General features: G+C 38.7%; 1 protein-coding gene and 1 non-coding gene across 9 annotated transcripts; both read left to right on the plus strand.

The window, feature by feature from the left end:
• The first annotated feature begins 21,115 nt into the window (after nt 1-21,115).
• On the plus strand, nt 21,116-56,217 carry MYB (MYB proto-oncogene, transcription factor). 8 transcript variants are annotated; one of them, XM_049788008.1, is made up of 16 exons: nt 21,116-21,138; nt 25,180-25,297; nt 27,912-27,983; nt 29,799-29,891; nt 30,143-30,363; nt 32,262-32,496; nt 33,450-33,530; nt 33,894-33,998; nt 35,598-35,852; nt 36,816-37,178; nt 39,066-39,208; nt 40,590-40,704; nt 40,795-40,920; nt 41,931-42,041; nt 43,510-43,607; nt 56,091-56,217. In XM_049788008.1, exons 1-16 carry the CDS (start codon nt 21,116-21,118, stop codon nt 56,215-56,217), a joined length of 2,286 nt encoding a protein of 761 aa, XP_049643965.1. The 8 variants fall into 8 exon arrangements, with proteins under 8 accessions (XP_049643965.1, XP_049643967.1, XP_049643966.1 ...); XM_049788010.1 differs by having other exon boundaries at nt 35,598-35,804; XM_049788009.1 differs by having other exon boundaries at nt 33,894-33,989.
• Nucleotides 56,218-70,228: 14,011 nt separating this feature from the next.
• LOC126031443 (U1 spliceosomal RNA) lies at nt 70,229-70,392 on the plus strand. Its single transcript, XR_007503318.1, has one exon. It is a non-coding gene; the product is annotated as a U1 spliceosomal RNA (small nuclear RNA).
• The last annotated feature ends 1,697 nt before the right edge of the window (nt 70,393-72,089 follow it).

Consider the following 72,089-nt stretch of genomic DNA (forward strand, 5'->3'; position numbering starts at 1 on the left):
GTTACAGCAGTTCCTGTAAATATGTGAAAGATCACTGAAACATGTAATTATGTCCTTATATTATTAATTAAACTGTATCAGCTGGGAAAATTACTGTAAATATGTCTGGAGGTGTCATTAGTCTGTGTAATGGAGACATAGAATTCTTTATTGAACTACAATCAAGTACTGTGTGCTAATAATCCATTTAAAGCCCCTCTGTGATCTTTAGAGTTTAGGATCTCGGGCAAAAAACGGAAAAACTCTATGTTTGAAAAGCTGGTGTAGGTTTTCAACTTCCTTGATTCCCCACTTCAGTGGATGGCAAAAGGTCCGTCCACCAAGTGGCTAGACCCATGCCCTAGTGGTCTCAGTGGCATTGCAGCAGGAGGGGCTGCTGCGGAGCTCAGAGCTATTTCCTCAGAGAAAAAGACACATTATCAAGAACTGGGAGCAGCGGTAGGGCAATTGACTTGCACGTGGCTGACCCAGGACAGACCTCTGTTTGATCCCCTGGCATCCCACCAAGTTCCCCAAGCCAGGAGCGATTCCTGGGCGCATACAGGAGTAGCCCCTGAGTGTCACCGGGGGTGGCCCCCCAAAATCCAAAAAAAAAGACTGAGTGCTAAAGGGGAATAAAGTGACATGCATGCATGCCAAAAAGAGAGAGAGAGAAAAAGAAACATTATCAAGAGCTGTTCAGGAGGACATTTTGCTTCCAATTCTGGCTCAGATCCTCGCCTTTTCCTCCTGGATACTGCAGTAAGTACCGACAAGCAAGCCTCTTTCCTCAGTTTCTGTGGAAACTGGTCCTGATGGAGGTCATGAAAACATTAGATTAGTAATAGTAACTGTCTCGTGTAAGACTGCATTTTAAAGGGCACAAACATCAAAAGAATGAAAATGTCAGAGTTCTACATTTCTAACGATAACTACAGGTACTGGTGAGTCTGATTTGTGAGACTGAAGATCCAGCTTTTTATCCCTTCAAATCACATAGTTGGTATCTCCCCCTGAGGCAGGCCTTCCAGTTAGCATTTGGAGGAATTTCGAGCCCAGTACTAGGAAACTGTATCCTAATTCAGTGAGAAACATTAGAACTCTCTCTGCCAGGCGTTGATAAACAATAGCTACAGAAACTCTTATTGTTTCAAAGGATGCTTACTATAAAGGAAAAGGTAGACAAGACCGAAAAGAGGAGGGGATCCCCAGAGCTTCAGAGAGACACAGGAAACCCCCTCCCTCAGAAAATAACAAACAGAGAGAGCTTTCAGTTCTTCAAGTGCAAAGACTGAAAACTGTGACTATAATTCTAATTTTCTTTACTTTATGCTTGTTTGTGGGGAAAGGAATAGGTTAACATTATTCTTATACCAGAATCTTACACCAGTTTTCTTTATCTCTTTCTTTTCATTAAATCAGCATTTATATTTTTCAAAGCATCTATATTTTATCTACTTCTTTGAAGATGCCTGTTTTAGAAAAAAATGAGATTATTTTGAATAACTAATTATTTTCATTTGCCTCTATGTATGTAAATAGTATGTTTGACTATAGGATCATCAAATTCAGAATTAAAAACTAGATATATATCTCTTAAAATTAGATTTGCATTGGGATTTCTATCTTCTTTCAACTTCCTTAGGAAAGAATTAAATTCTATAACGTGATGCTAATAAGGTACCTCACTTTTGGGGTCCAGAAATTTAATAAACACAGTTGGCAATTTGCCACTTATGAAATAAAAAATTTTAATACAATTTTATTTTAATTTACAGACATATTTTAGTGTCCTCTAAAATCTACTCACAGAACTATGTTTAGAAATCCTAATAAGATATAGTAGGGGTGGTTAATACTTGTCTTCTTTTGAGGGCCTCATACAGATGCTCTCAGTAGCTTCTCTTGGCTTACTGCTTGGGGCATTGCTCCTGGTGATACTTGGGACTATGGTATACTGGGGTCACCCACATGCACAGTATGCACTTCTATCATGACCCCTGAATTTTTAATAACATTGATTTATGAGCATTCTCTTAGATGCTCTTAAGTAAAAGAACAAACTGGACAACTTAATGAGAGAAAACTCATGTCTAATAATAATATGTAAAGCAGAGTTAAAGCAACATTTTTATGTAAACACTAGTCAGGAAATTGGACTAACTTTTAGTGTTCAAGTCTTACAAATACCTCTATATGGAAATTATATTAGCCTTACAAAGGTGCTTTGAGAAGCAATGAACTGAAAACTGTCTGGCATTTATAAGTGCTTTAAAAATGGGGCTGGAAAGATAGCACAAGGGTTATGATGCAGATCTTGCATGTAGCTGACCCTGGTATAATATTTTAGATATCTCATATGCCCTCCAATCACTGCCAATTCTGAGCACCGAGTAAGGAGAAACTTCTGCACACGGTCAGATACACTTTCCCACTCATCCACAAATGCTAGCTATCATTCCCCATTGTACTTTCCTTCAGTCAGTAAACTTTCAGACTGGATAGTTTACATTTATAAATTATGTGTTAACATATTCCTAAAGTACATTTTTTTATTTGTTTGTTTGTTTTTGGGCTGGTGATTCTCAGGGTTTATTCCTGGCTATGCACTCAGAAGTTGCTCCTGGCTTGGGAGACCCTATGGGTCGCCAGGGGATTGAACACCGTCCGTCCTAGGTTAGCGAGTGCAAGGCAAACCACTGTGCCACCTCTCAGGCCCCTCTACTGCTCCTCTTTCTCTCTGTGATCATCTACCCATGATCTTAGGGAAAGCCCTCAACTAACTATGAGAGCCTTCCTGAAAGCAAGGTCTCTTAGATCTATACTGGAATGAAAAGCCTCGTGAATATAACTTCTTCATGTTGACCTGCTATTTTATTTCTTCTGGCAGGTAATTGCAGGAGCTAATCTCTTGGTCAGCCAGGTTAAATTAAGATTTTAGAAGCACATGCCTGGCCACAGACAGAGTTCAGCCCAGGATATTGGAGCACAAATAGAATCCCTGAGAGCATCAGAGGATGAACTCACCCCATTTAGGCGCATAGTTGCTTTCACACAGTAGTTTAAGTCACCTTGGCATGACCAGCCACATTAAGGAAATGAGAATTTAAAAGTCATTTTATTTATTGATTTTGTGTGTCTTTAAAAGGAGCCCCAGGGGCTATTCCCTGAGCACTGAAGATGTCCAACTCAGTGCTCAGGGCACCAGGAATTTAACCCTCTAACTCCAAAATAATTTCCCATTCTTTGAACTATCTCCTCAGCACAAATAACCACGACTAATTTCTCTTTTCCCCTCCCTCTCCTCTCTTGGCCTCTCCTTGCCTCTCCCCTCCTCTCCCTTTTCTCTTCCAATTCCCTCCCCCCTCCTCCCTTCCCTTCCTCTTGCTTTTCTTCCCTTCCCATTCTCTTTCTTCCCTCCCTTTTCTTCCCTGTTTTATTTTCTTTCTTTTCTTCCGTTCTCATACCAGAAATTGAACCCTGGTCCCCATATCTTCATAAAAGCAAGGCATGTGTTCTTCGACTATGCCAAATTCCCACACTGATTTTTTTGGGGAGCCACACCCACTGACTCTCAGGGGTTACTCCTGGCTATGCACTCAGAAATCGCTCCTGCCTAGGGACGCCGGAATGGGGGAAGGGGATCAAACCAAGGTACCTCCTAGGTCAGACGCATGCAAGGCAAACGCCTTACGGCTGCGCACTGCTCCGGCCCCACACACTGATATTTTTAAAGTTACTTTAGAGACTTTAATAGTTAAAAACCCATATCTTTCAAGAAAAAGCAATTTAATGTTTTTCTTTCCCTTTCTTTTCTTTTGTTAACATTGTGTTCTGGGTTTGTCCACTTGGTTTTAGCACCAGATACTGGACTGGAAGAGTTGAGGTGGTGCCAGGGAATCAAACTTGCATCTTTAGGAGAGCACAGCAGGCATTCTACCACAAAGTTAGATCACTAAACCCGAAAGGGGGAAATGTAATATGCTGGATATGCTGTATCCTCTATAAATACTGTATTTCTTATACATCAGAAAAGACCTGGCAATAGTGGAAAAGACATCATTAATTTTAGTTTTTGTCTCAACTCCACAGAATGGTATGGGTATTCGGGAACTTAATACCCTACCTTAACTCGCCTGAATCTATTATAGACCAAACCTCCAAATCAAAAAAGTAAGAAGACACATTAAAATAATGGGTATACATGGATGAAAATGGCCACTTAACTCAAGGCAACCATTTAAAAGGAGTTGTCATATCATTTTAGGGAGATCCAGAGTGAAGGGCCAGAGAAATTAGATAGTTTACTAAATACATTCAATTGGACTATACCAGGCAAGTCCTTAACATCTTATATGGTTATCTTATCATTAAGTATACCTTAAATTCTATCCTATAGAACTGTTATGCACCTTTTGTGGTAAATACTACTTGTGGGGCTCTCCCAACTGAGCCCTTGCTGGTGACATTCTGATACCAATATTGAATGATTTGCCTGAAATCTTTCTTTCCTTGAGTCTCTATGATGCTCATACTCATATTGCTCAAACTCATTCCTGCTCATACTGAAAAGGTGCTAAGGTCTTTCATCTGTGTTGATCTTTTCCTGCCTGGGACACAGTCTGACCACTAAGATGCCAAGAATATGGGCCAGGGATCCCTCTCATGAAGAGAGGATCAACACTGAGTGAAACCAGAGATGTTCAATACATGTTCATGACACTATGAATCTTGGAAATGATATTTTTAATACCAGAAATGGAGTTGAAAGAAAATTACAGTTTTTTTCTACTCTTTCCAAGTTGCAAGTGTTATGTGTATTGCTAAGGCATGTTCCATCTTTTTTTTGTAGAAATAGAAGACCAAGATCATATAAAACATATAAACATTATTAAAATCTTGCCTTTTTTGACTTTCAGATGCAGTTGTTTTCAGCATTGTTAGCTTTAATGGCTTGAACAGTTGTTGATATCACACCCTTCTTTATTCTCTAAACATCAAGTTATGCATTTCATAAAAAATAGCTTTTAGATTTACATGGAACATGTTTATATTACCTATAAAACTCAACTATTTTCTTTAATGAGTGTTCACCTAGGCATTGCCAAATAATTCCTATGGCTTCAGGCGTGGCTCTTAGCCATAAATGCCAGTAATTGCCAACCTTAAAGGTCATATATGCCTTTGGGAAATTATCTGGAGCAAATCCTTATTGAAAAAAATCTCTGTAGAGTTATTTCTTATTCTATTTGTTGCAACGAGTTAAATTTTTACAGGCTTGGAATTTCACAACATCTATCAATTTGAATTATATTCATAGCTAGTAATCATAATTAGATGATCTTGTTTTGTTCCTGAAGTGAAAAGTAGGCATCTCAACTTTGGGTGGAGGAAGAGAGTAAATTTTTAAGACTACCCAAATTTTTGAAGCCTAAAACCCTGGGTTTGCCGGAGAGATAGCACAGCGACGTTTGCCTTGCAAGCAGCCAATGCAGGACCTAAGGTGGTTGGTTTGAATGCCGGCGTCCCATATGCTCCCCCGTGCCTGCCAGGAGCTATTTCTGAGCAGATAGCCAGGAGTAACACCTGAGCACTGCCGGGTGTGACCCAAAAACAAAAAACAAACAAACAAAAAAAAACAAAACAAAGCAAAAAAAAACAAAACCCTGGGTTCAAATTCTGACTAAGCTTTTAAGTCAGGTTATTACAGATGTGTTTAAATTCCATTTTCAGTCAAATGTAAATCACGTTTCCCATCTGGCAAAAATGCTTTGAGATTTAGAGTTAGCACAAAGTGCCTGACATCTACACAATTAATGAACAGCAGTCATCAATCTAATGTTTCAATTTATTAGTTGTAATCATATCACTTCTTTGTTTGTTTGCTTGTTTGTTTGTTGAGGGGCATAGCCAGTGGTGTTCAGGAGTTACTCTTGGTTCTATACTCAAAAATCACTCCAGCTGGAAACAGGGAACCATATAGGATGCCAGGGATCAAACTTGAGAGTGCCATGTTCAAGGTACATGCCCTACCTATTGTTCCATTGCTCCTGCCCTGACCATATAAATGCTTAGAGTTTTTAAAACATAATTTAAAAAACATAGTTTTTAAAACACTTTGACATTAATTTTTCTTTTTCTTTGTTTTACATTTTTGGGTTTTTGGACCACACCCAGTGATGCTCGGAGTTACTCATGGCTATGCACTCAGAAATCACTCCTGGCTCAAAGAACCATAGGGGACTCCAGGGATCAAACCGAGGTCTGTCCTGGGTCAGCTTTGTACAAATCAAACACCCTACTACTGTATTATTGCTCCGGCCCCTGACATTAATTTTTCATTTTCTCTTAACTTTCCTGGTAGAGACTGTGTATATAAAATAGGTACCATCTCCATTATATAAATGAAGATATATCATTGAGCATCAAGGCTATATTTATGTAACAGGGACTAGGACTCTGAGTTCAAATAAAACACACATTATACATCTCTGCCTCATGCTAACTCACCTGTTATTATTGATCCACCAACTTATTCATGCATAGAAGTATAAGATTATTTTTGTTAGTTGTTTTTTGTGCCACAGCCAAATGTCCTCAGGAATACTCCTGACTCTGTACTTAGGGACAAAATCGGGGTTCAGCCATATGACTATCACTCTAGCCTGTAAGGTAAATGTTAAAATGTTAATTTTTCAATAAAAGTTTACTGTTAAAGGATCTACATAAAGCTACAGTTCATTTTCACTTTTTTCAACATTCAGGAATTCTGTAAATCTGATCCCTTAAGAAATGATGAGGAAGAGTATCAATAAGTTGAAGTTAATTTTGAACAATTGAGTTCTAAAAGCACATTTTGTACTGAATTGCCTATTGATCAATTTAGTTGTAGATTGATTGCAGAACTAATTTTTAAATATTTTACATTAATTTAGTAATAAATTAAAAAGTTAACACTTTTAAAGTATTGAAAAGGTACAAGGTCAGCAAAGCCAGAGTGATTTTTGAGCAAAGAGCCTGGAATAACCCCTGAGTGCTGCTGGGTGTGACCCAAAAACAACACAAAAAGAGAAAGTATAAGGGCAGCAAAGATAGCACAGCAATAAGGTGCTTGCCCTGCACATAACCGACCAGGGACTGATCCGAGTTTGATTCCCAACATCCCATAATGTCCCCCAAGCCAGCCAGGACTGATTTCTGAGCCCAGAGCCTGGAGTAATCCCTGAATGCCCCCTAAACCAAAAATAAATAAATCCAGTTAATTGAAATATTAGTTATTGAAAAGTTTTAAGTATGTTTGAAGTAACTTTGGTATGGACATTTATTTTTTCAGTGATATATTTAAATAATTTTAATAACAAATTAAGTATTCATGCTGGAAATTTAACATTGGGATGGAGATAGATCAGAATTCAAAGACTTTGCCCCAAATGCCAAATATCCTTTTGAGTTTGTAGAGTTGATCCAGGTAGGCCTGGTCTCTAGGCCCAGATCCCTGGAGCCCTCTCAGGACCTGAGGGTAAGTCCAGCGTCTGCCCTGGCAGATCTAGTGCTCCACCTACACACGCTTTTGCTGTCATATAAACGATCCACCTGGGAAACCATATTGCTGAGTCATACCAGTTTCACAGCTACACGTATGTTCCTTGTGACTGAAGGAAGTCCTTTCTTCATTATTGATAGGTTTTAAGTTTTGACTAGCCGAACTCTCAGATTTTTCCTTCCTGTGATCTTTCGGAGTACCACTGTTTCTGAGACAACTCAACACAAGGTAAGAATGTGGAGACAGGTTTCATTGAAGTAGCGTCAGAAAGGCAGACATAAAACCTACACGTCAACTCAAGTTTTGAAATTGACTTTTCGAAAGGACTTTTTTTTGGCGGGGAGGCGCACACCCGGTGGCTGTCAGGAGTTACTCTTGGGTCTGCTCTCAGAAATCGCTCCTAGCAAGCTGGGGGACCCTATGGGATACCAGGAATCGAACTCAGGTCAGTCCTGGGTCGGCCGAATGCAAGGCAAACGCCCTATTGCTGTGCTATTTCTCCAGCCAGACTTGACCTTTGAATAAAAAGCCATATTCAGGGGCCGGGGTCATAGCGCAGTGGTGGGGTATTTATTTGCCTTGCCTGCGGCTGACCTGGAGGTACCTGGGTTCGATCTCTAGCATCCCATAGAGTCCTCCAAGCCTGGGGGGACTCCAGGAGTTACCCCTGACCATCGCAGGGTATGGCCCAAAAATCAAAAAAAAAGCCTTATTCAGATTTATTTAGCGCTACAAAATTTATAAAAAGTGTGTCAAGTAAAATGACTGTTAGATAAAGATTGATAGAACCAGAAATAGTGATTGATCCCGATGGTGCTGCTCATTGTGCCTGATGCCAACGTGATGGACCTGAGCTCCACTCCCAGCACGCCAGGTCCATCTCTAGCTCACAACTTGAGGATAGGACTTCTCCAAGAAAGCCTGCCATGCTCCTCTACTCAATACCATTAGGGCCGTCCTCCATAAAAGACATCGAATTCAATTCTAGATGTGCTTATTTAAGAATATTGATCTTAAGGACCAGAGAGATAGTACAGCAGGTTAGACATTTTTCTTGCACGTGGCCTGCCTGGGTTTTATCCCCAGCACCATACATAGTCCATTGAGCATCTCCAGGTCTGATCCCTGAGTGCAGAGCCAGGAACAATTCCTGAAGACCATTGGGTGTGCCTCTCCTCCCCCCCCCCCCCCAAATATCTATTCACATTAAAGAACATTTCTTATGTCATTAAAATCGGAAATAAGCTTTGGATTTAATATCAATTGTAATTTCTAATGTAATACTAGTAGTTCTGAAACATTCATAGTGTGACATGAAAAACTTTCAAGAACAGGAGTTCTCTTAGCTGAGATTGTAACGACAACCAAGAATTGGTCATTACTCTGCACATATGTAATTTAGGCACATACATCAAACCTGTTATAAACTTGCCACCATTATTGCTTCCTAGCCTCTAAAAACTGAAGACTGATATTTCTGATCCTAATTCTTTACATACATGGTTGATCATTTTATTAAATATTTATTCTGTATATCAAAAATCAAACATTTCAAAGGCAAAACAGCAAGTATTAAGAATGTAAAATATGGAACCTTTGGTTTTGAGCTCTTATGAAAATATAAAATGGTGGTGCAGTTACCATTGCAAGCAATAGGATAATTCTTCAAACATTAAAAATAAAGTTACTAACTAAAAGTTACTAAATTAAATGAGTCATTAAACAAGAATGGGAAGAGAGAAATCAGCAGAGAAGCAGAATGAGGAAGGTAGTGGATCTTCATGGCATATGAAATATCTATGAGCAGTGGATTTAATAGGGTAAAAGTCTGGCATAATTCTAGAAGGATGCTTAGATGCAATGTGAAGATTTTAATCTTTAATCTATAAGTGTGTTGGTTTTTAGAGTAAAGAGGACATTGTTGTAGGCATCAAGAGAGGCCTGTGTGGTCTCTAAACAGGTTCCAGATGCTCTTGATGTTCTATTCAAGAATGACTGCTACATGTGAGATGTTAAGCAAAGAAGTAGAAAGACCATTTTATTTTTTAGTTTTTATTGCACTCTTCACAATAGTCAAAATCTGTAAAGAACCCAAGCGTCCAAGAACAGATGACAAGAAGCTATAAAACATACACGCAATGGAATAAGAAAACATAAAATTGTACTATGTGGAACTGGAGTCTATCATGTTTAGTAAAGTTAAGTAGAAGAGAGATGGGTGCAGAATGCTCTTTCTCACAGATGGTATATAAAGCAACATAAAAGGGGGATAACAAGTGGCTAAAGTACCTGAGAACTGGTGTACAAAACTCAAAACTGAGTTTACTGTGGTAGGAAAATGGAGGTGGAATTGGAGGGGGACAATTAATGGGGGGAATTATGAGCTCCACCAGTAGTGTTTCCTGAGTACAGAACCAGGAATAACCCATGAGCATTGCCAGGTGTGACCCAAAGCTAATTAAAAAAAAACAATTAAATAAATATCAGTAGTGATAAGAAAATAAAAGGAGAAGCACTATTGAGTATATTTTAAAGAGTGAATTAAGTAGGAATGAAGGTAGATTAGAGTGACCTTAAGTGCATTGTCTGACTAACTGAAAAGTGCCATTTACTAAGCATCACATCAGCAACATAACTAATCTCATTGCAAAACTGTGCTTGCTTAGCATGTTCTTTTTAATGAGCCATCCTATGCAAAACCTGTGACGGTCTTCAAAAGGGACCAATAAAGCACAAGGTTGTATACCATTACATCAGACTTTGCATTAATAATATTGGTTTCCATGTTGCATATTCAAACATACCCGCTTACTATGAAATGTTCTGAGGATTTTAATCTACATTATAATTATGAAAATTCTCATACAAACCTGCACTGTTGCAGCAATTTGGCCATCATACTAAATGATAGTAATACATACTTCATATATCCACATGTGTGTATTTACATACATAACTATTTAACCGTTGACTTAGAAAAATAAGTGTTATGATAAAAAATAACCTATTTCAAAAAGTATTTAAACTGTCTGAATACACAGAATATTATTAGCTTTCAGTTACGTAAAAGAAAAAATACCAACAGGGCTTCAGAAAAGAAGCAAAGTATCTACACTAAATTGTAGCTGTTTCAGTTGCAAAAGTTTTCTGCCAAGCTTTGAAAAATAGGGTTAAATTAGCTGCTCCGGAATCCTAGAATCTCTAGAAGTTTGGAACTTTAAAATTTTGGGGTTTTTTGTTTGTTTGGTTTGGTTTGGTTTTGGGTCACACCTGGCAGCGCTCGGGGGTTCTATGCTCAGAAATCGCTCCTGGTAGGCTCGCGGGACCATACAGGATGCCGGGATTTGAACCACCATCCTTCTGTATGCAAGGCAAATGCTTTACCTCCATGCTATCTCTCAGGCCTAAAGTTGTTTTTAATAAAAATAATTATAAACATTTTGATAGAATTTTTGGATTCTATTCTTATTGCATTACATAAAGAATTTCTGAGAACTGGTATTTTTCATTAGCATTTTTTCTTCTTTATAACTAAACACATTACTAAATATAAAAAGGGAATTAGTATTGGGAAATCCCACTTTGCTGGTGGGAACCTCAGGTTTGATCCCAGATGCCACTTGGTATCCTGTTCACTGCTGGGTGTGACTCTAAAACAAAAGAAAATCAGAAAATTATCTCTATAACTATCAAAATTATGTAGTATTGGTTTTATACTTCTGTGAACACGTCTAGCAACACATTTAATTTGAGATACTAGGTAATTATGAACTTTATCCTAATAGGCGTCTTAAATTTTATAGTGTACTTATGTCGGGGGCCAAAAAAAAGTAGTAATTACATTAAAGCTTTTCTATTCTTGTTCTGGTAAAGTTAAAAGCTTTGCTTTCTTAAACTCTAGGTTTATAATAGGAAAAAGAATATGGAGAGAGAAATATTGTGAAGTGTGGAAGAAGGAAAGGAAGGAAGGGCAAAAGAAAAGAGGGATGGGGAGGAAGGCATGAATGAAAAGAAGATGGAAGGCATGAAGGGAGAGAAGAAAGACATGGTAAGAGGGAAAAAGGAAGAACTGAACAAAGGAAAGTAGAACTACTGTACCCTACTAATGATTAGAAAACATTCTAGCACTATCATGCGAAGTAAATTTAGTCAAAAGGAAAGTACAGAAGAACTTTTCTTATACGTGGGTCATAAAAATACATAACAGTAATAACAAAGGATGAAAGACAACATAAAGGGATAACTGATCCACACAACTGAGTTGGGAGAATAAGAGGGAAAGGTGTTGAGGGTCCTTGGGAAAGGAAGATGGATACAGTCGTGGTTAATATGGTGTTGAAATGTACATAAGAAAAAATTATTAATAGTACTATAAACCACAGAAAATCAATCAATAAAATATCTTAAAGTTCTACTTCTTATCAAATGTTTCTTTAAAAGAAGAAGAATGCTTTCATATTTTCAGGAATTAGTACTCATTAATTTACTTTTATGAATAACTTTAAATAGTAACTTCTTAAGTAAAAAAATAGATTCAAAAATGGAATAAAACCATGTTAATGTAAATAAACAAAGTATGGAATGACAGAGTTGAATAGTGATAAAATGAAATTAATAAAAACAGCATGTTAAAAACATAGTTTGAAAGAAAATAGCTCTAAAATCACTAAAAGCACAGGAATCTAAAAATTAGTAGTGATAAAGCAACACTTTGAAGATTATTAGTGACATAGTTGTATATCAACTGATATTCATTTTAATCAATCCACTCTACAGGAACTACAGGAACTTACAGGCATAAAATTACGAGTTGGTAGCTCCCTTAAATGGGAATTTACAATTTGAATCTAAACAATACCATGTCTTCTATTTATTATTTGTGTGATCCTCAGTAAATCAATTTAACTCTCTCAAGCGAAGTTACCATACTTCAAAATTGTGGGGAAAAAGGGGCCGGTAAGGTGGCACTAGAGGTAAGGTGTCTGCCTTGCAAGCGCTAGCCAAGAAAGGATCACGGTTAGATCCCCGGGCGTCCCATATGGTTGCCCCAAGCCAGGGGCAATTTCTGAGTGCTTAGTCAGGTGTGACCCCTGAGCATCAAACGGGTGTGGCCCAAAAATAAAACCAAAAATAATTGTAAAAAAAATAATATTGGGGCAGGGATGAGGTAAACCATAGGTAGAACAACAAGAATTACTGAGGATTAACTGGTGTAGCATACAATCACAGCTGTAAACTCTAAATCCCAAATATAAGGCATTCTTATATTAAAATACATGCACACACTCCTACTGATTCATCAAGTGATGGTGTCACTCATGTAATAAATATTCATGTGTGGTTTTTGTCCTCAAGTCCCAGGAAACATGTGTGTAGTAAGGCAAAGGATGGTACTATCTCAGGGCTAGAAAGGTTATACAGTGGGCAGGATGTTTGCATTTCAAATGATCAAATCAGGTTCAGTCTGTTGGCACATGCATGATCTTCCAAGCCCTGCCAAGATTGATCCCATAACACATATTCACCGGGTGTGCCCCCCCCCCCAAAAAAAGTACTCTCTTTCAAGTCTAGCAAGCATCAAGAGATAAGGTATTGTTTATGAAGATAAATGATAGATGTACTATATACAGTGGGAAAAAAGAGAAGAAAGAAAGGAAGGAAGAAAGGAAGGAAGGAAGGAAGGAAGGAAGGAAGAAAGAAAGAAAGAAAGAAAGAAAGAAAGAAAGAAAGAAAGAAAGAAAGAAAGAAAGAAAGAAAGGAAGGAAGGAAGGAAGGAAGGAAGGAAGGAAGGAAGGAAGGGAGGGAGGGAGGGAGGGAGGGAGGGAGGGAGGGAGGGAGGGAGGGAGGGAGGGAGGGAGGGAGGGAGGGAGGGAGGGAGGGAGGAAGGAAGGAAGGAAGGAAGGAAGGAAGGAAGGAAGGAAGGAAGAAAGAAAGAAAGAAAGAAAGAAAGAAAGAAAGAAAGAAAGAAAGAAAGAAAGAAAGAAAGAAAGAAAGAAAGAAAGAAAGAAAGAAAGAAAGAAAGAAAGGAAGGAAGGAAGGAAGGAAGGAAGGAAGGAAGGAGGAAAGAGTAAAGGAAGGAAGAAAGAAAGAAAGAAAGAAAGAAAGAAAGAAAGAAAGAAAGAAAGAAAGAAAGAAAGAAAGAAAGAAAGAAAGAAAGAAAGAAAGAAAGAAAGAAAGAAAGAAAGAAAGAAAGAAAGAAAGAAAGAAAGAAAGAAAGAAAGAAAGAACGAAAGAAAGAAAGAAAGAAAGAAAGAAAGAAAGGAAAGAAAAAAGAAAGAAAGAAAGAAAGAAAGAAAGAAAGAAAGAAAGAAAGAAAGAAAGAAAGAAAGAAAGAAAGAAAGAAAGAAAGGAAGGAAGGAAGGAGGAAGGAAGAAAGAAAGAAAGAAAGAAAGAAAGAAAGAAAGAAAGAAAGAAAGAAAGAAAGAAAGAAAGAAAGAAAGAAAGAAAGAAAGAAAGAAAGAAAGAAAGAAAGAAAGAAAGAAAGAAAGAAAGAAAGAAAGAAAGAAAGAAAGAAAGAAAGAAAGAAAGAAAGAAAGAAAGAAAGAAAGAAAGAAAGAAAGAAAGAAAGAAAGGAAAGAAAGAAAGAAAGAAAGAAAGAAAGAAAGAAAGAAAGAAAGAAAGAAAGAAAGAAAGAAAGAAAGAAAGAAAGAAAGAAAGAAAGAAAGAAAGAAAGAAAGAAAGAAAGAAAGAAAGAAAGAAAGAAAGAAAGAAAGAAAGAAAGATGAAGGAAAGAAGAAAGAGAAAAGAAGAGGATGAGAAAGAAAAAGAAAGAATTATATAGGCATAATTAAGTCGGAAAAAATAACAACTCTCACTGGTGAGAACCATGATTGTAGATTAGGTCAGTCTGAAAGGACTTCAGAAGGAAGGTTTGACTTCAGCAAGGTCAGAAAGATGGTGCCAGTTAAGTAGAGAGAAGGAAGGAAGGAGGCATTGCAGGTAGGAGGCATGGTTCAAGCAAAGACCCTGAGAGTGCCAATGATTTTTTTTTTTGGAGAGGAAACAGAGTAAACAGTGCATGGCAGGAGATAGTTGGAAGGTAAGTTGTCTTGTAAAGCATAATAACATCCAATCAGTGCACCCCAGTCAAATTATAGCCAAATACACTCTGATTGGTTGGTGCATGAGCCACCAATTACTACATACCATCACCCCTAAGGGCAAGGTTGTGCAGAAACAGAGGCCAGAGCAAGCTCAAGACAGGGAATGCCAAGTTAAGGAGTTCAGATCTTATCTTCTCAACATTAGGTAGCCAGTTATGGGTTTTTAAGTGTATGACTAAACTGCCAAAAATGATTATAATGAGACTGACCCAGCAGGAAGCTGAGAATAAGTGGGGAGGGGGGGGGAATCATCAAGTTAGGAGCTGTCACAGCAGCTCATGATAAAGTAATGATAATCTAGTGGTGACAATAGAAATGGAAAAGAGGCCCTAAAAATGCAAGAGTTACCCAACATAGTGCCTGACCCAGAGTCTCTAAATATTCATTTGCCAATTCTAGGGAATGATGAATATATTTTGAGTACAGGGGGGAAATTCCTAGGAATCTGCAGGGGGGTGCTGGGCACAGGATATAAAATATCAATGCACTTTTAAAGCCCTCTCTAATCCATGTTTTGAAGGTTTGCAATATTCAGCCTAAAGAATTTAGGGTCAGCCTGCTAATCTTAACTAGTATACTTAGTTATTTTGATATTCTAAAAAAAAAACAATAAATGTTCCTGTTGGAATTTCTTTTTTAGTAAAATCTTGCCATTTCACTAAGAGAAAGAGGAAGATTTGACTAAGAAGAGTTGAGAGACTGAGAGAACAGTTACATCTATAAAAGGATTTTGTGGACTTAGTCCAGAATTTCGAAAAAAATAGAACCATCACTTAGAGTAAAAGGGGTACCATCAAGCAGATTTTCTTTTTGCTGTTGTTTTAGGGTTTTTTTGTTTTGTTTTGTTTTTTTGAGCCATACCTGGTAATTCTCAGGGGTTACTCCTGGCTCTGTGCTCAGGAATTACTCATGGAGGTGCTCAGGGGACCATATAAGAATGCCAGAGATCTAAACTGTAGGCCACATGCAAGATGAATGCCCTCCCCACTGTACTATTGCTCTGGCCCCCATTAAACAGATTTTCTAGCAGAGAAAGAGATAAGGTCTTTATTCAAACCACGATTCACTGTATATATACTAAGAATTTGGAGCTCCTAATCAGGATTAATTCAAAATAGGCTAAAATGAAGCAGAATAGTATAGTATAGAATAGAATAAAAGTAATCAAAATGTATGGCTGATAGAATGGATGAATATTAGTTTGTGAGGCTTTACTTTTATTTATTTTTAATGAAGATGTTATGACTTACAAAGTTATTCATAGCTGAGTTTCATAGTCGATGAAGTCAACTTCAGGTATCTTCTTTTTCCAGTGCCCCAGGTTCCCTCTCATCCTAACCCCATTCATAGTCTGCCTCCTTAACAGACACATTTTGAAGTTTTCTTTTTAGCTCTGTGTGGATATGTGTTTGGAGAAGGTGGTGTAAAATGGTTTTCTTATTGTGAGTCACACACAACTATATTTGAAAGCCACCGCCCAATAAGAATTTTTCTCCAAATCAATGAACAGCTTTCAAAGGCACTTGATAAAATACAGATTTTATCAAAAGAAAAGTGCATAGAGTATTATGAAGCTGTCTTTACTGCCAAACAGATTTTCAACCTGGTGCCTAACCTCAGTCTTAACCATGATTTTTTTAATTTTATATTTTGTTCATTTTTTTAATTTAGTTTAGGTATTATTGGTTGCAATAGTGTTCAATAGTTTAGTTTTGATATACAAAAAATATATATATATATACAAAAGATATATAACTGCACCCACCCCTCATCAAAGTCTTCATGACTGTCCATCAGTGACCTGTGTGACCTCTGGCTCAATTTTTAATTCCTTATTAACCCTTCTTCATTGATTCAACCATTCTATATATGTTTAATTATATATTTTAGTTGACATGTTTATATATTTATATAAGTAAATATTTATATAATATGTAATAAAATATAATATACATATACAAACAAAACATATATAATACATATGTATTATCTGTGTGATAACTATGTAATATATACATTATATACATATATTCTATGTATTATATGTAGCAATACATATAATGATGTATTATTATATAATATATGATTTATACATATGATAATACATACACCTATATATATAATGAGGCTATATGTATATGGGGCAACGCCTCAAGGTGTTTAGGGCTCACTCCTGCCCCTTCACTCAGGATGTATTCCTGGTAGGCTCAGGGAATATTATGGAGTGTTGGAGATCAAACCCAGGTCTCGATCAAACCTAGGCCATTTGCAAAGCCTACCTGCTGCCCAATAACCATGATGTTTTAAATCTCTTAGATACTTCCCCATGTGACTTTCCCTTATAAATTTCAATACATATGCCTATTAGCAAATCTATAATATAACACAATTAACTCCTCCATTACAGGTAAGTCTTCAATATAGCATGAAACCAGTGTTTTCTTGGTAAACCGCAACCATTTTTCCAGTAGAAGGAGGGAGAATCTTTATTTGAAGCTTTAGATATATTTTAGGTATAAATATTCCAGCTTTAACCGATTTCAATGTACCAACGTGACTTCCCTGACACACAAAAAAATGGAAGGATATTCCTATTGGCACAGATTTCAATATTGCCACTGTGCAGATGTAATAAGATAAACAAGTAAAAGTAACAGTAAAAATACAGTGGAATAATTAGGAAATGATGAGCTTTGACTATTTATTACCTTTTAAAATTCATTTAATTGTAGGTTTATACAATTTAAGCGTTAATAATGGCTGTGTCTAACAACTTACTCACAAAGTTTAGTTCTGGCACAACACTGTTCCAGCCCAATCCCTCCAGCAGGCACAATCCCACTCTACCACCTGCTGAACAGCTCTACCGGGATCTCTTCCATGAGAAACCACAAACTTACCATACAAAAACTAAACTCATTTTCCTCCTAGAATCTCCTTTGTGCAAACTTCTCTTTCCCCTTCTGACTCTAGTATTTCTATCAATGGCATCTCAGAGAGCATACAATCAGTTGCTGCTTCTTAAATGTCCATTTAATGCAATGCCCCTTCCCTTTCATGTCAGTCAAAGAGACTGTCCTATTCTGGACCATGTTATTGATGTCTTCTTCCATCTTTTTTCATTCAAATCAATCTGTCAAGCTAACTATACTGTTCTACCAGCTTCCAAGCGAACAATCTAATAATGCGGGTCTTCACTTCAACACACATATGCACACACGCACACACACACACACACACACACACACATATGCACGTGCACACACACACACACTCACAAACTCATTCTCATTCTGAGAATGGAAAAGTGAAAACAAACAGGAAGTGCCAAACTTGAAAACCACCTCAGGATATAAATTATGGGCTGTAGGGATAGTACTTCAAAAATAGGCTATTGTCTCGTTTGTGGCTGGCCCTGTCCAAATACTACTACCAATATACGTTTCCCCCAGCACCACTAGGATTGAAACCTGAAAACAGAGCCAGGAGTAAGCCCTGGCCACTGTTGGCACTTCTGGGCCATAACCCTCCCCCCAAAAAAGATAGGATTAATGTGGGGACTCTGTGAAACATGGTACTTAGAAGCAACACTCACACCACTGTTACTAAAAGACTTGCTGTGTGCAATTTAGAAGTTTCTATTACACCTGCTAGCTGTATTTCCACCATTTAACCATGTTTATTATTTTCCTCAGCACTAGGCACCAAACTGCATTGAGGGTGGTAGGAAAAGACAAGCATTGAGAGACCGACACCTGCTTTTGTCACCACTGTGGATCATCCTTATTCATGTCCGGAACACAGATCACTGAGAGGAAGAAGAGTTTGTCACAAAGAAGCCTGCATGAGTATCTTTTTTATATCTTTATTCCTCCCACCAATGCTTAGTAAAATAAAATATAAATGACTGCTTTCTTTTTGAAAGCTTATTTAAAGTGAATTTTTATTTGCAATGCTTGCTTTCTTGAGGAGCGTCAGAAACAAGAGCAAGTGATCAGGGATAGGGTTCGATTCAAGTTTCAGAGGTGAGGCTGAAGTTCAGCAGGAAGCAAGGATTGGGCTGCTGGCCCTGTGGTCCCTGGCACTGACTTTCCTAAGAACTTCGCTTCTTTTATGCTATGGAGAGCCTGACGCTTTAGTGCCAGAAAGATGAAAGAGAGTGAGTGGGTGGGGATGGTGAGAGACAAGTAGCAAAGGGCACAGCGTATTGCACAGACTTACCTCCCTCTAATACTGAGAGTGTCTGTGAGTGGCTTGGAGACCACTTCCAGAAAGACATTTACATTCTGGTGCAGAATGCAGATTTGGGGAGCCTGTCTCAGACCAACTGAGTCGCAGTTTTTAGGCTGAGCTGCATGAGTCTGTGTGCTTCTAACATGTACGCCCACCGATTCCGACCCAACGCTACAGATTGAGGACCACTGCTCTAAGACTGACCAGCTGGATAGGCCTTCAGGCTCAAAGTGGCATTTTATCAGGTAGCAAATATAATACAAGCCTGTAACAATGACTGCAAGTGTAATTTTTTTGTCGTAGTACAATCGTTCCTAAATATATTTCTGTCACATGTAGGAAGGAACAGTATACATCTATATTTCCAAGAGTCTGGGAAATAAAAATGCTATGCATTTTATTTATAAAAATATACTGACGCACGAAGATCAGATTTTAACATCATCGTACTTGGAATGAGCAGAAGAATCATAGAACAAAATCACCCACCAAGAATTCTGAGAAAGAGGCTGTGAGTTTGACTGATTTCAGGAAGGGTTCGGCTATTCTCACAGTCCCTAAAAGGTTCATCCTCCATCAAATGTGGGAATTATGCCGGGCAAATAGAGCAGATGGTCTCGAAAGACAGAGTGCAATTCCTTTGGATGGTTTCTTGATATTTTTTAAATATTTTTCTTCTGGATGTGGAGGACCTTTATTATAGAATATACCAATAAATACAGGTTTTCAAACTAGTTTCAGACTTGCAAACTATACTATGTCACAAGTTCGTCTCAGTGTTCTCCTTTTTCCAAGAAGACAGGAATTCAAAACCTACTAACGACCCTTTTGATAAGGATTTAAATTATATTGCTATTTTCAAAAAAACAAAGTTCAAAACAGCAGATACATTTTTAAAAACCTGGTTGGCTTCCTTTACCATTTAATAACATTCTGAGTCATTTCAGTAAAAAAAAAAAAAAAAGTGTCTTTTTTTTTTTTTCAGTAAGAGAAACGCCATTCTGAGCTTAGTTTGAAATTCTGGGGCACAGGGAGCACCCACAAGCCAATCAACAGAAGTCTCAAACTTTCGTACGGTTCAAGAAAAAAAATAAATGAGCTTGTACAGAGAGTGAAAAAAAAAATCCCCAATGGTACAAGTCTATAAACGGAAGTAAAACTAAAACTCCCCCAAAATCCCCCAATCAGCAATCCTTATAAATGGAGCACTTATCTCCTCCCTTTGACTGCTTCAGGAACTCCTAGCGCAATGAGTGACTAGCAAAGTCTTGGACAATTTTTAGCTTGTCAAACGGGCCGTCGGGCTGCGGTGGGGGCGTGGCGCACGAGTCCCCAGCACAAGCTGCTGCGCTGTGCAAACTTTGGAAGCCCACTTAGGGTCGCGGAGCCCTCGGACTTGGTGGCCGTGGGTGTGGAAGGAGAGGGCGCTGCGCGCGGGGTGCAGGAGGGTCCGAAATGTGGGGGCAGGCGCGGCCGGATGGCACCAGGTGGGTGCTGCCGGGCGTGTGCCCGGGTGAGAGTGAATGCAGCCGAGGCGGCGTGCTCCGGGATCTGGGAGGGGAGCGAGGTTTTGGGGCGCTGGCTCCGCCGGACGGAGCTGTGTGTTTCTCAGCCCCGCGCCAAAGCCGAGCGATGCCCAGGCTCGAGGCGAGGCCCCAGCGCCCGCGCAAGGCGGGCTCCCCTTTTCCTGTCCTGCCAAGCCCCCCATTTCGTGAGTGTTTTGCAAGTGCTCCAACCCGAGCGCCGTCTCCCGTGTGCCCAGGCGCGAGGAGCGAGCGGGAGCGGGGCCGGGGCGCGGGCCGGCGCAGGAAAGGGCGCGCGGGCAGAGCGGGCAGCGGGCGGCGGGCGGCGGGCAGGGCGGGCGCGTGCGCACTGCAGGGGCGCCAGATTTGGCGGGAGGGCGGGGGAGTGTCCGGCCCTTTGTTTGATGGCATCTCCGCGCGTGTTGACAGAGCCGACGCTTTCACTGCAACCTGTTTCCTCCTCCTGCTGCTGCGCCCGCCCGCCCGGCGCGTCTGGGCCTGGGAGTGCGCCGCGCCGCGCCGCGCCGCGCGAGCCCCGAGCCGGGCGGGGAGAAGGGAGGGAGGACGGACGCGGCAGGCAGAGGCAGAGGCAGAGGCAGAGGCAGAGGCAGAGGCAGAGGCGAGGCGGCCAGCGGACGGACGGACGGACGGACGGACGGACGGACGGAGGGAGGCAGCCGCTGCGCTCCCCGCGCTCCTCCCGCCCAGCCCCGCAGCTGCGCCCGCGCCACGCCATGGCGCGCAGACCCCGGCACAGGTACGGGGCGCCGGGGCAGCAGGTGGGCTGCAGGTGGGCAGCAAGTGGGCAGCCAGCCCGGCGGCGGGCTCTCGCGCGAGCTGTCAGCGCCAGGGACCCGCGGGACAGGGCGGGACGCTCGCCAAGCTGCGCGGGGCCACCGGGTCCGCAGCCCACCGCCGGCCCGGACAGGGGTCCCCGGCCCCCGCGCTTCGGTCGGGACTGGGCGGGACGGGCGCGGGCAGGGAGAGGGACGCGCCCGAGTGGCCGGTGGCCGCAGGGGCTTGGTCCGAGTTCCATTCATTCTCCCCCCCGGAGGCTGCGCTGACAGGCGGCTGCAGACTCGGGGGCGGAGGGCCTGGCGCCTCGGACGGGGCTGAAGCCCAGCTGGGGCTGGCCGCGACAGGGTCCGCCCGGAGGCTCCGCTCCTCGCGCGCCGCCCAGGTCCCCGCACGGAGCTACGAGCGAGCGGGAGGCGGGGGCCGCGCCGGCACGGCTGACAGCGCTGCCAAGCCCGCACGCGCCTCCGCACCGCCCGGTGCCCGCGTGGCTTCCGCGCTCGGCCGGCCGCGGGGCCTCCGACGCGGCTCAGGGCCGATCGCCGGCGCGGGGCGGAAAGCCGCGCGGCCGGGCTGCTGCACCCCGGGGCGCGGAGGGCGCACACGTGGACGCGCTCCCCGCTCCCCGCTCCCGCCGCCCCGGGCCTGGGAGAGGGCGAAGCGACCCAAGGTCCCCGGAGCTGGGACTCCAGGCGCAGCCCCGAAGGCATCGCAGGACCCCCTTTCCAGGCTCGCTCCGTGCCTCGGGGACGGGGTGGGCGCGAGTTCCGCGGCGCCGGGAAGTTTGCGGGGCGCGCGGGTGTGGGTCCTGCCCCGCGCCCGGCTCGGAGCTGCGCCCAGGCCGGGCTGGCCACTCGGGGGCGGAGGCGGGTGTGCTCGGGGGGAGACGGCACCTCCGCCCGGGGTCCGGTCCCCGCAGGGAGGCGGCCGCACTTGAACTCGAACCCCCGCAGGAGTTTCTTTTCCCTTTCTGCTCTTGAGAAGAAGCTGGGGCGCGCGGAAGCGGCGGGGAGCGGGGCGCTGGGAGGAGGCGACGGAGGTGCTTTCTGCGCCCGAGATCTCCGCAGTCGCCCGCGGGCGGGGCGGGCCCCGGGCTCCCCGCGGCCTCCAGGGGCGGGAGGCTCGAACCTGCTGTGTCGGGGACGGAGGAAGAGAAACCGGTGCGCGCCCGAGGCAAGACTTTCTGGCAAGGCCAGCGCCCACTCGGCGGGCGTTAGCGGGTCGGCCAAATGAAAACAGTCTGAGCCCCTTTGCTGGAATCACAGTAGCAGCGGCCGCAGACGCTTCCTTCGGCTCCCCTCCAGCCCACCTGCCCCCCTACTCTCTGTCTGTCTGTCTGTCTGTCTGTCTGTCTGTCTGTCTGTCTGTCTGTTCCCCCCCTCTCTCTGTCTGTCCCCCTCTCTTTCTCTCTGTCCCCCTCTCTCTCTGTCTCTGTCTTCTCTCTCTCTGTCCGTCTGTCCCCCTCTCTGTCTTGTCTGTGTGTCTGTCTGTCTGTCTGTCTGTCTGTCACACACACACACACACACACACACACACACACACACACACACACACACACACACTTCTCTCTTTCGTTTGCCCGACTTGCGCAGCGCTCGTTTCCTTGAGAGAAGGTCCCACTCATCCCCGGACTCCTCCTAACCACAGCGGGTCTGGCAGGTGGGGCAGAGTCGCGCGCACCGGGCGTGAAGGCAGCTTTTGAAACCCCTTCTGACTGTTGGGCCTGAGACCTGTCGGGCTGATAACGGAAAGGAGTCAAGCACGCTCCGGGGTGGCCGACGGAGAGCCGGGCACGGGCGAGCCGAGCCCCCAAGGGCCCTGCAGTCCCCAGGACTCGCAGCGCCCAAGTTCGGGCTTTGCACCTGACTGACTGCTCCGGGGCTCAACGTCTGAAGAGCGAGGAAGGCCTGGCCGGGACCGGGCTTCACTGGCGCCGCAAAGTGCCTTAGAAATAGGAGGCCAGCGCCTGTGGACGGGCTGCGAAGGGCTGAAGCTGCGCGGAGGGAAGTGAAGGGACGCGGGATGCGCGCACCGTTTGCAGCCGGGTGGAAGCGGCCCCGGCACCTTGGCCTCCGGGCCAGGGAATGAGGCTCTCTCGCCTGGCACCGGTGCCCCCCTTCGGCGGCTGAGTGCATTGCTTGCTCTTAAACCGTCCCATCCAATCGCTGGTTTGGAAAATGTAGAGAATAGGACCTCCAGATTCTGCCAAACCCAACTTCAACTGAGTTGAAATGATTCATGTTTCTCTCCAGATTATTCTGCCTTTTTTCGGATGTTTCACAAGGGTGCCATTTCATTTGGGGGCTTTCCTAGGAATTCCCTATGAATCTCCTTAAAAGGGATTGACCTACCGCTTTTGAACTTAACTTTTTTATTCACCCTATGCCCTTTAGATTACTTCTAAAATTAATTCATCTTATTTAAACAAGATGGGCCACATACTTGAATCTTTTTTAATCGAAAGAAGCTATTTTAGTTACTAGTCACAAAAACCAGGATTAGGCTCTTGTTTGAAGTTTGGGTTACATCGTTTTGTCACATTTTATCACACTTCTGAAATCTCCAAGTTGTCCATAGAAATAATTTTATGTAAGAATCTCAAACGCATGGGCCCGGAGAGATAGCACAGCGGCGTTTGCCTTGCAAGCAGCCGATCCAGACCAAAGGTGGTTGGTTCAAATCCCGGCGTCCCATTTGGTCCCCCGTGCCTGCCAGGAGCTATTTCTGAGCACAGAGACAGGAGTAACCCCTGAGTACCGCCGGGTGTGGCCCAAAAACCAAAAAAAAAAAAAAAATCTCAAACGCAAACTCAAGTTTATTGGTCATTTGACTTTTAGAGAGTGATATTCACTGTGAGCTGAAATCACAAAGCAAGATGCAATGTGATTAAAGCTTTATTTGTATTATCTCTATATATACTTTATATAATTATACGGGTTTATATAATTTAGGGTAAGTTTGATATGTTTTATACTGTGTTAAATTTTTGTTTCTATTTCCTAATATAGTTTGTATCCACATATATCTCAAGTTTTAAGTAGATTGGTAACAAAAGTAAACTGCACCTGTAAAAATAATATGGTTAATAAAAGATTAAGTTACTTCAGAAATCACTAAAATGCATAGGGGCCAAGTAGATTTTAAAAAATAAGCTTTTTGAGAGTAATAATGAGTCTTTTCAAAATCATTTAGGGTTATTTCTTAGTTTTAGGTTAAGTATATTTAAAGATCTTTCTAATACCAGTTAGGTGTAAAAAAAAAAAGAGTTAAGAATCTAACCAGCAAGTGGTCAGAATAATTATAAAAATTATTATAAATCTGATCTAATTGTCAGTGACTCTGGGAACTGGCTGACTTGGAGTTTTGAACTATTTTATTTTAATATTATTTACAAAGCAGTTTGATAACTGGATGGTCTTATCCATCAAGGTTTTTAAAACCTTCACTGTTAGATTCTCTTCAACTTCTACTCTTTAAGGGATGGCTATACTGATGTTGCTGTAGGTGTTCCTTCTAGAACATTTTTTTCTTTTTGGTAAAGCACTAATCCAATTGGAGTAACAAAATGGTTATTTATTACATTGTGGAAGTATTATTTAAACAATGTGACACATGCCAAAGATTTTGAGTGTGTGCTTAAATAAAGGACACAGGCTCTCATTTCTTTTATTTCCTGAACATGGAGTTTTAAGCCTAGACCTTCATTGGTTGGAAGGCTGCCAAATGTGTGACTTGTCACTGGCCTAATAGTAACAGCAGGTTAAAACACGCAAAGCGCTAAGAAAGTGCCAGGTCCTTCGCGGTATCTGTGGATACCAATAACAGCAGAACCAGTTTACAATGCGAGAGCCACAGAATGCAGAAAACAAGCTTGTTGTGCAAGTTTTCAATTTTATCTTTGTAACCTTTGAAAAGATTGTTGAGGAGTTTTGTGTAAATTTGGTAATCCAATCTTTTAAATCCTTTGGTTTCAGTGCTTGACTGCCCATTTTTGTTTCTGCAGCATATACAGTAGTGATGAGGATGATGAAGACATTGAGATGTGTGATCATGACTATGATGGGCTGCTTTCCAAATCTGGAAAACGGCATATGGGAAAAACCAGGTGGACCAGGGAAGAGGTAACTATGTCAACAAAGCATGGAGTTGGGAGGGCTAAAGTGTGGATATTTATTCATGAAACTTTCAGTTAACCTACCTACAGGTACTCGGGTTTCTCAGTAGGATCTGGAATGCCAAGTGTAGCATTCTCACCTCTTACCATATCCTCACATATAGTACTCTCTAATATCAATTTTCAACTTTTTGTAGTCCTTTGAGTGTCCTCTCTGTATCATTTTATGCACATTTTGTTTCATTCTGTGTTTTCTTCCTGTCCTAGTGCCTACAACATCTTATTCCTTTTTCCTTCATTGGTTACCTATAGGAATCAATTCTCTGAGAAGTCATCCCTGACGTCTCCCACTAGATTGGCTGCATCTTCCAACCAGTGAAAACACATTCTTTTTCTTCTTCTTCTTCTTCTTCTTCTTCTTATTATTATTATTATTATTATTATTATTATTATTATAACATATACCCCTGCCCAATAGACTGTAAACCTCAAGAGGGCAGAGAGAAGTGTTCTTTTTATGGACCCTGAACTCAGAATTACTTGGAACAAAGTAGATTACAGGAACTCTCTCCTTAGCTACAGTTTCATACTTTCCATCATCCATGGCCAATGATGATATGAAAGTATTGTGTACAATAAGATACTTCAAGAGGGACCAGCACATGGCCTATCCTAGTTATCCCATATGGTTCCCCAAGTCTGCCAGGAGTAACCCCTCAGCACTGTTGGGTATGGCCCCCAAAACAAACAAAAAAAGATCATAAGAGATCATATTCACAAAAATTTTATTATGGTATACTGTTGTGATTATTCTATACTATTTACTTATTCCTATTTTATTACTGCACTTAATTCTAAACTTGATTATATTTCTGTGTGCATAGGAAAAAATAATATTATATATAGTGTTTAGTACTACACAGTATTAGAATCTTCTGAGGGAGGTCTTAAAATCTGTCCCAGGAGGAAGAGGGGATTACAGTTTTGACAAACAGCTCATGAGCAAGTAATAAATTAGTACTTTCAAACACAAAACCATCATAAAATGAAATAAGACTTACAAAGGTTAAAATAATGGATTTATTGCATTTTCTGAAATGTCATTGAATATATTCTTGAGATATATAATGCTTTATATAGTCATATAGATGTGAATGTTTTAAACACACCCAGGAATGAATGATTGGATGAAAATGTATTTGCTTCTGTGTTTCTTCTGTTGCTGACTTATCAAAAGTTTGATCTTTATAAAAATAGAGACATACTTAAGGAGAGAAATTAATGTGTGAGAAAAGTTGCCTTTTTCATTAAAGTGTCAAGAACTTACAATGAGTTTTAGAATGTTCTATGTGAAACTAAATAACAAGGACCTGTCTTCAGTTTCTCTCTGCTCTACTTCAGTTAAACTAGAACCCTTGTTGATAGGCAGACAGGACTTCCCATGAAGCCTGTAAGAAATGTAATTTATCTGTGAAATTATTTTGCACTAGCATGATGCTTAGAGATATAAACAAAAGTCATGTAATTACCCCCATCTCATAATTTCCATGCCTTTTTAATATCTGGAGCCCACATTGTGTGTAAAATTTTATTTTCCAAAAATAGGGTGTTTCCATTAACTTCACAGAGCACCTTTAGAAAGACACTTCCCTTTGATGTGCCACTTGTGCTCTAATAACTTAGTTTTCACTTAAATTGTGAATATATTAATAAAAAAACACTCAGATTTGATAATGTTCCTTGGAAGAGGTAGAAGTTACTTCTTTCTCAAGGTTATTGCCATACTTGAATTTAACTTTGAATGTCATTAATTTTTCCCTATAAGTGAAAACTTTTTTTTTTTTTTTTGGGCCACACCCAGCATTGCTCAGGGGTTACTCCTGGCTGTCTGCTCAGAAATAGCTCCTGGCAGGCACGGGAACCATATGGGATGCCGGGATTTGAACCAATGACCTCTTGCATGAAAGGCAAACGCCTTACCTCCATGCTATCTCTCCGGCCCCCAAGTGAAAACTTTTAACAGTTACCATGTATTAAACATTAACTATGTCAGAAATTGTTCTAACATATATCAAAATTATATTTTCATATCAGTATTCTCATTTTCACTTATATAGATGATAGTCTAAGGTCCAAGAAAGCAAAATGGTCTTTATCAAGTACCTACATAATTAACAAAAACTGAGTTATATATTATAAAACTGTTCTGTTTTGACTATAAACCGGTCCTTTCTGTTAATATGCTCTATGTCAATTCTTTTTTTTTTGGGGGGGGCATACCAGCAGCTCAGGGGTTACTCCTGTCTCTGCACTCAGAAATCACTCCTGGCAGGCTCAGGGACTATATGGGATATCAGGAATCAAACTGAGGTCTGTCCTGGGTTGACTGCATGCAAGGCAAATAAATGCCCTACCACTCACTGTGCTATTGCTCCGGCCCCAATGTGAATATTTTGAAGAGTTTATTTTTCTTGGACTGAATATGTGATTGCTTTGCTCCCATATGATAATATAATATAACGATATTATAGACATAGTCACATCATAGACATACTTATATCATCGACATAGAGTTATATAAGAAATACCTAATAGCTTAGAATTATTTTTAAATGCCTTAGGATGAAAAATTGAAGAAGCTGGTGGAACAGAATGGAACAGATGACTGGAAAGTCATTGCTAATTATCTTCCGGTAAGTTAGTAATTTTTCTTTGTTTTAATAAAAATATTCCAAATATTTCTAAAATATATTTTTGGAGAGACAATTAAGACATTACAAATGTGCTCTTCCCTAGGCAGCAAGGGAATTCCACATTTATGGAGGGTAATCTTTCATCCACAAATTATTTGCTCTGTAACACATGCAATAGCAATTCCCAAGTAGGTTCAGAAAGTATTTTACATTATTAAAAAATTGCTTCTATTTTATATTATAATTTATTAGGTTAATATACACTAGTATTTGATGAATTGTCATATGATAATTAGCTGCACTCACTATATTTCCCCTATATAAGATTTTTAATGGCTATTTTTGTAAATAGTGAGATTTATGGTAGCCTGGCTTCAAATTTCAAAGTCCTTCTAGGAGATTCTAAGCCCCATATCCCCATTCCCTACATTCATGTAATTACTATAGATCTAGAATTACATCATCATTAAAGTTCCTCCTTTCCATTCTTCCTCAAAGTTAGATCCCTTTCCTCTTCTTTGCATGTTTAAAATCTGGTTTCCCTACTTAAAACTTTCCCTTTCTTCACCCAATGCAGACACCCAATGCAGAAAGAGCTTCCTAAGCTGAAACTTTTACTTTATCTTTTCAAATCCAAAGACAACGACGACTCAGAATCTCCTAACTTGGGAAGAGTGGCACTAAAAGGGCTTCCCATAGGTGCCAACTCACAACTCTAGTTCTATTTCCTATTTCCTCCTTTTAAGCAGATTTAGTTGCATTCATTTCTGCTTTCCCTCCTCTAGCTCTTGTTCCTAGTGCTCCCATCAAGTGTTGTATTTATTCGTTGAAGTTATCATCAAGAGATTTTCTGGATTCCTTCTAAAAAGCACACGATTGTCTCCTAAAAGCTGACATAGACATTTCCCATTATCATATTACTTGGCTTTAGTCTCTTCATGTGACTCAAATTCTATCTCATTTCATTAATACTTGCTCTTTCTGCCTGCATAATGAAAAAGTCCTATAAAGTGTCTTTTATTCAACTTTATTCTTTTTGCAATGTTAGTACAATGGCGTTGAATGGTAGCGCAGCTCCGAATTTAATGGGGAGAAACTCAAACAATTGAAAATGGATTTTCATAGAAGTTCAACATTAAGATAGATATATAACCGATATTAGTCTTTATGTAAGTTATTTCCTCACAGTACACTTAAGTTAAATTGATAGCCACCTGTGTAATTGAAAGTAAGTTAACTCACTTAATGGTGTGCTTTTATTTTAGATGGCACATTGATATGATTTTATGTTCTATAGCTGTACATAACTAACAACATGCAATTAACTAAAAATATGTATATATGTAACTAACAATATATATAACCGACCATATAAAATGTTCTTTTTTTTTTTTTTTTTTGGTTTTTGGGTCACACCTAGTGATGCTGAGGAGTTACTCTTAGCTATATGTTCAGAAATCACTCCTGGCTTGGGGGACCATATGCAATGCCAGGAGATCAAACCACTGTCCGTCTAAGTTAGTGCATGCAAGGCAAATGCCCTACCACTTGCATCACCGCTTCGGCCCCTTAAAATGTTCTGGATCACTTCTTAATGTTCTTGAATGGTCTTACTATATTTTATTTATAACACTTTATTATGTATCTTTTATTTTTTTACATCCAAAAGTCATGCAGGTTCAAAATAGAAAACATCTTATATACTTTAAGTATTGTTCTCACTCAATATTGTCTAGTAAAGAGTTATATTTTAAAAATTCCTTCAAATATCTCATCATATTCCAATGACAAATGTATTTTATTCCATTTGTTTAGAATCGAACAGATGTACAGTGTCAGCACCGATGGCAGAAAGTACTGAACCCTGAGCTCATCAAGGGCCCTTGGACCAAAGAAGAGGATCAGAGAGTAAGTTCCTTCCTTATCAGTGTATTAATCACAATGAAGTATATTCCTGCAACATCTCTGTCGAATATTTCTCAACTCAGAGAAATAGGTAAAATGTGCCAACAGGAAACAGAGAACTCTATTCCTATCTTTCCAGTGAAAAAAGGCAGATTTTTGGAAATTTTGTAACAATCTTGTAACATTGAAAAATGATTGTGCTGACTCATTACATAACATTAAAACCTGGGTTATTTTTGTGTGTTTGTCTGAAGGTGATAGAGCTTGTACAGAAATATGGTCCGAAGCGTTGGTCGGTTATTGCCAAGCATTTAAAAGGGAGAATTGGAAAACAATGTAGGGAGAGGTGGCATAACCACTTGAATCCAGAAGTTAAGAAAACCTCCTGGACAGAAGAGGAAGACAGAATTATTTACCAGGCACACAAGAGACTGGGGAACAGATGGGCAGAAATCGCAAAGCTACTGCCTGGACGGTAATAAATTGTACAAAATGTGTTGATGGGGAAGAAGGAGGGAATGGGTATTGAACATTCTGTTCCAAATTTATATTGAGTGAATTTCATCAACCTGGTGTTTCGTTAGGTAAACTAGATTTATATCTTTTAGAGCTATCGGAGATCTTGGTATTTATCTAAGTTTATTTCAGAATTCATCCAACAGCGAATCTTGGGCCAAGTTACTCAGGTTTCTCAGCCTCGGTTTGCCCTTTTTCAAAATGACCAATAACCTACTTCTCAAGGTCAATGTTAGAACTATGTTACTTAGAGTCTAGAACATAGGATTAATGAACTAAATAACATAGAGTTAATGACAAAGCACTATTTTTACCACATTAATCACTTAGAACCCAAGGATAGACCATTTTTCCTGGTTTTAAATTCTGAGGGAAGAAACTATTAGAGGATGTTTATCAGTGTCACCATTATTCATTTGAATTCATCACTTGGCTTAATTTTTTCTCTTGAGGCCAAAATTAGTATACTTTATAATCATTCTTTTGTTTCTAGTTTTTTTACTTATGCCAGTCATTGTTTATACTTTTTTGGAGGCTCAAAATGATATTGAGGCCCATCAATGAAAGTTCATTTCTGTTCTATTCTCCCCACTTCAGCAGTCATGAAAGATTTTGTTTCATTTGGAAAATATATTTTATTATAAATGTGGTATAAAAGGAACTTAATGAAAAGATTTAAAAACTTGGGTCGGAGTGATAGCACAGTGGTATGACATTTGCTTTGCATGCAACTGATCCAGGATGGACCTTGGTTTGATCCCCTGCATCCCATATGGTCCCCCAAGCCAGGAGTGATTTCTGAGCGCCTAGCCAGGAGTAGCCCCTAAGCATCACTGGGTGTGGCCCAAAAATAAACAAAGAAAAAGAACTTTTATTCTTCAGCTTCACACACAAAAAAAAGCAAATAGTCTTTTGATTGGTTTATATAGGGCTCTTTGTGATGTCCCAAAGAATTTCTTCCCTCATGACTCAATAAAATCTTCAAGAATTCAAGAAGCTAATAAAGGATGGCCTTTTCTCCTATAGAGTTTGAGAGGGTATGTTATAATTTTTTAATGAAATATTAAGGGACAACTTAACTGAACTTCCTCTTTCTTTAGCTTAGATTCCCCAACCCCCCATCAAAATGGTCAAATGGAGGCCTAAAACGGTTGTTGTTTTTTCTTTCTTGAATTGAGAAACTGTTTTCCTGAGAAATGAAAGAAATGGAAGATTTTAGTAAAAAAGCCTAGCACTTTTAAAATATGTGAGTGATTTGCATATTTCTCTTCTGAATCCCATGGTCCTTTTTTTTTTTTTACTGCTGTTTAGTCAGAGAATAATTGTGTTTTGTTTTGTTTTGTTTTTTTAAAGATGAGAGATTTTCTTTTTGGTTCAAAATTTCTATCTGGAGTTAATTGAGGTAAAGATAGATGATCAGACGCCATCACCATCAGCATCATTATACAACACTAAACTCGACCAAGTGCCCAATGTGCTATTAGAAGATTGGCTCTGCTAAGCCACACTCAGAGGACTAATTTTCTAAGGCAATCAGAACTTCAGGTGGTTTTAATTTTATACCATAAACAGTCAAACAATGTGTGAATGATTACTGTAAGATATTTCCAGAGTTTTAGAGGCTCACATACATTTTATAGTGTGTAATAATAAAATATGTATTTTTAATCATTAATTTATATAGAATCATTAAACATGAACTTAGAAGGTAAAGAAATCTGCAACAAGTAAAAAGAGAAGAGACTATGAGTAGACCAAAGAAAAAGTCTTTGTTAGAAACAGTTTTCTGTCAATTAACTCTAATCTGAATTAAAATTGTTATTTGTAAAATTCATATATGATACTTTTTCTGTGCAGAACTGATAATGCTATCAAGAACCACTGGAATTCTACAATGCGTCGGAAGGTTGAACAGGAAGGTTATCTGCAAGAGACTTCGAAAGCCAGCCTGCCAGCAGCGGCCACAAGTTTTCAGAAGAACAGTCACTTGATGGGTTTTGCTCATGCTCCACCTTCCACTCAACTCCCTTCAACTGGCCAGCCCTCAGTGAACAATGACTACCCCTATTATCATGTTTCTGAAGCCCCAAATGTAAGCTACTCCTGAGAATTTGCTTTATGAAGAGAAATGATTATATTTTAGCTCCAGATGATTGATAACAGTGCCTTGCAGTTGCATAACTAGCAAAGGGCTTTCACAAACTTGATTATAATGATTCACACCTACTCAGTCTGAAGTAGACAAGGGCTGAATCTGGCATCCCTGAAATGTATCTGGAACAAGGCTGTGAAGTGGTTTTTTTCCAGGGTTACAGAGTTCACAGAGATTGGTGTAGACTAGAACCCAAGTTGTGTAAGTCTAACTTGAAGTTTCAAATCTAATTTGCAGTTTTCTTTGAATGTCAATTTACTTAACGCTGTGCTGTGGAAGAAGAATGGAGAGTTTCTCTTCCATTATAAAAAGTGAATGTAGTATGAAGAAAGTTTTGGTACTGAAGTTCAACAGATCAGCATATACCTGAGCATGGATGTCTTCATGTTTCACTAATTCACTGTTCAACTTTCTCTGAATGGGGTTGGATTTGTGATACCAGTGCTTTTCATCTCTTAGATTTATGATTTATTTCCCATATCTGTATATTTAAACTAATAGAAAGAATATTTATTCCGTATATAGGAAAGTAATGGTATAAAAATGGAAAAAGAAGAATAAAGATTTTTTTTTAAAAATCAAACAATTTTTGTTTTAGAGAATCTATTTCATGCATTTGACTATATACTTTCCAGGAAGTAAATGGATTCTCATAAGAGGGACATTACTCTTACTAAAATTCATAGTTACTTTTTTTTCTTACTTTTAGTTATTTAGCTATTTTTAAAGACCTGGCTAAAATTTTCAAATTAAAATTTGTTCTAGTGCATTTTATCAATTTACTATTTTTCCCTTTTTCAATCCTAGAGTTAAACCATAGAAAGTCAAGCCCTCTGAAGCATATATCATCATGAATGACTTAGCCTTTAAGTGCTTCGCTTTTTTTGTTCTAGATCGCCAGTCATGTCCCATATCCTGTAGCATTACATGTAAATATCGTCAATGTCCCTCAGCCAGCTGCTGCAGCCATTCAGGTAAGACAATTTCAGATCCCACCCTAAAGAAACATGCTGACTGTTCAAGGCACAGGTTTAGTTCTTTCTCCTGAACACTTAATTTCACTTGACCAGTGGAAGTACAAGGAAAGGGGAATCATAGATTTGGAAGTAGAGCTCCGTTCAGGAGTTCACCTGCCTTCACTTCCTGTGTGAATGGCCTCAGAATTCTGGTTCTCTGATACTAAAAGTTGAAACAACTCCTCAGATTCCACTCTAGTCTTAGAGGCAGCTCTTTGGGTTCTGTGTTTTCCTTCATACTTCTAGAGCACAACTTCCAGTCAAGGTTACAGCTTCCAATCAAGTCTTTGTCTTTTCTTTTCCCTCAAATTTTCATTTCAGAGACACTATAATGATGAAGACCCTGAAAAAGAAAAGCGAATAAAGGAACTAGAATTACTCCTTATGTCAACTGAAAATGAGCTCAAAGGACAGCAGGCACTGCCAGTAAGAACTATGTGTTTGCATGGGATGTGGCTAGCAACTTCTTTTTCTTCTTATGAATTTTATATTAACCAGCATTCTATGTACCTATTAACAATTGTTAGAAGTAAAAATACTTCTTGCAATAGAAGTAATTGACATCTGAATTTGTTGACTAAATTGGAAGCGGTCCTTTTGTGTTTCAACAGGCAATATCTAGTTTGATTATTGTCATCACATCTTTGAAAACAGAACTGTAATCAATTCCAAGACTAGTAAAAATAAAGCAAATGAATATATGCATAGTTTACAATTTTTATTATGTGGTACATATTGATTTGTCTTTTTCAATTACTCTTAATCTACATTTTCACACCTTTTAATTTCAAGAGTAATTTGATGCATTCTCAGGATATAGATATAAAATATGTAGACATAATCTCTTCATCTATATCACTGCTCTTGTCTTTTGTTTGTACATACAAATGCTGTACAGACGCTAAAGCGACTAAATTTTGGCATATTTTTTAGTAATTGGGCAGTAAAACGGAAAAGCGACTTATACTTTGTAATATAGCAAAGAAAATAAAAGAAGTGTGATCTGCAGTAGATATTCTTAGGAGTACATATTTTGGTTAAATAATCAAATGATGATGTGCATATTTAAGTTCAGCCACTTTTTAAGTTTAGTTACTGTTTTGCAATTTCTCCTGTTGCATGGTCATGCTGGAAGGAACCTTCTGTTAATTTGCTCTTCTGCTTTCCTAACCACGTTGATTTGGCAGCCCATCAATGCATCACTGCAATACGTAGAATTAAAAAAGGACAGCGAAACAAGAATAGATGCATATAAAATAATTCTAACTCTTGGGTTCCCCAGCCCTCTCATAGGGTATAGTGAGAGTAGGATAGTTCTTAATTCACAGCAAACATGTATGGTCTTATAGGTAATGGTGTTAAAGTGGATATTTTTTATTTGTTAGGAGACCAGAGCCAAAAGTACTTTGGGCTTCCTCTTGGCTCTGTCTGTGCTCCGGGATCACTCAGGGGACCATATCTGGCACTAAGAATTAAATTTGGACCAGCTTCATAAAGTAAAGTACCTTCCCTTGTACCATCTCTTCATCTATTAAAACGGTTTTTTGAGACACTTCATATGCAAGTTGCACTTCATAACATAGTCTTCAATGAGCAATTTTTTTCTAAACATAGGATATTTTATTTATATTTTTTCTAAAAAAAAAAAAAAAAAAAAAACACCTTGACCAGTGCAACATTCCCATCACCAATATCCCAAGTGTCCCTCCTCCCCACCCCACACCGGCCTGCGCTCTAGACAGGCCAGAGTACAGGCCTATGAGCAACTTTAATTAAATTAGTCAATTTAAGTCAAATGACAAGGTAGTCATGTCGCTCAAACTATACCACTATTAAAAAGCAGGGTCTTGCATCGATAAAAAGGAAACATCTTGACAACTGTTTCATAGGCATAAGTTTTACATGATGCAACTACTTTTATCTTTCCTCCAACTGCATCTGATACCTTGTGCAACTTCACTGCTAAGTTCCTTCTCCCTTTCTTCTCCCTGCTCTTTCTTTATCTCCCTCCCACCGCTGCTTTAGACCCAGAACCACACATGCAGCTACCCTGGGTGGCACAGCACCACCATTGCTGACCACACCAGACCTCACGGGGACAGTGCACCTGTTTCCGGTTTGGAAGAACACCACTCGACTCCATCTCTACCGGTGGATCCTGGCTCCCTTCCTGAAGAAAGTGCCTCTCCAGCCAGGTGCATGATTGTCCACCAAGGCACCATACTGGATAATGTTAAGAACCTGTTAGAATTTGCAGAAACACTCCAATTTATAGATTCTGTAAGTAGAATTTTTAAGGCAGTTACTGGTTTTGGAAAGGGAATTAGGATATCTATTTCTTAAATCATTCCCATTTTCTATAGAAATACTATGGTTTTAGCTTGTGAAGGTGAAAGTCTTTTTTTTTAATTATTATTAGCACATGTGTTTTTTTTTTCAAATATCTGCTTCATTGTCTTTGCAGATAGAAAGGTAGCTTTCCGACATGCTTTCCTTTCATAAAGCAATTGAAAAAAAAAGTCAAGTCTATATCCTATATATATATATATATATATATATACATATATATATATATATCCTATATAAGTCAGGCCTGGGTGAGAACAAGAATGATGTTTGAGTTGATTTTTAACATTTTTTAATGCTTTCTTTTTTTTTACTTCTTTGGTTTCTCAAGAATTTGGCTTTGATTTTTGATAGATTATGTTTACTTAAAGTTTAAAGCAGTTTTTATAGTATTTGAAATGATGTTTATTGATGGTATAGAGCTTTCTCCAAAATACATTGATTATTGAATGTCAGCCCAGTTAGTTCCTGAGACAAGGTTTTAGTGAAATAAACAAGTGCGGCACCACAAAAACAGTGTTCGATGTACTTTCTTGGTTTCCCAGTTGGTTAGAAAGCACTGATCATATCTGCCTATCAAAAGGAATGAAGATTGCAAATGAGCAGTCTAGAAGAAGACTGATGTTCAGTTTTCTGCTTCTTTCCATGCAAGTGTGATAGTCTGGCAAGGTCCCTGCAGTGCACCTGTGGGGGCAGCTCGGAGGCAGCTCTGTGGACCACTCTCTCTCCTGATGCGTACCCCAACATTTGTGAATCCTGAAGCTGCTGCTTCTCCAGTACCAAAGCAGCCCCCGTCCCCCTTGTTTGCTCTGCACTCAGCCTCTCTGTCTTAGTGCTGTGTTTCAGGTGATCATGCACACACAGCTTCAAAAGTCTGCACCTCCCACATTGTTTCAGAATTCTTCATCACGGTGTGATCTCAGCAGTTTTGAATCCTTTGAAGAAGCAGAGTGTTCACCTAGCCAGCCGCATGCAGGCAAAGCCCTCCAGCTTCTGCAAAGAAAGGGCAGTGTGAATAGACCGGCAGGAGAGCCTAGCACCAGGGTGAACAGAGGCATGTTGAGGGAGGGCGCACTTGACTTGTTCAAACCCGTACCTCCTCCGAGGCCCAGCACAATCCCTCTGGTCATCCTGCGAAAAAGGCGGGGCCAGGCCAGCCCCTTAGCCACTGGGAACGCTAGCTCTTTGACTTTTGCTGACGCCAGCAGTTCAACTCCCAGGCGCTCCCCTGTCGAAAGCCTGCCCTTCTCCCCCTCCCAGGTAGAGCACAACTTCTGCACAGCTGTTACTAAACTAATGTTCAACAGACACCTGAGTCCTATTAATCTAGAAACTAATCCTTTGGAACAAATGACTAATCACTGTTTTCCTCGCTGATTTTATTTCGTCACTGGATCTGTTGCTAAGTCATACTGCCTGCCAAAGTGAAGGCTGTTAGGCTAAGCTGATTCTTTTGCCCCGCTCTTCCTTTGCATTGGTGTGAAGAAAGAGATGAAGGCTAGCTGCATGGAATGTGCTTTGACTTCCTCTCGAAATTTAACATTAAATGGGAAAGTTTGGGAAAAGGACAAAGCTACTTAAAAGAATAATTTGTGTTTTCATTTCAATTTCTCAACATTGAGTCTTTGAGTTGTGCTATGTGGGCACTTGTGGCAATGATTATTTTTTTATTTTTCTGATATCTTGTTTTTGTTTTGTTTTGTTTTGTTTTTAGTTTTGGGCCACACTCAGTGATGCTCAGGGGTTACTCCTGGCTATGCGGTCAGAAATCGCTCCTGGCTTGGGGGACCGTATGGGACGCCAGGGGATTGAAACTTGGTCTGTCCTGGGTCAGCCGCATGCAAGGCAAATGCCCTACTGCTTGTGCCACCACTCTGGCCCCTTTCTAAAATATTTTTACAGATTTAATTCATTTGGCACGGAAATTAACATTCTTATGGGATGCATGTGTTTTCTTAATTAAAATAATGGAAGTTAATACATATTTTGGAATTTTAAATCATTTTCCCAGTTACAAATATTGAATTTATTGATTGATTTATTGGAAATGGGATAGGCCACACCCAGCTGTGCTCAGGACTTACTCCTGGCTATATGCTCAGGAGCCTGGGAGGGATCACATGCAGCGCTGAGGTTGAACTGGAATTTCTCTATCTAAGCAAGTACCTTACTCCTGGCATTATCCCTTGGCTCTGTTTAATTTTTTGTTGTGGTTGGTTTTGGGGCCACACCCAGCAGTGCTCAGGGATTATTCTGGTTCTGCACTCAAGAATTATTCCTGCTTGGCATAAGGGATACCAGGATCAAATCTGGGTCTGCCATGTTCAAGATAAATGTCCTCCTAACTGTTCTATTGCTCCATCCCTGCTGTTGATTTTTTTCCTAAACAGCTTTCAATATGAATAAATTATGTACTAATTAAAAAGTATCTTGTATTTTTGCTTGCATTTTCCAAAATATGTTCTGGAAGTATGTGTTCTACAAGACTTTAAGAGATATTTTAGAAAAGTACTAAATATAGCAGTATAAGTTTGAAAAACTGTGAATCAAAGGAAATTAAAAATTGTTTCTTATTGCCAGTCCTCTCTAAAAGATCTGTATATTGATGGACATTGTGAAATTACTGGAAGATATTATGAAAGTGTATTTCTTAAACTTTATTTTACCTTGGAACTGTTTAAGGAATACATGTATTTTCCCAGAACATTAATGTTCAGAGAGAAACAGCTTATTATTCAAGAATTTTCCATTCAACAATTATAGATCCTTAAAGAGAGAAAACAAAGTACAAAAGAAAAACATCAATTTCCAATAAATCATTTTATCACTAATAAAAATGCACCTCAATCTTGTTAACAGCAATCACAACTTATAAAGAATATTTTCTTAGGATTTTGTGAGGTTGTTGTTTTCAGTATATTTTTTTTTGGTACTGAGCCTATACTTTATTTCTTAGAAATCACATTCCCAATTTTTGGTGCCCAATTGAAGTGAAATGATATCTCATCCAAGATTTCTTGCTTGTAAACATCTTTATTATTTTAAGTAGCGAGTCAGTAAAACATACTTGCCTTTTATCAAGACATGCTTTTAAATAAGACTAAATAATCATTTCTTAATCTAAGTAATTTTTTCCTTCCTATTTAGTTCTTAAACACTTCTAGTAACCATGAAAACTTAGACTTGGAAATGCCTTCTCTAACTTCCACACCTCTCAATGGTCACAAATTGACTGTTACAACACCATTTCATAGAGACCAGACTATGAAAAACCACAAGGAAAATACCATGTAAGTTCTTGCTTCTAAAGGAAAATTATTTAATTTAGTTGTTTATATATATATAGATATATAAATGGAATATAAACCCAAAAGTCAGATTTATTTGTACAGTTTGCTGATCCATCATGACAAATATTTCTATATGTAATATGCTTGCCCTAAATATTTACATCTTAGGGATGAAAGGTTCCCAACTTTTATCTAAGGATAATCTAAATTGCCTACTATTAGTTTACTTCAAGTTTTTCTTTCTGTGCAGAATATGTTCAGGATTTATTCCTATCTCTGTACTCAGGAATCACTCCTAATGGACTGAAAGAACCATATGAGAACCTGGGGATGAGGCCCATAAGGGAACTTGGGTCTGCCATGCGCAAGTCAAGTGCCTTACCCATTGTACTATCTGGTTCTCTTCTGAGTTTGCCATTTTATTTTTCTCTTTGTTCAGTGCTTTGTTTCCTTCACCCAAGGGTATTTTTGTGTTTTGGGGGGTCATATCCAATGGTGCTTAGGTACTCCTGGCTCTGTACTCAGAGGAATCATGATGGTGCAGGGATCCAACCTAGGTTGGCTGTGTGCAAGGCAAGTATCCTACTACCCTCTCTATACCAATGAATGTTTTTGTTTGTTTGTTTTGGAGCAATGCTGGTAGGCACACAGGGGTTACTTTTGGTTCCATGCTCAGAAATCTCTCCTGGCAGGCTCAGGGGACCTTATTGGATGCCAGGAATCAAATCTGGGTTGTTGTGTGCAAGGCAAATGCCCAACCTGCTTTGTTATTGCTCTGGTCCAACCTAAAATATTTTTAACTCCCTTTACTCTTTGAATATAAACTTTAGAATACAAATGAGGACTATGAGGACTTTATGTAGTTCATAAGTTTCTCTTTTTTCCTTTTGAAATTTTTCTATCAACAGGGGTAGCTTGGCATCATTCATACTGCTCATATTTATATTGCAATGAAAATTCAACTAGTTCTAATAATATGGATTTTATGAATCATTTAGAAGAAATAATCTTATTTTTTCCAAAATCAAATACATTTTAAGATAAGAAAACACATTTTCCATTGTATGCTTTGTTTTAATAAATAGATTAAATTGATTTATAAATAATATAGCATCTTCACAATGTTTGTGGTCAATAAAAGATCTAAGAGGCACTACTTGTGTTTTCAAAACTGTCATAAAAAAGAGAATGTTTTTATCTTGGGTTTGATATTTTTATGTCTAATTTTATCTTCTATTTACATTAACTTTTCTTGACAATACACACATAATTAACCACCATGCCCAAGTTCATAGTTAATAGTCAGGACAATGAAAATGAAAATATGCTCTTTTACATTTTAACATTTACATTTTAACACTTGCTTTTTTTTTAAATTAAGTTTTAGAACTCCAGCTATCAAGAGATCAATCCTAGAAAGCTCTCCAAGAACTCCTACACCTTTCAAACATACACTCGCAGCTCAAGAAATTAAATATGGTCCTCTTAAGATGCTAGTAAGTTTTGGCAATGTTCTCGGTTTGAGTGGGTTTCTTAGTAAAAACAGAATTTCTCCTCTGATACAAACATTGCCACTCTTCCTTCAGCCTCATCCACCATCTCATCTAGTCGAGGATCTACATGATGTCATCAAACAGGAATCTGATGAATCTGGAATAGTTTCTGAGTTTCAAGAAAATGGGTCACCTTTATTGAAGAAGATAAAACAAGAGGTAAACACGAGTTCATTTGGAAGGAATACATTGGTGCTGCTTGCTCTCTTTTCCTCATAGGCAGCTTGATGCATTTGGTTTCTGCTCCACACAAAGCTTTCAAACAAGGTTTAGGGAGTCATTCAAAGGCCTAGAGCACATGCTTTGAATAAGGGCTTCTGAGTTTAGTCTTTGGCACCCCATGGTCCCAAACACCATTGGGAGTGACCCTGAGCACTGACTCCTATGTGGCTCCAAAGAAACACTGGGTGTACCCTCAAAATTAAAACAAATAAGATATTTCAAATAAGATGAAGGTGTTAAGACCTACTGGCAAACCATAGGCATTTGAGCTTTCATTGGGAACACAAATCAATTCTCTTTGTTTCCCATTTGAACAGAAAACATGCTAGAAAGGATAAGGAAAGAGAAGGAAACAGCTTTATAATGTAAGTATTTATTCCTGATATGTAGATGAATCAATCAATATAGGAATATTTAACTTTTATAGATGATGAAGACTAAAAAAACTACTACTTTAACTCATAGTACTAAAGAAAAAGAATCTACTTCTAACTTGCTGATAAGTCATTTTTATATAAAGCTAAGTGACTGAGAGACTGGACAGAAGTTAGCTCATTTTTTTTCAAATTTTATTGAAATATAAAGTGTATAACTTGCTGGTTTTCTATGTACATAGAGAATTGGAAATTTTACCCCATTATTAACAACCCACCCTTCTTTTTTTGTTTGTTTTAAAAGGGGTCTATTCATGGCAGTACTTGAGGTACACTAGGACTATATTCAGCATAGCTCAGAGGACCATGAAATGTTAGGATCTGAACTCAGGGCCTTAATTATGTAAGGCAGGTACTCTACACTTGAGCCACATGCTCAGCCACCCATTCTAGAAGAATACAATATAGTCAACTAACCCTTAGATAAAACAAGATACTCAGACCTTATTCATCTTGCAGAAGTTTGCATGAGTTCTAGCTCTGAAATAAATAAAGCTCTTATGTTAATTTTAGGTAGAGTCTCCGACGGATAAAACAGGAAACTTTTTCTGCTCTAACCACTGGGACGGGGAGAGTCTAAACACTCAGCTATTCACACAGACTTCACCTGTGGCAGATGTACCAGTAAGTACATGTTCTTGGGTTAATGCAATGTTGGTGTCTGAGAGAACTCCTACTGTGGCCTGTGGTGTTATCATGGTTTTAGCCTTCATGAACGCATCGTATTTGAAAGTATTCTCTTGCAGTTGGACTGATAGTGCAGGGATTGTGTCACATGTCTTGCAAGAAGTTGATCTCAATTTGATCCCTGCGGGAAGAGAACCGCATCTCCCAAATACTGTCTTGGCAAAATCCTGCAAGACCCCACCAAAATATTCTCTCCTGTATGATTTTTCTTTTGAATTTTATATATAAAGTTGAGGGTTTTCAGATAAAGAGATTTTAAATATTAGAAATTCTTTTTATTGCAGATATGATTATTATTCCATGTTTATGATTTGAGAGAAATTTCCCATTAAATCCACAGCTAAAGTATCCTATTTTTATGAGAGCAATGTTAACTCTTGTATTTTTATAAATACATATTGTTATGAAAGCTATTGATTAGATTTTCAAATATGGTATTCCTTTTTACTTGGCTTTATAGAGTATCTAGAATAATGCCAAGTGTGATGTTAAATTCTTGCCTTTGATTTGGAAATCACTCCCAGCAGGCTCAAGAGACCTTTTGGGATGCTGGCTTGATCAAGTAATGATTGTAAGCTGGAACACAGAAAGTGGTTCTAAAGTCCATGGCTTTGACAACCATGCTATCCTGCCATTAATTTGTAGCTCTAAAATGGTTAATTGTGTAGAAAATTTAGAAACGTATCCAAATTTCCAAAGCTATTTTTAAGTTATGTATTTAGTCATTCATTTAGGGTTTTGTGTTGAATTTTTGTTTGTTTGCCCATTCCCTTTGCAGCCATTTTCTTTGTTGTGATGATGGTATTCTTGCTCTCTTTCTCTCTGTCTGTCTCTTTCTCTCTCTTAAACATATCCTTATTGTGGTGCTCAAACCTTCCATTGTGATGCTTACCAGGTCTGGACACTACTTGCAGTGCTCCAACACGTTATGGTTGGAGTGCTCCCTGGAGTCACGCTCCTGGATTCAGTCACATTGGTAGCTGTGGATTTCACTGCAAGTGGGGTGTGTGTTGCATACATTTATTGCTGCCTGGTTGCAGCATACACGACACTCAGTTTCAAACAGCAGAGCTGCCTGACCACTTCACCATACATGGACAGCAGTGGGGATTGAACCCTCAACCTCTTGTCTGCAGAGCAGGTGCTTTTTGCCACTGGGACATCCCTGCGCCCTCCTCATCCTAGACCCCTGTGGCCTCTGATGATGTGGGGGCTTGGTTTTGCCACAGTGTGGAGTAGGTTTAGTTTACTGAGCTTGTCTTTTAGTTCAAACAAGTAACTGGGAGATATCTATATTTTTTACACTAATAGACATCACTTTTTTGTAATCTACTCTCAAAAGTATTACAATTGTGTTAGCTCTCAATAAAATTGGATTCCAATTTCAAATAATTTTTCCCTTCAGAATATCCTTACAAGTTCCGTTCTAATGAAGCCAGTCTCAGAAGATGAAGACAATGTTCTCAAAGCATTTACAGGACCTAAAAATCGCTCCCTGGTGAGTAGGTAGTTTCTATCCAACAATGGCATTTCAGTCAGTCACTGAAAAAATTGATCTCGTTTGGTTTGTTTTTTTTTTCCCCTCAACATTTTAGACAGGGTGGGTGATGTCTTAAACAATTCTTAAAGTCTGAGAAACTTGAAAATTTCCTTATTGCCACTCATGTGACAGGCTGGAAATTTTTATCTGAGCAGGTTCCCACAGCAGGATGAAGTGAAAGTTTTCACTGTGACAGACTAAGGTTATGCATTATCTACATGCACTTAACTCCTTTCACTTTTAAGTCTTTTCACGGGGTTCAAAGAGATAGCAGCAGGTAGAGCATTTGCCTTGTATGTGGCCAACCTGGTTTCGATCCCCAGTATCCCAGACAGGTCCTGGGGCCACCAGGAGTGACTCCTGAGGTCAATTCCTGAGGTCAAAGCCACAAGTATCCCTCAGAGTATCTCTGAGTGTGGCCCAAAAATAATAAAATACCCATAAGTCTTCTATTTAAAAAATGTGAGGTCATAGAGAAAAGTGTATAAAGTGCTTGCTGTGCATAGGGCTCACTTATGTTTAATCCCTTGCACCTCAGATGGTCCTACCAGCTCTACTAGGAGTGATCCCTATGCACAGAACATTATAGACATATGTTCATATATGATACAGTAAGATAGAAGAATGCTATATATTTTTGTCATAACAATAATAGCTATTGTTACAGTTTTACTTTGAGAGAGAAAGAGTGTGTGTGCAGGTGTGTACGGTGCTGAGGATTAAACCCAGAATCTTGGGTTAGTGGTACATATGCTGTAGCACAAAGCTATGTCCCCAGATCCACAACTTACAAAAAATAAATTGTGGGGACCACATTCAGCCATGTTCAGGGGACATTCAGGACAGAGACTCAAACACAGGACCTCGCACATATAAAGCATATGCTTTACCCCTTTAGCTACATCCCTGCCCTCAAAATTCCCTGCATTTTATTTGTTTATTTATTTAGGGTTTGGGGGCCACACTTAGTTGTTCTTGGTGCTTATTCTTGGGTCTGTATTCAGGGATTACTCCTAGAGAGCTTGGGAAACCCTTCCACTGTGCTGGGGATTGTACCCAATTCTTGCAAGGCAAGAGCCCTACCCTCTGTACTATCTTTCCAGCCCCACATTTTTATTTTCGTGTGTTCTTTCATGAAACCATCAAAGCTTATACTTTATATTTATATTTTGAATAGTCTATTGCTAGAAAATAATTGCAATATATTTTACTTTCAAAGTAAGAAAACCTACTATTGTATGACTAATCTGTAGCTGACCATCTGCTGTCAAGTTTTAATATCAAAAGAGATTTCCCTTGCCACTCTGATGAAATTCAACAAATTTCAAAGTAATCATGAGCCAAATGCAAATAGGAATGCAAATTTACTCCTATCAATTACTGAAAGCAGTTCCCCACCTTGAATAACCCAGCATCCAGCATCCACCCCATTGCCCTGGCTCTCCTGTTCAGCCATGAGAGAGAATTCGAAAATCCTGTGAGTCTAGAGTCTAGACCCGATTCAAAAGTGAAGTTGTAATTGCATGGGAATACAAGGACACTGTGATGGGAGGTGTGCTAGGCCAGTTTGCCCTTTAAGAGAAGGATTTTCCCCTCAATGTTGCAGACTGTCCCTCTCCAGACTAAGAACCTAAGAAGTTCCCCCTGTGAAGTTTTTGGGTTATTTTGCATTATTATCTAAGTTTCAGACCTTTGGAAGAGCTGTAGGCACAGTTTTCTTTTGGGGTTTGTGTGCATATCTGGCTTTTCTCAGGGCTTACTCCTGGATCTGTGCTCAGGAATCACTCCTTGTGGGCTTGGGGACCATATTGGATGCTGGAAATTAAGCTTCAGTTGACAGTATGCAGGGCATATCTAGCACTCTCACATTTTATTTCTTAATTTAACCACACAGTTCTATTATAGCTGGCCTGGTGAAGTAGGACTGTTGATTGGGGTTGGGGAAAGCTGAAGCCATTATCTGAGAAATTGCCTCCAAGTTCTTCAGGGCTGAGTGGCCCTATGGAGAACACACAAGGTCACAGAGAATTAAGAGATGAAAATTAGGACAAAGTTTCAGATGAACACAAAACATATAAGAGAGATGGCAAGGCAGAAAGGTCAACCATTTCAATATTTTACCTAGATTTCACCTGAGGGCCAGAGAGAAAAAATTTTCTTTCCTGTTTTTGTTTTTGTTTTTGCAAATTATTTAACCTTTGGGGTCAGAGAGATAGTACAGCATAGCATAGCATGCAGGGCAGGATTCCATCCTTGGCACCCCAGATAGTCCCCCAAGCCTCATGAGTAGTAAGGCCTGAGCATAAGTGTATGTGGCCCAAACAAAACAAAACAAAAACGATATAACAGAGGTTAAAAACTGTGTTTACCATGGCATGTGCCTTTCTAGTGTTCTTAAAAAAGTGCCTTATGGGGCCGGAGTGGTGGTGCAGCGGTAGGGTGTTTGCCTTGCAAGTGGATGGCGTCCCATATGGTCCCATTTAGTCCCCCGGCATCTCCTATGATCCCCCAAGCCAGGAGCGATTTCTGAGCGCAGAGCCAGGAATAACCCCTGAGCATCACCAGGTGTGGCCCAAAAACAAACAAAAAAAGTGCCTTATGAATTTCAAAGAGCAAGCAAGTAAAAAATATATATTGACGGCTATCATTAGGTACATTATTTCTTCCTAAAATGGAATCCTAAAAGTTTTGTCTTAATGAAACTATGTTTAACCAAAATCATTAGTCCCAAGTATGGTACTTCTATAAAATACTTGTTACATATAAAATTTTGGCAAGTAAGTATTTATAAAAAATATAAGTGATTTGGCTCATTTTTTTTCTTTTCAAGTTTCTTTTTGGCGAGGGTCTGGGGATGAGCCACAATTGGTGATGTATGTTAATGTATGATTTTTATAATTGTTACTAAATAATAAGTCATATATGATAAACTGACCCAAGAGGTAGCATGAGACAATGATTCTATATAATTTTATGATTTATTTATTTACATGAATAATAGTATACTGCTATAATAGATAACTTCATAAGTTTTAAAGATTGCCTAATGTGTAAATGCTATAATTATATGACATTTCGTGTCATGGAGGTCAAACTTCTGATATTATAGAAATATATGATATCTAAAATGTTTCAAATTTTTGTGAGAAAATTAGAAAATGCATCAAATTATTTTAAATAGGGACCAGAGTAATAGCACAATACTAGGGCCTTTGCCTTGCACGCAGCTGATCCAGGAGGGATCTGGGTTCAATTCCAGGCGTCCCATATGGAACCAAAAGTGATATCTGAGTGTCCAGGTGTAGTCCAAAACCAAAAAAAAATTTTTATATAGATAAGCATCTACTGTATCTATTTCATATAATCTAAACTCAACAGTAGTTTATAATATTTCAAATTTAATGTTTCTGTTTGTGTTTTTGTTTTATTCTTGTTTTTGTTTTTGGGCCACACCCGGTGACGCTTAGGGGTTACTCCTGGCTATACGCTCAGAAGTTGCTCCTGGCCTGGGGGACCATGTGGGACGCCGGGGGATCAAACCACGATCCCTCCAAGGCTAACGCAGGCAAGGCAGGCACCTTACCTCTAGCGCCACCGCCCGGCCCCAAATTTAATGTTTCTAAAACAAAAATTCATCATCTATTTTCTTTGGTAATTCATTTTACCTAATTAGGCAGGTTTTCATGCCTTTTTTCATTTAATTAAGTAATTGTTTGTGGGGGGGTGCTGGAGATTGAATACAAATTGGTAACATAAGTCCTTGAATCACAGTACTATGACTCTGTGGCTCTGATCTATAACTTCTGTAATTTTTACTACTAATAAAAAGAATATCTCAGCATTTTGGATACCTTTGTAATAGTGATTTTAATTGAAATGAGCAATTTTTATCTCTAAAATATTTCTTTAAATATATTTTTCTTAACTATACAATATTTTCCAGTTGTCTAGTACAATTGAATGTTTATCTGTTCAATTGTTGAAGTGACTATTTTGCTATAAGAAGACTTTATTGAGGTGGGAGAGGTAGAACAATGAGTAAATGTCTTGCCCTGTCGCATCAGGGTTTAATCCCCCTGATACAGCATATGGTCATTAAAGCTCTGCCTGAATGACATTGAGAGCCAGAACCAGAAGCAAACCCTGAGCAAAGCCAGGAACACCCCCAAGGAAAAACAACATATCATTTTTATTATTGAAGATCATAGTGTAATTCTGTATTTGATTTTTTTGTTTTGTTTTTGTGTTTGTTTGTTTGTTTGGTTGGTTGGTTTTTGGGCCACACCCGGCAGTGCTCAGGGGTTACTCCTGGCTGTCGGCTCAGAAATAGCTCCTGGCAGGCACGGGGGACTATATGGGACACCGGGATTCGAACCAACCACCTTTGGTCCTGAATCGGCTGCTTGCAAGGCAAATGCCACTTTGCTATCTCTCCAGGCCTGTATTTGATTATTTCAATGTTAAATACTTCTATTTAATTATGCCAATAACATAGGGCCAGAGAGCTGGTACCAGGGGTAAGGCCCTTACGTTTTGTGCAGCTGACTCAGGTCCACCATGGTTCTTCAAGCCCCACCAGGAGTGATATCTGAACGGATTCAGGAGTAGTAAGCCCTGAGTACTAGTGGGTGTAGCCCAACACAAATTAAAACAAAATTTTAGATAGAGCAATTATTGTTTGGGGTATTATATATTTAGCTACTCATAATCTAGATTTAATAATAATTAGCATATTGTCATATTTGTCTCACATACTTTTACACAGCATTTTAGAATAAATTCCAAGCAATATAAAATTTTGTTTTTAATGTACTCAGTACTGCCATCATTAAAATAAGGACACTTTTATATCATCAACATATATTAACAACCATAATTTCCTAATGCTCTAATTCCCAGGCTAGATTTAAATTTTCCACTAACCCAACAAAGTTTCCTATTACTTGATCAAAATTGAAATGATTGTACATGTTTCATTTGGTTATTAAGTCTCCTTACTCTCTGGGCCAGGACTGCTCAATAATTTCTCAATGATAGAAATATTCAGTAGGTTGGCATTTGACTTAGATGGCCATTGAACACTTGAAATGTGGCTAGTACCATTGAGGAGCAAAATTTTCTATTTTATTTATTAAATCACTTTCATATCACAACCATATTTCTTTCTTCTGGATAAAAGGCATTTCCCCAGAATTCTGATTCCTTGAGGGGGAAAAGTTCTCAGAAGCCAAAATCTAGGTTTAAGAATTTGATTTTCAGTTTGTTGCCAAGAAGCAATAAATTTTATTATCAAAGAATATTCCCTAGTTTACAAACTAATTTTTTTTTTTTTTTTGGTTTTTGGGTCACACCTGGCAGTGCTCAGGGGTTATTCCTGGCTCCAGGCTCAGAAATTGCTCCTGGCAGGCACAGGGGACCATATGGGGCGCCGGGATTCGAACCGATGACCTCCTGCATGAAAGGCAAACGCCTTACCTCCATGCTATCTCTCCGGCCCCTACAAACTAATTTTTAAATCAAAAGTATTATAAACTATTAAATTCAATATTTCTTTCTAAAAATTTACATATGCAAATCTTTTTTCAAAAAAAATTTGTGGTATGGGCCAGAACAATAGCACAGTGGGTAGGGTATTTCCTTTACACGAGGTTAAATTGAGTTCGATCCCCAGAATCCCATAGTAGTTCCCGAGAACAGATGCAGGAATAATCTCCGAGCATTACCAGGTGTGGCCCAAAACAAAAACAAAATTTTGTGATAGTTGCTTCATCTTTAATTGTTTAAATTTGTTAAAGATGCTTCAATTTCACATTGTAAAAACAAAGAGATGCGGCCATAAGTAAAAGATTCTGAGATTTTATTTTTAATGGTACTCCCAAAGATCAAACATGGGCAAATGCTCTATCTGTGTGACACTTCCATCGTTCAACTTGGAGTCACCTTTGGTCTATGTGTCTTTCATCCAGGTCAGGATATGTAAAATTGTCGTGTTATTCCACTGTACGTTTTTCCTCAGGTACTGCTATACCCATAGACTGTTGTGTGGGGTAGAGGAAGCACTTCAGACGCTTCTAGACTGTTGCAAGTGAGAAAATGAATCTTGCTGCCTACAATGTTTGCAGTTAGGGGTGGGAAATGTGAGATTCTGCTGCTGTTTCAAAGTTCAGTTAGCCAAAGAGACAGACACAGGCACCCGGAGAGCTCCCTCCCTCCTGGCCAATTCAAAAAACTGCCTCTTTCTTCTGTATACTTTCATTTTACTTTACATGCTAAAAAATACGTGACGTTATTTTTTTAAGTTTCTTAAAGTAGATATTGTCACTAGTAGATCTGAAGCTCTATTTAAGTTATAATTTCCTGAACTGTCTTTTTCTTCTAAATTATATCCTTTGTTCTTCCTATTTAAAATCCAAGTGTAAAAAGATGTGTACAAATACTTTTGATTCCCTCACTTTCCTCTTTTTTTGTAACCACAGAATGACAGCCTTAAATTTTAATTTCCTGACTTGGCTTGTCAAGGTCTTGCTTTTTTTAAAACAATGAATTTAATCGAAGTAAACTTCTTAAGCTATTATTATTTAAACACAGTTATACTACATTTTAAAAATTCCCAATGGGGCCTAGAACAGTAGCATGGTGGGGAAGGCATTTGCCTTGTACACAACCAGCTTTGGTTCGATCCCCAGCATCCCAGTGGTCCCGCAGCCTGTCAGGAATAATTTCTGAGCACAGAGCCAGGAGTAGCTCCTGAGTGTTTGCCAGGTATGGCCCCAAAATACAAAATAACAACAACAACAAAAAAATCCTAGAATGTTGTTGCAAGCAATTGAAACTCAGTGTTTAATTTCCACATGATTTGCATCCCTTCTTATATGAATTGCTTATAATTTTTTAAATCAATAGATTATTTTTGCATCAGCAGTAGAGCTGAGGAGTATATTCATCATCAAGGTTGTTATGAAAACCAAATGGATGTAGTATCACTTTCAAAAAAGGCAATGCACCTACCGTTGTATAGTCATAGTATATATTACATAGCAAAGGCTATATCTTCTTTCCAGTCTTGGAAGAGCAGGCAATGAGATGTCACCAACAGTCCTGCCCTCTTGCTCAGTGGCATTTTCTTTTCTAAAGTTTGTTCTTTCTCATTCCTTGTTCCACCCTAGCAGAACTGTGTCAGTGGGTCACCAAAAGACAGATTTGATTCAACTGACTTCTGAAATCAAGGCAGTCAGATCTCTCTGGTGTGAAAGAGATGAAGCAACTGATTTTCTGGTTTTCTCATGCTTTCTGCTGCTTGTGTTGGCATGTAAATAAACATGACAATAGACCGTCTACTTCTAACATTGATCTTTCCAGGCACTTCTTATGTACATTCCTGTGTCGACTTGCTCCCCTGATACCTCATTGCTCGCAGGGCTCTTCTATGGGCCACTTTTTTTCCACTTACCCAGGCAAAATTCACTTAGCTGTACCAGTAGTATTTCAGTGACCTACTTAAATCAAGCAAATTTGACATGTAGAGGTTTTGGGTTGAACTATCTCTGTTCAACCCAAATTAAATGAATGAAGAACTATTTTTCTTTTAGGTGAGTTGAGAAGAATAATCAGGTCATTCATATTCTTACTCTATAGATAGCTAAACTTGAAGGGAAAAAATGAGAAAACATCATATTTCAAGTTTCCTTGGTTTTATTTTATAAAATTATTTTTATGACATGCAAACTTAGGTGTGTGAATTGTTAAGTGCAAACCTTGTTAGGGTTGTTCGACACCAATAGATCGTGCAAAGGGGCTCAAGGAACATAATCAGAATAGTAGCAGTTATTAAGCCTGATGAGAAAACTTCATATTCTAAGTGCAACTGTGATGAGACCTAGTTCTAGCAGAAAATTACCTGTGGGCATGGGATTGTCTCATTTTATTTCTTCTGTTTCTACAGCGGATCTGAATATTTATTTAAAGGGTTTTAGCAGGATATCCCAGTTCAAGCTTTGACAGTCTGTTTACAGTTCACATCTACCCAGAGGCAATTAAACACACTTTACTGGATCAGCAAGGTGACTAGCAGGCATGAGAAGAAGGATGTGTAGTAGGATTATGAATGTTGCAATGAGGTAGAACAGAGTGACAGGTCAGCAGTAGCACCAGGCTCAGTAATTTAATACGCATTCATGTGCAGAAATCCCATCATTTCTTCCTATAAAGGAAACTAACGTTTAGAGAGAAGAGGAGGATGCATACTGATGTATGTGATAGTTTACTAAGTAGGACTTTAAGGGACAAGTTGAATCTCTGAGACTTCACAGCAAATATGTAAACTTGGACAGTGGACTTTATATAGATGGTGAGATAATGTGTTCTCTGAAAACACTGCACTGTAAACCCTCGTCACTGAACTTGGTTGCAGCCACTAGACAAACTCCATCACCATCCAAATGCTATGTGCAATGGAATACCCTGCTTCACTGCCAAAAGGCTGTTAAGTTTTACACCACACGGTCATGCTCTGTCTGTATTCCAAGATCCTTCTGACCTAACTACCATTTTCTTCTCTCAGGCTCTCTAACAGAAGTAGCATCCCATGATAGCTTCATTCTTTTTCCATAGCTTCTTAGCTGGGTGCACTTAAGGGTATGGCTTAAATACTTTCTTTAAAAGTACTTGGTCTGTGTTACAAGTGTAATGATTTATACCTATAAATATAAGTATTTATATTTAATACTCAGAAGCATGGTGGTACATGCATCATCAGCTCTTATTAAATGTTGTCCTTTAAACTACGTAGTCTTCTCGCCTCCAGTGTCTAAAAACCACAGCTTCCTAATTCTCTGGTCTATTCTCCTCCAGGGCTCCACTCCTCCTTTCCCTCCCAAATCCTGTTTATTCTTGCTCTGTCCCTAAAGCATTGCCCTCGCCCTTATCTCAGTGGATCATCTCCTTCATCTTCTTCACTTGAGTGGGCACCGCAAAACTTTCATGTCATCTAGTACTACCTGATATAACTCACTCGAGCTCATTTTCATGCCCAAAAGTGGGGGACCAAAGGTCCAAGACTGTGAAAGGTCCACAAACTGGTGCCAGTATAGGTGTAAAAAAGGTTGAAAAACTATCTTAAGGTGCTACAGAATAAAAGTTTGTTTCTTATTCGTCTTTGGCCCTTGAGAGTAGTAGCTTCCTCTTAGATTATACCAGAATAGATGTTATTTGGTTCCTTTTGTTGATCTAGTTAAGAGACTACAGACACCATTACTTCTGCTTGTGTTTCTGTCCCTCTTCGCATGAACTGCTACAGAGCTCAGAGTCACACTTGAAGTTTATGTCTTCCTAGTGCATTACACTTCATTAGCGAGTGTTTTGTGTGTCCTCCTGGCCTTTTTCACTACTTTGGTTATTATTACTTTTACCATGGTACCTTTTTTTAATCCCACAGATGAGTGTAATCCTGTATCTATCCCTCTTCCTCTGACTTATTTCACGCAGCACAATACTCTCTATAGCCATCCATGTATAAACAAATTTCATGACTTCATCTTTACTAATACATATTACGTTGTGTAGGTGTACCATAGTTTCTTTATCCATTCATCAATTCTCAGGGTTGTTTCCAGATTCTGGCTATTGTGAATATGCTGAGATGAACATAGGAGTGAATATATTCTATCTAGGGTATGTTCCTAGATCTGGCATTGTTAGGTGATATGAAAGTTCAATTTCTAGTTTTTTGAGGAATATCTATATTATTTTCCAAAAAGATTGGGCCACTTGACAATCTGGCCAGCAGTGAATGGAAGTCCCTATCTACCTGCATCCGTACTAGCACCAGTTGTTCTTGTTCTTTTTTGATGTGTGTTGATCTCTCTAGTGTTTCATTTTTTATTTATTTGCATCCCCCTGATACATAACTGATGTACAGCATTTTTCCATGTACTTTTTTGGCCATCTGTATTTCTTCTTTGAGAAATTTCTGCCATCCTTTCTCCATTTTTATGGGGTTGGATGGGGTTTCTTTTTTTGTAAAGCTCTACCAGTGCCTTATATATCTTAGATATTAATCCTTTATTAGGTGGGTGATTTAGGTGGATTAATTTCTCCCATTCTTTGGACAGTCTTTGTATCCTGGTTATCCTTTCCTTTGAAGTACAAGAGCTTCTTAATTTAATGTAGTCCCCACTTGTTTATATTTGCTTCCACTTGCTTGGCAAGTAGTTCATCTTTGAAGGTACCTTTAGCTTCAATATCATGGAGAGTTCTTTCTACACTTTCCTCTATGTACCGCATAGTTTCAGGTGTCACATCAAGGTTTTTAATCCATTTTGATTTGTCTCTTGTACATGACATTAAAGAGGGGTTTTATTTTGCTTTTTTGTATGTAGCTGACCAGTTTTGCTAATTGCACTTGTTAAGAGGCTTTCCTTGCTCCACTTGCTGCTTTATCAAAGATTAACTGATCATATACCTGAGAATCTGTCTCAAGATATTCAAATCTATTCCATTGATCTGAAGGTCTTTCTTTATTCTAATACCATACTGTTTTAATGACTACTGCTTTATAGTACAGTTTGAAATTAGAGAGAATAATGGTCCCTATTGTCCTATTTTTATTAATAATTTTTATTTTGACCAAAGTGGATTACAAATCATTCACAGTAGTATTTTAGGTACATAGTGACATTTGTATATCTCTATATTCCATATTTATAATGTAAGGATAATTTTTGAATGAGGAAGGGCAAGAAATCTTCAGGAGGTCTGAGGATCCTATCAGTATTCTCAGTAAATCAGGCTGTTTGTTTAGCACAAGTGTCAGAGGATGCTATGCTCCTTGGGCCATGCAGTACTGGGTATACCTGGGCCACTGTGGCAGTAAGTACTTAATGTTTAGGGCCATACCTGTGACGTTTGTATGCTCAGCAGCCATCAGAACTATGTGTTTGAGGCCTGTGTGGTGCCAGGAAGAGAACCCTGACATGTGCCCAACTGACCCCAATAAAGTAAGCATTTTAAATACTTTTGCGAATCAAGTAGGGAACAAATAGCACCTGGTTTACTTTGAGGAAAAGTGAAGGAAGGTGTGAGCTGCTACTGTGCTAAAAATGGGCCTCAGTTCAAAGTCATTTCAAATTCTTTCTTTTCTTCTATGTCTCCTGTGAACCTTCTTCACAAGATGGTTTTGCTGTGTAAATAAGTTCATGTATGTGAAGGATCTAATGACCCGGACAATACTCCTTTAGCATTAATTCTATCTTGTATCCCCCAACATGTATCTCTAAAACATAGCCATTGTGCACAGCAGATATTTCTAAATTAATTGATGTAAAAATAAATACAATGTTTATTAGTAAGTATTCGTAATGACAACAACTATAGAACTTCTTTTCGGGCCTGGAGAGATAGCACAGCGGCGTTTGCCTTGCAAGCAGCCGATCCAGGACCAAAAGGTGGTTGGTTCGAATCCCGGTGTCCCATATGGTCCCCCGTGCCTGCCAGGAGCTATTTCTGAGCAGACAGCCAGGAGTAACCCCTGAGCAACGCCGGGTGTGTGTGGCCCAAAACCAAAAAAAAAAAAAAAGAACTTCTTTTCACAGGAGATTTAAACACTTATCAATTTTTCTAATTTTTCTTCTTTTTTTATTAATTACTTTATTTAAACACCATGGCTATAATACATTTGTTGTTTTTTCCACAGTTAAAGTCGTACAATATACAATACCCTTTACCAGTGCACATTTCCCACCACTGATGTCTCCAATTTCCCTCCCATCCTCCTTTATGCCTTCTGCCCTGCCTGTCTCTGGGACATACATTTTTTCTTTTCTCTCCTCTCCTCTTCTCCCTCTTCTTCCTCCCTTTTCTCCCATCCAGAATTTCTGGACTAACTTTTATGAGGAAACCACTTCAGCCTCATCACCACAGAACAGAAATACAGTACTACCTTCCCCGATTTTTCTAATTTTTCTAATGTCCACAGCATACCTTGGGTAGTTTGGGTTTATCTTCCTTTCTGTCTTAAACTTTATCAAATTGTTTGATAGACCAAAGGTACTCAGTATGCAGATGCATCTGTAGTTTAAAAAATTTTTTTAATTCAGTTTTTTCTTATTTTTATTGGGGGCAGGGGCTATGCTCAGGACTTACTCCTGGCTCTGCATTCACAGAGAAGTTTGGCAGTCTTAAAAACCATATGGTGACATGCAAGGCAGAGACCTATCCACTATACTATCTTTTTGGCCTTGATTTTCTCTCAACAAAACACAATTTCTGATATCATTTATACTAGCTGGTTTGTTGGGTGTCAAAGAATCTAATTGTATTTAGCAAAACCTCTCTCAATTACTTTGCTAACTGGAGGTCAGAATGTCCTTACCTAGTTCTGCTGAAATGCAGAATCCATTTGTGGGCTTCAAGGACACATCTCCTTTTTGATCAACATGTTTCCCTCTTGTTCCCCCACAGCCCTGTGGAAGTGCCTGGGAACCTGCCTCCTGTGGAAAGACTGAAGATCAGATAACAGCTTCTGGGCAGGCTCGGAAATATGTTGATGCTTTCTCCACCCGGACTCTGGTCATGTGATAGTTTTCCAGCAAGCATTATATTTGCAGAACACTTCAAGTTAAGATGGTATATGATATTCCTCCACTGGAGATTGGCATTCCTCTACTGGTTTATGGCATTCCTAGATGAAACATAATGTGTTGTATGACATTCCTTACTGGTATATGACATTCCTATGTGAAACTTTTCTTGAATGGGAGAAGACCCTATTTTTGTTGTGGTACAACAGTTGAGAGCAGCACCAAAAAAGTGCATTTAGATCAATGAAATCTTATCGGATTTCACCCAATTAAAAAGCTTTCTTTGTTTAAATAAATAACAGTCTTACCTAAATTATTAGGTAATGAATTGTATTCGGTTGTTCATATCTTAGTGCATATTGTTTAAAACATAAAAAGAATTGTCTATTTTTGAGGATTCAACAGACCAGTATTTTTGCCTGTGACAAGGTTTTGAACTTTTTATACAAAACAAAAATCTATTACCTTACTTTCTCAATCACTAAACACAATTGCATTACTATAAATGTTGGCTTAATACCATGGGATGATCAATCAATATTGTTCACACTCATTTTTGGTTAATAACATTGAAAGTACATTTTATAAGGTTTTTTGTTAGCTTGCTTTAAAAATTATTACTGTATGAAATAGTTTTATAAAAAAATTATATTTTTATTCAGTAATTTAATTTTTTACATGCCAAATAAAAAATGTGTTTTGCTGCTATGGACTTAGCCTGTAGACATGCTGCTAGTGTCAGAGGAGCAGTAGAGCTTTGACAGAAGGAGAGAAGTAAAGTTGGTGTTAGGTAATTTACTATGCACTAGTATTTTTAAACTTTAAAAAAATTTTATATGTATACTTTTTTCCTTTTTGTAATACATTGAAAAAGTTGTTTGGGAGATATTGCATTGTTGTTGTTGTTTTGTTATTGTTGTTTTCTAAGAGCATGCATTGCACTTCTTTTTTTGGGAGATCTATGTTGTTGATGTCCTGTGTTTTGTTTTAAGTACTGATTGACTGTTCTTCAATACAGAGAATATATGTTTGATCAAAATTCCCCCTTGGTTTCTATGTCCACGGTCTTAGAATTGCCGGTGTTAGAGCCTGTGTTAAAAACACCAGTCACAAATCTAGAGTGGCTAGCCAGTTGCTGCCTTAAGAACATTTGGTGCGGGCCCGGAGAGATAGCACAGCGGCATTTACCTTGCAAGCAGCCGATCCAGGACCAAAGGTGGTTGGTTCGAATCCCGGTGACCCATATGGTCCCCTGTGCCTGGAGAAATTGCCAGGAGCTATTTCTGAGCAGACAGCCAGGAGTAACCCCTGAGCAATGCCGGGTGTGGCCCAAAAACCAAAAAAAAAGAAAAAGAAAAAAGAACATTTGGTGCAAGATGGCCAGCACTGAACTTTTGATATGACAGTGTACTTAACTGCCTTGTAGTGAAATAAAGCATTCCCTTATTTTACATACTTATGACTGCTTTCTGACTGGTGATTATTGATGATAGTTTTACTTCTTTAAAAAGGGTGCAAACTTAGATTATTTTTTCTGTTCATAACTTGCACATGCACTGAGCTTACTGTGAAGAAGCCAAGAATCATTACTAGAAGAATAATTAAACAAAATTCAATATTTCAAAAAGACAATTGCACAGATTAACAACTGAAGAGAACCATCAAGAGAGTTTCAGCAGCATTGAAATTCTGAAAATTTAAGGAAAATTTATATTCAAGAATTTGGGGAGGGACCAGGAGGAAGATTGTGCTAATGATATATTTACAGGAGTGTAAACTGAAGAATACCACCACCTGGAGGGAAATATGCCCCCCAAAACAGAAGCCCTTTAGAGGAGTTATGCCCTGTGAAGAGCGCATGAGGCTAGAGTCATATTACTCCTCATTTTACTTCTCCTATTTCTCCCCTCTCTGCTGAATCCTCATTGACATAAAAAAAAAAAAAAAAAAAAAAAAAAAAAAGCTAGAGGGAATAGGAGGACCTCGGTGAAAGAGAGTTGGTCAGCTCCAGAAAGCAGAGCTAGATGACATAACATCTGTTAGGCAAGGACAGAGTGGCTTCCAAGTTATCCATCAGTCTAACACGCTCCTCAGAAGTTTTACTGGATTCTCTCTCTTGGATGAGTGTTCTTTTCACTGTGCTACAATATCCCCTCTGTACTGATTCCTTATTATTTCCACTAGTCATTTCTTACAAGATCACACCTTGAATTGTCAAATGCATAATGAATTCTCTCAGACAGGGTTCACTGAAAGGCCCTTGGCCTCTCTGCTTTGCCTCTTCCTCAGTTAAACCCTGTTTCTAACCTTATGATGGTGTTATTTTGTTTTTGTTTTTTAACATCTTTATTTAAGCATCATGATTTCAAACATATTTGTAGCTGGTTTTCAGCCATAAAAAAAGAAACAGGGGCCAGAGAGATGGCATGGAGGTAAATAATTTTTCTTGCATGCAGAAGGTTGGTGGTTCGAATCCCGGCATCCCATATGGTCCCCTGAGCCTGCCAGGAGCGATTTCTGAGCGTAAAGCCAGGAGTAACCCTTGAGTGCTGCTGGGTGTGACCCCAAAACAAAGCAAACAAACAAAAAATCCTTTATTAGTGAAACCTTTCTGCCAACAATGGCTTTTCTCTTCCTCCTCCCCTACCTCCTGCCTGTATTTGAGACAGGCATTCTGTTTTTCAGGCATTTCAGACAGGCATTCGGTTTCACTCACTACCATTGTCATGGTAGTTGTTAGTGTAGATATTTCTCTAACTACACTCACCACTCTTTGTGGTAAGCTTCATACCATGGGCCATTCCTTTCAGCCTTCATCTCTATTGTTACGCTAATGTCTTTTTTTTTTTAATCCAGTAGATGAGTGACTGTTCTGTGTCTATCTCTCTCCCTCTGATTTATTTCACTCAGCATAATAGTTTCCATGTCCATCCATGTATAGGAAAATTTCATGACTTCATTTTTCCTGACAGCTACATAGTATTCCATTGTGTTTATGTACCACAGTTGCTTTAACCACTCATCTGTTGTCAGGCAACTGGGTTATTTATACATACATTTATATATATATATATATATATATATATATATATATATATATATATATTATAGCTATTGTAAATAGCACTGCAATGCATATAGATGTGCAGAAGACATTTTTATTGTGTTTTTGTGTTCCTAGGAAATATTCCTTGGAGTGGTTGGTATTGCTGGAAAATATGGGAGCTCAATTTTCAGGTTTTTTGAGTAATTTATATATATTGTTTTCCATAAAGGCTGGACTACATAGCATCCCCACCAGCAGTGAATGAGAATTCCTTTCTTCCCACATCCCTGTCAGCACTAGTTGTTCTTGTTTTTTGTGATGTGTGCCACTCTCTGTTAACCCTCTCTTGTTGGGTTTTGTTTGGCTCTGACACTTTTCAACACATGTTGGTGTTCCTAGAGACAGTAACTTGTCATCTTAAATTTCTAATCTTTTCATTCTTCATTCTTCTTGTCTTTATCATAGACAGTAATATGTTACTTGAAGCTGTTTATAGTTGTATTTTTCCAAGTGCTTTCTGAATGCTGACTAAGCAACTTAGCAGCAGTTTGAGCTTGGACATATCATTAACCTTTTGAGACTAACTTAATCTTTGAAATGAGTTAATGAACTCTTATTACATAAAGTATCATCTAGATGTTTGTTATTATGTATGCTCCATAGCTAAGTTATTGTAGGCCATGGAGGATGTCAAATATAGATCAATACTGTCCATTACTGATTGCAAAAAAAACCTGAGGGATAAATTATTAAAATAAATGGTTTGAGTAACTTGGCATTCTTCAAACTTAAAATAAACATATTGCAACAAGTAGGCAATCCAATTATTAAGAATTAGTAATTAGGGGCCGGGCGGTGGCGCTGGAGGTAAGGTGCCTGCCTTACCTGCGCTAGCCTAGGAGACGGACCGCGGTTCGATCCCCCGGCGTCCCATATGGTCCCCCAAGCCAGGAGCGACTTCTGAGCGCATAGCCAGGAGTAACCCCTGAGCGTTACTGGGTGTGGCCCAAAAATCAAAAAAAAAAAAGAATTAGTAATTAATAACCAAACCAATTAAAAGAAGATTGAATTTAGCTTGTATATACAAAACACTCATTCATGAATCACCTATTTCACAAACATCTCTAAATGGTTTATTTGTTCTGGTCATTCAAAATATTTTCTTGTTTTGTAACAAAGAGATCCATATTCTAAATTAAATAAAATATGGCATGCTATTCTGTTACATTCTACTTAAAATATAAATTTGGGACTTGCTTTATCCACTTACTACTATAAAAATAATTTTGGGGACCAGAGAGGTGGTGCTAGAGGCAAGGCATCTATCTGCCTTGTGAGCACTATTGTTGGATTGACCAAGTTTCGATCCCCTGATGTCCCATATGGTCCCCCCAAGCCAGGAGCTATTTCTGACAGCATAGCCAGGAGTAACACCTGAGCATCAACGGATTTGGCCCAAAAACAAAACAAAAAATTTTTTTAACTTGTCATTTTTAAAAGATAGTTAAAGGAGGTCACTAAAATTCACACCAGTTTAGGAAAAAAAGGAAAAGAATGAAATTAAATTGAATGAATTATAATGAGTATTTTCGGAAATTGCAAAATAAGACCTCTAAATCTTAGAAAATCATAGTGATTTAGTAACTTGTCAGTGTGATTTAACAGGTAAAAAGTTTCAAAATTAACTTTGGAAATAGTCTTAAGATTAATATGGAAATTGGTGGAATTGACATTTGCTTTATAGGTCTTACTTCTTTAATATATATTTTCATAGCTATTAAAACTATTAAGTGTTGTTTTTGAAGTTAGTTAGAACTTGGAACAGTATAGACAAAAATCTCTCCCTTTCTGAGCTTGCATTCTAATGGGAGTGGTTATGGAAAAGTCATCACAGTGGGGTTAAGACTATGTTAATGTAGAAGAGCATGAGAGCAATGAAACTTTGCCACAGACTTGGTCTCTAAATAGTTAAGAAATTATTTTTTGGGGGGGTCACACCGAGCAGCACTCCAGGATTACTCCTGGCTCCACACTCAGAAATCCCCTCCTGCAGGTCCAGGGGACCATATGGGATGCGGGGACTCGAACCACCATCCTTCTGCTTGCAAGGCAAACGCCTTAACACTATGCCATCTCTCTGGCCCCAAAGATTATTTTAATGTTAATTTTAAGGTTAAGGGGAGGAGTAAGAGGAGCCTTGATATAAGTGTAGCAATAGAGATATGGTGGAGAAAACATCCAAATATAATGATTGCCTTCAAATTCAAATCATTATATTTTTATGTCTTTGAATTTGCATCAATTCATTCTATATGTCTTTAAATTCATGATGGCAAAATGCAAATGAGAATTCTATTAGCCAAGTACATTCTGTAGTATATACTTTTGCTTAAGCTCTGTACTAGAATTTTATACTTTGTCCCCTATGAGAAAATAGAAACAATCATCTTACACAAAAGCCATCCAGAAACCTGCACATGTACTCAATTTTGAGTGGACACTCCCAGCTATAATTTGGGAATACATTATTTAAAAGTACTAATCATCCCTTGTATCTGCCAGGGACTCATCTTGTAGACATTTATGTCTTTCTCTTGCATCAAGAGTAGGTGTCTTTCTCTCACCTGAGTCATTCTTATAACACTTAAATTCTACATCTCCCAGTCATTAAAAAATCATCTCTTGGGGTGATAGAACAGCAGGGAGGGCATTTTCCTTGCACACTGTTGACCCAGGTTCTATCCCCAGCATACCATTTGGTCCCCTGCACCTGCCAAGAGTAATTTTTGAGTGCAGAGCCAGGAGCAACCCATCAACACTGCAGAGTGTGGCCCAACCTCCTCCTCCCCCCACATCATTTCTTTATCTAGTAGTGCACAATAGGTCCCCAATATCTGTGCCTCTTCTCAGTTAAGTTGTTTAAGGGGCTCTTCTGTGATCATGGTCACCACTTTCTCATGCCACATCTTTCTACAGCCCATACCACATAAAATTCCATTGTACCTGCTCTACCATCCTGGCCTTGTCAATGACATCAGTGATGTCCATTTTATTGAATCCAATGGTCATGGCTTAGGCCTCATTTCTCTTCACCTATATGCAGCCTTCAACAAAAGTAATATTCTCACTTTCTCATTTTTAATAAAAATGTTTTTTAATACAGATACTCCTAGCTTGACGACCAAGTTCCATTTCAAAGACTTGGTCGTTAAGCAAATTAGTTGTTAAGTGAGGAACTGCATGTACTGTATACAGTAATACAGTATATGCATAGTACTTGACAATACAGTATTCTGAATAAGTAAAATACCAAGAAAAATTAAGCTGAAAACTTCCACTTGTTTTAATTTTCATAGGCTGTGTAATTTACACACAGTACTGCAATGGATTACAGAACATAAAGTTAGTAAAGTAGGTTCATTAAAGCACCAAAAACCACAGTATTGTACTGTAGAGTGTACAAGATGGAAAAAGGATATTTAAAATAAAATAAAATAACAATGAAGAGATGGTCGTAAGTGCAAGAGGTCGCTAAGTTGTTAAGCAAGGAGTATCTGTAAATAAAAGGGGCAAAGGTATGGAAGTTTCCCATGCAACACTTAGGTGACTAGGGGGCTGATGGACGAAACACTCTCAGTGGTCCTCCAGCAATCAGGCTTGGTATCTGCTTGCTGATGTGGTTCTGTCTGAGCCGAGCTGGGGAACCACCAAGGCTCTGATGATCATGTGGAATAGGTGAAATATTTGTTCCCTGTACATGCAAAGAATAAGCCAGTACTTTGAGCTATTTCTCTGCTCTCATAATTGATTTTTCATTTGACTCATCATTGACTTACAATATTATGGATTATATTGTATGGGTTTAGCTTCACATTTCTCTATGTGTAACTGCCACCACTGCTGCCATCAATGAGCCTGTGCCATCCCTTTTATTGCCCCCATCTGTCCTCCACTTTCCTTCTGGCAACCACCAGTTTTCATTAAGTCTAGGAGGACTTTCTTGAATCACTTTCCCAGCCTTGCTTCAGGACACTTCTCCCTGGTTTTCCCTTTTCCATCATCCATTTCTTCTGTTTGCTGTTCATCCATCCTTTGGCCTTCTGTGAACTTTTCCTTCTTTCTCCACATTACCTTACCTATGGAATTTCATTACTGTTGTTAATTTAAGCTCCACTTTTATCTTCAACTTAAATTCCTTTCCAGAAACTCATTTTAACCTATCAATCCTATCCTATTTCATGTTGAAATATATATATATATATATATATTTCATGTTTTTATATAACTCTGAATGAAACAAAAGACATTATCAATCAAGGCTCCTGTTTCTTTAATTTATACTAATGATTTATAATTGCATGTATAAGTTCTTCATTGTTTAGCCAAAAATGTATCAGCCTTGATTGTCCCATTTACTTTATCACACCCTTCTTGCACACAAAAGCTCAAACAGACCCAAGAACTCTACCTTGAATGTTGAAACATGTCTTGACTGTGTCTACTTATCTTGTCAATGATATTTTTTTAGCAACAACACAATAGGTGTAAAGTACTCATTGTATGTTTGGAAAGAGGAAAGAAGATGAGAAGAATCAATCATGACAGAGAGGATTATTGGTGATGTCTGAGGAGGTGAGAGAAACGAAAATGAAAGCTGGGGAATGGAAAGAAGGGACATTGAAAAGAGAAGTCAAACAAATGCTCTTAAAGAGATTGAATTTTGTTCTTGGAGATATGGAGAGTTATTAAATGAGTTTTCAGGAAAATTAAATAATTAATTTATACCTGATTTATATAAGCAGTTCTCAGGTCCTTTTTTCATAACCTCTGATAACCATTAAAATTCAAATCTATATGATTACTGAATCTAAATTTTATACATAATTAGTTGTACATAGTATGTTTCTTACTGCTTCTTTATTTCAAAATAATTTTACATACTCCAGAAAATTATCTCAAAAATATCTTTTGGGATGGGGCGGTGAGGTGGTGCTAGAGGTAAGGTGTCTGCCTTGCAAGCGCTAGCCAAGGAAGGACCGCGGTTCAATCCCCCAGTGTCCCATATGTTCCCCTCAAGCCAGGGACAATTTTTGAGTGCTTAGCCAGGAGTAACCCCTGAGCATCAAACGGGTGTGGCTCCCCCCAAAAATATCTTTGGTCAAATGCACATAGATACTATTTTAAAATTTTATCACCTACAGAGTAATTTAGTATAGGGAGAATTATTTGCATAAATTGTTTTCTCCTTTAAGAACCAATTATGTCCAATCAACAGCCAGTAATTTATCTAAAATCTTCCTTGTTTTTAGAAGCCAATTCTCTCATTGACTTGAATAGTTTATGTTCCTTGATTGGGCTGATTATTTGTCCATTATGTATTCCTGTCAATATTTGTTCTTGAAGGTGTCTTCAGCTTGCATTTGTATTTATTCTGCCTTTAGAACACATTCTTGTAATCCACTTTCAGAGGACATCAGAAGCACACTGAGTACTCCTTTTAAAAAAACATATAAGCACTATTTGCAGTCTTAACTTAGAAGCTTATTTTATAACTTAGAAAATACTGTAGGAATCTTATTTACAGCCATTGACCTATGGTAGATTAACAAAAACAATGGCTTTGTTAGATCTGATTTTTCTAAAAATTAGGAAACTATGGAAACTGTTAAATGAGTACTTCCTGTGTAAGCTATTCAAGGTTACTTCTTCCACTCATACTCCCCTGGCTTGTTTTCTCTCAGTCGTGAGAATTACGTTTGAATGGGGATTTTGTTTGCTTATTTGGTTGTCTTTGGGTCATACCAGGTTGCGACTGGGCATTATTCCTGTTCAAGAGTTGAGCTCAATGATGTTTAGGGAATCATTTTGGTACCAAGATGGGTTTCCCACATACAGGTCTTTTGGGCCTTCTTCTTATCCCTTTATTTTGTGTTTGTTTTTTTGTTTGTTTTTTGGGGTCTCACCCTGCAGCGATCAGAGGTTACTCCTGGCTCTATGCTCAGAAATCGCCCCTGGCAGACACCGGAGACCATATGGGATGCCGGGATTCGAACCACCGTTCTTGTGCATGCAAGGCAAATGCGCTAAATCCATGCTATCTCTCCAGCCCTTTCTCGTCCCTTTAAATAGAAATGCTAGACCTCATTTTTAAGTTTCTGATTCATGAGTCAGATAAAGACCTAGGAATGTTATAATTCAGCTTCTTGGTGGTTCTTGCAGGTGGTTTGAGGGGGAAAAGAAACAAAACAAAACAAAACAAAACAAAAACAACCCTGCCCTGGGAAAATCCTCTCACACTTACCCTATAAATATATTTTCCATGAATTTTAGTATTTATGGGACCATATATTTAATTAAAGTGCTCATTAATTTACATGAAGCATGAGAGATTCTCTGCTAGAAAGAGTTGTTGGTAATTTAGGTCGACCTTGGCCTTTGAAATCAATTTATTTTTATAATATGCAGAGGAAACACATTTTACTTATAGTTCATTGAATATCATTAATAACATGATTCAATTGCACATGATCCACCAACGAGGAACTTACATATCAATACATTTTGCATATAAAACAAAACAGTTCTCACCCAGAAATCCATGTTTCTAAACCAGTCTTTGCCTCAAATTCCCAGTTGTTCAAGTCACTTTATACCTCTGTTCTTTGGGATTTCTATTTAAATAGAAAAAAGATTTAATCCTGTATATAGTTACAGAGCACTCAGTGGTCCTCAGATCAAAGAAAAATAAATTCAAAGAAATCATCCAAAGACATTAGAAAACTTGGGATAGAATTGTGAGGTTTTCCTGCTACAAAACATTAATTTATAGGTTCACAAATCACAAATCACCTTGTGTTTGAGGGCAGATGTTATAAACAGAAATAGGATTTGTTTTCATTCAGTCACATTTCTAAAGAATGCAAATTCAATTCATCTACCTCGTCTTTGGTGGCTCCGATTATTTAACAATGGATAATCTCTCCCACCTTCTCGTTTCCACCTTGCTCAGCCTCTGAGTCAGTGTAAGCAGCATTACAACCACTGTGTACAGACTATGTACAGCCTGAAGAACTGGGAGTGACCCCTGGCTACAGCAGTGGCCACTTGGCTTTACTCCCATCATCTCTAATGTTTCCCTCCCCGATTTCAAGCCTATTTAAATAAAAAGATACTAAAAATGATTATTCCGACTCAAAGTAGTGCACTGAATACATGTATCTCTTTATGAAAGTCAGACAAAATTGGAGTGAGGCATAGTATAGGTGGTATAAATATATGTTAAATAAAATAGAAAATAGCAAATAAAAATTACTTGCCAGCAGTATAACTCATGTACCTTTTGAGCAAATATTTACTAGCATTACACCATTATTTATTGCAGCACTTATTACAATAGCTAAGATATGGAATCGACATAAGTGTCCAATGATGGATAAATGATTATGAAGATGTGTTATACATAATAGAATACTATGTAGCTGTAAGGAAAGATAAAATCGTGCAATTTGCTGCAACTTGGTTAGAATGGGAAGATATCATGTTGAGGGAAGTAAGCCAGAAGGACAAACACAGGATGATCTCACTTATCATTAATACAGAAAATAACTAGATAAAGAGGTGTTAGTGTAAGGGGTTATGCTTAGGCCCTAGGGTATAGAGAGGAGAGAGAATGAAAAAAATCAAAGGGGTAAGGAAGAAATTAGAAAGGGAAATAATGGGAAACAGGTTTTAGGAGCCCCAGTCATACCAGTATTGTGGGAGAGTGGTATAGTATATATACAAAGCACAGACTCAACACTGAAAATGTATGATTGGGAACACTGATGGAGAGAAGTTGACACTGGTGGGAGGATTGTGTCAAAATATTGTTTATCTAAAACCCAACTATTAATAACATAAATCACAGTTTTTTTACTTAAACTAGAAAATATTTATTAGCATTTTCCATGCAAGGCAGCATAAAAAATATATCATTTGATAAATGTGATTTTTGAAACTATTGGTGGAACAATATATTCTTAATACTATTATAAAAATACTAAAATATGATACCTTTCAGAGTTATTTTTTTAATGTTCATAATCTTTTAAAGCTAAAATGTATTTTTAGTAGATATCTTTGATAAGGGTTTGTTTTTCTTTGTGGTGGTTGGGGCCCAACACCTCACTATGCTGGGGTTTTCTTGTGATAGTGTTCAGAGGCTGCACCTAGTGGTGCTCAGAAGATCAAGCAGTGGTAAGGATGGAACCTCAGACTCCGACTGCATCCCCACTCGTCTGAGCCATCTGTCCATCTCTAAACATAGTTTTATTTTTCTTTAAAAGATGTTAATAAATTTATAAGGTTTTTTGTTATTTTTTTTATCTGAGGGATACTTAACTGGGTGTACATGTTTTACTCCTAATTTTGTACCCAGGATTATTCCAGGCGTTGCTCAGTGGACTATAGATGGTACTGGAAGTAAACCGTTTGCCAGGTGCAAAGCAAGTGCCTATCTTCTGTACTATTTTCTGATCCACATTCATAAGTCTGATAACTGATGATACCATAAAATACAAAAAGAGTGTGAGAGTTAAAAGCAAAAATTTAGAAAGTACTTCCTAATTTTGAGTAATTCAAGCCCACACTAACTGTCCATGTTTCCAGGTAAGTACATATGTAAACCATGTCAGGGTCAAATTCTCTCCAGTGTCTAACCTAATGTTCAACGTGTATTCATTCATCCAATTTGGAAGTCCATGAAAGACGGGTAGATTTCCCCATCTTTGCACATTTTTACTTCTACCCTATCTATGACTTCATCTCTTCAAGTCTATATTTTTTTCAGTTACAAAATGAGTTTAAATAGTTCAGCTGTAAATAAACTCAGCTCTAACAGTGAGTAAGCAAAGATACTGCCAAAGCAAAACAACAATAATTTAAGTGATGTGTTTGATATGTATTGTTCTTGGAGGTCATGGATTTGATGACTGTTTCAGGTAGATAATGTCCATTATCTAAAACCTATGATGAAGTCCTAATATCCAGTACCTTCCAATGTTATTATATTTAGAAACAGGGACCTTTAAAGACATGGTTATGATAATTTAATATAACTCATGTCTTTGTAAGCTAATATCATGATATCAAAATGAAAAAGAACCCTATGATGGCACTGCAAATCAAGGGCAGAGGTCATAGAAGAGCCACACCCTGCTAACACCTGCATCTCAGTCTGCCTGACCCAAGAGTGTGACAAAACTCATTTCTGTTGTGCACCTACCTAGTGTATGGTAAATTAGAGTTGTGTTATCCCTAGACAACTAAGTACCATAGTATAATAAGGGGGAAATTTTCCATGCTTTGGGGTCCTTCCATCTTTGAACCCTAGTCCCACAATTACTGCATGAAGGTGGGATTCTTTATATTCCAAAGAACTAAAATAAAGTATTCTTCTGAATCACTTAAAAACTATTTGACATATGGTTATGCTGTGTCTCTTAAGCTAATTTCTTTAATTTAAGCCAAGTAGCCAACTGTATCACCGTGCATTCAAATGTCATAGACCACTTGCATTGATTCTACTCCTAATAGAAAATCTATACCAGGGGCTGGAGCAATAGCACAGAAGCAGGGCCTTTGCCTTGCATGCAGAAGGATGGTAGTTCAAATTCTGGCATCCCATATGGTCCCCCGAGCCTGCCAGGAGTGATTTCTGAATGTAGAGCCAAGAGTAACCCCTGAGTGCTGCTGGGTGTGACCCAAAAACAAAACAAAAAAATCCATACTATAGACCAGAGATGGAAAATCTGGCCCACTGTCTGTTATTGTAAATAGAATTTCAGTGGAACACAGCCATGCCCTTTGCATTTACATATTGTTTATGGCTAGTTTCCCATAACACTGGCAAGAGTAGAGTAGCTGCAAGACAGGACATGTGGCCAACAATGACTAAAATATTTTATCACCAGCCTTTTGCAGACTAGTTTTCTCACCCTCAAGCTCAGAGTCTTGAACAAAAGTTATTGAAAAACCATGTTCATAATTCTATTATTAATGGTGAAGATAATGAATTTTGCTTTAAATCAACATACTGATTGAGTTGATATTTTCTCCACTTCCTGGGTCTTTTTCCTGATTCTTTGCCATGACTAATTTTGTTTAGGATTTAAATTTAGATTGAATCAAAAATAATTGTCAACATTTGAACTACAATACGATAACCACATGATTATACCTACTATTTAAAATCTTTGTTCCAAGTTCAATCACCTTTTCCCTTTTTAGTCTTCTAACTAACTTTGTTCTGCTCAATTTTGGCTACCTATAATCCAGTAGGCAATGTCTAAAAAAATGAATATCCAGGCTCCATATACGACCCAATGAAACAGGGGTAGAAATACAGAATTTGTTAATTTCAAAAAGCACTCAGGTGATTCTAGTGAACTAGTAAATGCCATTTCTTTGAACACTATCCCTGGGCTCTCGGCAATACCTAGGGCTAGATATTATTACCTTTTCCACCAAAATGGAGGAACATGAGCAACTATAATAATGGTTGGAGAAATCACTACTACAAGCTTAAGTCTAACCAAAATCAACTGAAGAACTTATGAAAACACAGATCTCTACTCTCCATCCCACATAGTTTTGAATCTGTAGTTTGATATAGGATCTGGAAAATTCTCTATTTAATCAAGTCCAAGGTGCTGTTGAGTCTACTCATTCTGAGTCTCTACTGAGACCTCTGTATTGTTATTATCTTTCATGGGAACAGGACCTAACTCTTAGAAAGTCCTTCCTGAGTATTAGTTGACTAGATTGGTGTTTCAATTTCAGGTTCTTGGGCCTGCACTTGTCTTCAGGTGTAAATGTTGAAAAATCCTAGCCTAGAGAAGCAGAAAAACTGTAGGAGAGGTTAAAGTTCATGATTTCTCTATGTCAGATGCCAGGAATGAACAATGAATAAGAAATATGTTCTCCCATACTTACCTAGCAGGGTGGATACCATGATCACAAAGATGGTTTCCCCAGTGCGAGGCTTATCCAGTGCACTCCAGATGTGCTGACCCCTGCAATTTCCCCAAATGTGGGAAACTCAACTGCATAATTTGAGTTGGTTGGGGACTGCATTCGCACTCTCCCCTGAAGAAAAAAAAAGAAATATATTTTTGGTCTTCACAGAGCCCAAGTTGTAAGAGAAAAGTAAACTCCAAGTATGGATATTAATATTACAAAAGGAGGGGCCGGGCGGTGGCGCTAAAGGTAAGGTGCCTGCCTTGCCTGCGCTAGCCTTGGACGGACTGCGATTCGATCCCCCGGTGTCCCATATGGTCCCCCAAGCCAGGAGCGACTTCTGAGCACATAGCCAGGAGTAACCCCTGAGCATCACCGGGTGTGGCCCAAAAACCAAAATATATATATATATATATATATATATATATATATATATATATATATATATATATATATAAAACAAAAGGAATATATAACAAAATATATATATAACAAAAGGAATTCATGTATTACTAGGGTAATGCACAGAAATTCTTTACCTCAGTGGTGTCAAGTAATGTCTCTTTTTATATATCATGCTACCAAACTTTAACATTAATTATTATTATTATTTTTTTTTTTTGGTTTTTTTGGGCCACACCCGGTAACACTCAGGGGTTACTCCTGGCTATGTGCTCAGAAGTTGCTCCTGGCTTGGGGGACCATATGGGACACCGGGGGATCGAACCGCGGTCTGTCCAAGGCTAGCGCAGGCAAGGCAGGCACCTTACCTTTAGCGCCACTGCCCAGCCCCAAACTTTAACATTAGATCAAAAGAGCAAATATTATGTTTGACCAGGAGTTAAATTTAGGTTCCCATTTCATTATTACCACTAATATTAGTTATCCTGTGCTGCCATAACAAAACACCACAGACTAGATGGTTTAATATCTTTTCTTCTAGTCTATTAGGACTATACGGCATTCTGAGATTCTGGGAAAGTTTCTCTTTCTGGCTGTAGAGGGTTACCTTCATTGTGTCCTCATATGCCTTTTCTTCTGTGTATGTATGTGGAGAGATGACTATTTCCCTCTTCTCATAAGAAACCCATCTTATCTCCAAATACAGTCAGTAATAAGCATTTCAAAATAATACAGCATCACTGAATGTAAGCATAGGCCTTTCTATTAAACTATAAAATTATATTGTCTCCAGTATACCCAAGACCCTAATATAACTGGGAGAAAGGTTAGGAAAATTTAAGTAAAGCTATGTACCTCATTCTTCTCCTCCTTCAACACTTCAACACTCCTTCAGCTACATTAACAGATGTAGATAACAATCAATTTTTTCCTTACTCTTCTGATGGCATGTAAGTTCCTCCAAAGTTTCCTTACCATTTTTCTAACTGTTCCTTGACGAGTGCTATTTTAGTAGGCAGCAATATTTTGTAAACATCTGTTTATCCTCAAACTGAGTGGCTGTGGTTTTAGCAGAGAAAGGAGAAGTCACTGGGCTTTATTTACTGGAGAAACCCCAATGGCCAGTGCCAAGCAGCTGCAGAATTTCCCCCACTAATTTGCAGAAACAATTAACTTACACTGGAATTTGTGGGACTGTCATAGTCATACGTTTCAAACTCATTTTAAGATTGGACCCATTAGATGCAGTACTTGCCTGAAGTGAATAGAAAATGACATGAAGAAGCATTTTCCGAATACAGGCCATCTATTGAACTTTGTGGGCATTATAATTTTATACAGGAATTGAATCACCAAGTGATCCTCAACCCTTATATGATTATGGATTTGTTTCCCTCGTGTCTTCTTTTATTTAACATTACAATTGA

The sequence above is a fragment of the Suncus etruscus genome, chromosome 15, assembly GCF_024139225.1.
Source record: "Suncus etruscus isolate mSunEtr1 chromosome 15, mSunEtr1.pri.cur, whole genome shotgun sequence".
NCBI classification, from domain to species: Eukaryota; Metazoa; Chordata; class Mammalia; order Eulipotyphla; family Soricidae; genus Suncus; species Suncus etruscus.

Bases quoted from the DNA above. Each gene is read 5' to 3' on its own strand.
- MYB (XM_049788008.1), top strand. From the start codon at position 21,116: ATGGCGCGCAGACCCCGGCACAG. The intron at 37,179-39,065 runs GTAGAGCACAAC...CTTCCTATTTAG, and splicing joins TGCCCTTCTCCCCCTCCCAG to TTCTTAAACACTTCTAGTAA. The intron at 43,608-56,090 runs TAGGTAGTTTCT...TTTCCCTCTTGT, and splicing joins AAAAATCGCTCCCTGGTGAG to TCCCCCACAGCCCTGTGGAA.